General features: G+C 28.4%; 5 protein-coding genes across 6 annotated transcripts in view; 2 read left to right on the top strand and 3 right to left on the bottom strand.

Moving 5' to 3' along the window:
• Positions 1–1,655, bottom strand: part of LOC129972212 (D-aminoacyl-tRNA deacylase 1-like) — a 9,211-nt gene extending 7,556 nt beyond the window's left edge. For both annotated transcript variants that reach the window (XR_008784841.1, XM_056086248.1), the window contains exons 1-2: positions 1,512–1,655; positions 623–713 (exon numbers count right to left, since the gene is read on the bottom strand). Coding sequence is in view for 1 of the 2 variants with exons in the window: in XM_056086248.1 (XP_055942223.1) it covers positions 623–713; positions 1,512–1,554 (134 nt within the window). In the remaining variant the exon portion in view is untranslated. The remainder of the gene's footprint in view (positions 1–622; positions 714–1,511) is intronic.
• A 4,978-nt stretch (positions 1,656–6,633) lies between these two features.
• LOC129971256 (ras-related protein Rab-2) lies at positions 6,634–26,657 on the bottom strand. The gene is made up of 8 exons (XM_056084851.1): positions 26,495–26,657; positions 23,527–23,598; positions 22,802–22,869; positions 18,165–18,247; positions 15,161–15,253; positions 13,415–13,526; positions 9,928–9,996; positions 6,634–9,312 (listed from the first exon to the last, which is right to left on the bottom strand). The coding sequence occupies exons 1-8, from the start codon at positions 26,538–26,540 to the stop codon at positions 9,217–9,219; spliced, it is 639 nt and encodes a 212-aa protein (XP_055940826.1). The 5' UTR covers positions 26,541–26,657; the 3' UTR covers positions 6,634–9,216.
• Positions 26,658–38,210: 11,553 nt separating this feature from the next.
• Positions 38,211–41,323, bottom strand: LOC129972133 (protein O-linked-mannose beta-1,4-N-acetylglucosaminyltransferase 2-like). Its single transcript, XM_056086142.1, has one exon. The coding sequence runs from the start codon at positions 41,056–41,058 to the stop codon at positions 39,343–39,345; it is 1,716 nt and encodes a 571-aa protein (XP_055942117.1). The 5' UTR covers positions 41,059–41,323; the 3' UTR covers positions 38,211–39,342.
• Positions 41,324–41,629: 306 nt separating this feature from the next.
• Positions 41,630–48,892, top strand: LOC129972653 (probable E3 ubiquitin-protein ligase makorin-1). Its single transcript, XM_056086866.1, has 2 exons — positions 41,630–41,766; positions 46,071–48,892. The coding sequence occupies exon 2, from the start codon at positions 46,172–46,174 to the stop codon at positions 47,423–47,425; it is 1,254 nt and encodes a 417-aa protein (XP_055942841.1). The 5' UTR covers positions 41,630–41,766; positions 46,071–46,171; the 3' UTR covers positions 47,426–48,892.
• An 11,689-nt stretch (positions 48,893–60,581) lies between these two features.
• Positions 60,582–66,056, top strand: LOC129972066 (methylated-DNA--protein-cysteine methyltransferase-like). Its single transcript, XM_056086046.1, has 3 exons — positions 60,582–60,607; positions 63,877–63,998; positions 65,797–66,056. The coding sequence occupies exons 1-3, from the start codon at positions 60,582–60,584 to the stop codon at positions 66,054–66,056; spliced, it is 408 nt and encodes a 135-aa protein (XP_055942021.1).
• Positions 66,057–72,089: the final 6,033 nt, after the last annotated feature.

Below are 72,089 nucleotides of genomic sequence, written 5' to 3'. Positions count from 1 at the left end.
AAAAATGTATGAGAAATAAAAAGTAGCAGTTGCAGTACTATACAAGACTATGTGTAACTAACTGTTATATGCTGGAAACATTTACAATTCTGTTGTGATTTTGACTTTTAACTCATTTTTATATACTCAAATATACAAAGTATATAAAATTTATATACTTATATACAAAGAGCAAGACAGTTAAAATAATATTAATGAAAACTCTATAACTATTTGAAGTTTAAAATACTCTGTTGAATCACACATAAATGAAAATTGAATCACACATAAAAAAATTTATTGTAATCAAACAAATAATTTAAGAAATAAAATAATCTGCTTCAAGAATTATATGAAGTAAAAGAAATAATAATTTAAGTGTTCATATCATTTCACTTTTTAATTGTCAGTGAAACAATTTTTTATTTTTTTAAAATTTTTTTAAATAAAAAGAACTTTATAGTAAAGAGATTTTATAAAACATCTTCATAAATATTTATTATTCTGCTGAGTTTTTAATAAAATTATTAATAGATAATATTTATTAATAAAGTTACAGTATCAAATTTCTTAAATTTTCAATTACTGTCAAGATAACATGATCAAACGAAAAGAGCATATGACTGAAAAAGCAATCACTTACATAAAATCTATATCCTTTTTTGTGTCATCTTTAGAAATTCCGACTAAAACACAAATTCCTCGACCAATACTACTAATAACTTCATTATCAACTAAGAAAAATGAAAAAATATATATAAATAATATAAAATATCAAGCATATGGATTAAAATAAACAAAAATCACATGCTAAGCATAAATTCAAATTTTTCATTACAGATTTAAATTAGTCAAGAGCAAAAATTCAAAAATCCTTATCACACTTGACAGCTAAAAGTTAAAGTGCATTAAAGCTCACTTTTCTTATTTTTTAAAAATCCTTTGGACTACAAATTACATAGTTTTTGATACATTAAATACCAATAGTTGAAATCTACAGATATGTTGGCATTTTTGTAATCAGTGGATCTCTAATTTTTACCAATTTGAATATTGGTGTTATTCCATTAATAACAACATCCTTCACTCAAATCAGACAAATAATAATTTGATTGGTTTGTACCTGAGTTTCTTACTAGTTACTGACTGGTTTGTTCTGAGTTCTTTCAGAGTTACTGATATTTTATTTAAAAATATAAGCATTTATGCAAGATGAAGGAAAATCAATCTCTCACTCTTTTTGAATTCCAATTTATAATTTTTACTTTCTTGTTTACAAAAAATATAAAGTACTAAAATTGTCAAAATTTTTATATTAAGATTTTGATGAATTGACATCCGAGTTTCAAAAATAATTATCCTCTTCTTTTATTTCCCACATGAAAAGTTTAGAAAGTAAGTGGTTTGATCGAGTACGAATGGTGGCGATTTGGTGGTAATTTGCTTTGAATTATAAATATGAATATAAGATATGGAAAGAAATATTAAAAAAATTATATGCAATATTTTACACAATATTAAGCGATGTTTACCCAAAACACTGGCTTTAGTGCATCTTTGAATTACAGCTCGCATATTTTTAAAATAAATAAATGCGCTCTCTTGACGATTCTTCAATTTGTAAACAAAAACAAAACCAAGCCGGAAAGATAAATACTGTTCACGGCAGGCTCTTACCAGCTACGACCAATTGATTTCTTTTGCAGAGCAGAAATATATCTTCCTGATATTTGCTCAAAATGTTTTAAAGCTCTATGATTAAACAATCTTATCTTTTTGTCAGGTATAAAGTCATCAAACAACGTGGAATACTAACTTTTTTTTAAAATTTTATTATAAATTTCAATTTACATAAATTTTTCACATGTTATTACTTTTTTTAAAGTAAATATAATTGCTAAATTAGAATAACAAAATTTTCTTTTATTACCCAAATTAAAGAGAATCCTTATGTAGCTCTTATACCAAATGCTCACTGTTCAGAATTTTTTATTGTCAGAACTTAACTATTTGCAGTTTGCAGACTGATGGCTTCAGTCTGCAAAACTGGCGTTTTATTTATAATTCTGTTGGTAGTTTGTTTGTGTGTGTATGTGAATAATTATGTATCGAATTACTTTTCTGAATACAAAGGGTTAATGCTTCGAAGAAATGGTGCAAGTCAATGAGTTTTGCTTCTATATTGTTTTCTTTACATTTTTAGCTCAAGGCTACTGTTGTTTTTCAATGGCACATTAAACCAACAAAAACAGAGTATTTATCCTTCTCTGTAGGTATCTATCAGAATTTCTAATTATAATATGGTTAATTAATTACTTATTCGGCAATATTCCACTACAGAACCCGAAATTTTTCAATAATTTAATCAAGCAGATTTTTTAATGTATATGTATCAAATTTTTTTACATTCGATTTTTGGTTCGATTAAAATAGCGAAAATACAATTATATATACATTTTTAACGTTCATTGTTTTTCCTGTTAATTTATAGTAGTAATTGGTCCTCTTTATAAAACTGTTCATTTGAATAACATTTTAGAAAATTATCTTTGTACTTTGTTTTTTTCATTCGAATTGTGATCTCTAGTAAAAGAAAATCAATTATGTTTCTTTGAGGCAGTAAGAAGCAAAAGTGAAATTCATAAATAGCCAAAGAGAGAAAACAGAAAGAAAAATACCAAGAGAATGAAGGCAATTATGAATGAGGACGGGAAAAAAATCATTTGCCTGCGCTTCAAGGCAGTTCTGATAAAATTGCAACCCTGATATTCTTAATTCAAAGGCAGAAATTTTTTTTCTTCATCATTTAAATCTTCAAATCAATGAATCTGTTGTGTATAGAGAGATTTCATGCATAGAGTTGAAATAGCGAATTTATATCTCAGCTTTATATTTCATGAGGTGACGGAGGATTACCACGACCTTGTAGAGGCTAAAAGGGCATGGACTAGACCCTACCTGCATTTCTTTTGCTTATTGATTCATTGTGCGGCTTTTTTAATTTTCTTTTATTATTTCTGTTGATCAACGAACACACAAAGTTTTTTTTTAAAAAGCACAAAGCCTCAAATTCTTAGAGTATATAAAGTAAATTAGATTAAAATTAAGAAAAACAATAATGCTGTCTTAAAAAAATCATTTTAGAGTATTTCTCAGTAATTTTAGAAGTCATAATGGCCAAGCTGGCACTAAATATTACACGTCGATCAGAATATCGAACATCGTGTATTAACAACATTTCTATGCACCTTCCTAGACATTTAAAAAAGTATTTGAATAACGTTTGTCGTATAATTAACTGGAAGATGGTTTGAATTTGCTTTTAGCTGTTAACTTGAAGATTGTTCGACATTTCGGGAAATCTGGGATGGAAACAAGAATTTTAGAAGGAACATGCATAATTTACAAATATCGGATTTTTGAAGAAAAGAAAATTAAAGACATAATTTAGGTATTTAGATAATAATTGCAAAATAGAGGTATATCAATAATTATCAGTACGAATCGAATAGTGGGCAGGCGGACGTGAAAATAGATTCCTACAGAGACTTTAATTTGATATTGAAAATTGTATTACTACTATCTCTGCATATCATTTTATATTCGAGCTCGTTTAAACAGTATTACTATTATCTACATGCTTCCAGTACTTTTGTCCTTTTAATTGGAATTCTGAATAACAAATTCCATCGCTTTTTTAGAGACGTCGAGATCGAAAGGATAAATGCCTCGGACACTTATCCTCTACACCATGAAAACAAAAGTAGCGAATTTGTAATTTTTTTTTTTTTTTTGGAATGAAATATTTCGAGGAAACTTAAAAAAAAAAAATTTTTTTTTTTAATCCCACATCTTTAGTGTCCCTAATACTTGTTAAACCAATGACAATGACAACGAAAAACTCTATTACAAGACCTGCCACTTCCAACGGAGCTCATTCTGAAGTTATACAATGAATTTCAAAGCAGTGCGATAACTTTTAGAAAATAACGGATTACTATCGTTTCCAATAAGTCAACACTATCATCTGGTAAACTAACTCTCCTGTTGAAAATATTAACGTTGATGGCAATGAAAAATTTAACGCCAAATTAATGATAGTTATTCAACGAATTCGTAAGCCTTTTGCATTTTATACTAGTTGAGAAAAACAAGTTACCAAAGTTATATAATTTTGGATCTTTTTAAGAAATATATAACGTATATTTATAAAAATATAACTTGGGTAATATTTAGATCAAATTATAAATCACGACTTTTTTTTTATTAATAGGTTTGTTAAAAATGTGGAAAAGTTTATCAATCCTGATAAATTTTGGTGACAATTCTATAAAGAATGTATTAAAATCACAAGAATAATCCTTTCATTAATATAATTACAATGTTGTTCATTTTGGAACAATATATTTAGTATATTAGTATTTTACATTTAGTAACAATAATTCCAAAATAATTAACAGTATTGCTTTAAAATATTTCTTAATTTTCAACAAGATTAAATTTCCGAAATACAAATCATAGAGTCAAATGAAAAACGTGAAAGACATTTAATATTTACTTAAATCTTGTATACATTACATCCAAGTATATTAAAAGAAAAATCAAAAGTTTGTTTTAAGATAAGTAAAGATTTCTATGTTATGAATATAAGATTTAAAGAGGATTTTAATTTAAATAAAAAATCAAATTTTTATTAACTAATTATTACAAATTGTATTATTTCATAAGTTACTATTAAAAAAAAGATTCAGATATCTCAGAAGGGATTTGCCATAAAATGGATCTCTCCTTAACAAAGCAAAATTTTGAATTTATAGTTAAATTTAATAACAAGCAGTAGGTTCTTTATTTAGTGACAATGGCCCTATATATGCGAGAATGGCCACAAATTCCCCTTTGAAAATCGTTTCTAACAAAACACACACAAAATTCTTGATCATTATATTACTTTTGAAAAAAAATAGTTTCTATGTATTGCACTATTAGATTATCTGTTTAAATGCATTCAATATTTTTTAAAAGTTGGTGGTGGGGATTAATAATGATGAAATCAAGATTAAAAAAAATGAAACTAATTCTTTCTTCCTTTAATCCTGAGTTATGATTTAAAAAAAAACGATGTAATTATATACATATAAGAATGGTGTGTTACTCAAAATTATAATATATCAAAATATAATACTCAAAAATTTTATTACTATACATAAACAAAATAATTAAAATGGGTGTCTCCTGATACCCCTAATATTTTGAATCATGTTTATGCAATGATTCAATTACTTTTTAGCATATTTGGTGTTAGTAGCTTTCAAGTTGAAAATAGAGTATCTTCATTTGACAATTTTCTGTATATTTTAATATGTTATAATGTTGATTCTTTTTCATGTTACTTTATCTTTGGTTTCCTTTTCCTCAGAAAATAAGTCTAAAAAAATTCTTCCTCGCTAAAAACTGGAAGCAATATCGATTATTTGCTTCTTAGCACTCAGAATATCCTTGCTGGAAAATACGTTTTACAGAGTTTTCATAAGCATCAACTTCAATCACTTGGGATAAATTAAGAAAATATTTTTTGATCAAAAATACGTCTAGATTGAAAGAGTTTGAGAATGTATAGACAAATTTCTTTCCAAAAAGTTTCGTTTCTGTTTCTTTCATTAATTTTTTTAAAATTTAAACATTTTGTTCATGTTCCTAAGAAAACAGAGATGAATTCTGATCAATATGAGGAAGTGTCACTTTTAAGAAGTTAAATTAATTTGCTAGCCATCTTTCTATCCAATCTTTCACTTGCATGTATCTTTAAACTATACTGATATGGTGAAACTCTTTTTCTTCATTAGCAAATTTAATAATAATCAGGGTTGCCACTCAAATCTGGAGGGGGGAAATTTTTTCCCCCCTGAACATATATTTAAGATGCCAGAAAATGCAAGATTAGTTAGCCAGTTAATACGAATAATGAGCCATTTATAATAAAATATGGTTTTAAAGGGTGAAAAAAGAAAGGAAGGGAAGCAATAATTTAACATTATTTGAAATAATACCATATTCAAAGGAGGTTCCTAATTGCACACAAAAGAAGTCAATTTCTCTTTATTTACAATCTAGTTAAAATTTATTTACGAAGAAGGGCCACTCACGTTCTTTAATTTAAGTCACAAAAAAATTTAGGATTCCAGTGAAATAAAATGCAATATATTTTTATCATGATACAAATTATTTAATGATTACTTAACAAAAAACATAACAAAGCAAGATCTTTTTATTTATTCATGTTTGCCAATTCATGTATTTCGACATGAATTTCTGCAGAATTTTTCAGACATCAGCTTCATTGAGCTAATCCTTAACAAATAAGATACAATATTTTTGCACAGCCTAACATACTTTTTCAGCTTCATATATGAAAATATTTCCGATATATCATTGAAAGCATTAAAGGAGGAATGTCATTCAACAAGTTTTAATGTCCATAAAAAAACAGCTTTAAATGAGCATTCTTGAACTAAAAAATTCGAAATCAGTACATTTTTGGACAATTAAATGTTTTCAGATATGACATTGTATCTTTTCCTGTATTCCTTTTAGATACTAATTCCGATATCAATGTTGACTCTTTTGAACTGGCAAGCAGTTTTGTATATTTTCCTCTTTTAGCATGATTGTAAGTGCCTTTTTCCCATATTACTTAGGCTTATTATCTTCTTACAAAGCAAACAATATGGATTTTGCGGAACTTCTCGAACCCATTCAGCAATATCAAGATTGTTTTTGTATCCATCCAATTCGTATTAAATACGGATTTTAAGCAGCTCACTATTTAAAAAAAAATTATCTTATCTACTTTGAATAAGTTCAAACTTTCTAAAATAATAAACAAACCATTCAATAAACTCAAATATGGCGTACTAAATACCACAGGGCTCCACAGATTGAATGTTCCTGGCAGAGAAATATATTCCATTCTTTCACACAGTTACAGAAGTCTCGCACATGCTCCTTAGCTGCAATTCAGGAATCTCACGGAAAAAGAACAATTGTCTTACAAATCGAAACTTGACTGATCAAAACAGAAAAATAGGGGGAGAGCAGAAAAGAGATGAGACAAAATCATAACAATCACAAAATCATGAATTGTATTGTATCACTTTTGGAAGCTATGACTATGATCTTTTATTCTTACAATCTTTCAAGATCAGCATTATTTTAGATGGGGGAAAAAATAACTAAGAAACTTAAAATTCCCTGTTTTTATGATAATTTTCACATCTTTCTAGTTTTATTAGACGATTTTTAAGTTTCCTGTGTTTCCCGGTGATGTGGCAACCCTAAATAATTGGAACTTTTAAGTATTGTGGAAAAAAGTAGCAGCATAAAGCAAAAATTTTTACAAGTAAAGTAAGAGTTTGAATTCTGACACAAGTATTCAAAAAATTCCAATATTTTAGAATTGCATTTAATAATTTTTAATTAAAACAAAAGTGCTTATAAGATGTTTAATCTACATTAATATATGAATACCTCAAAAATTCTTGCTGATTTCGACACAATTGTGTAGAAAGTTTAAATCAATAGTATATAAAATTGTAATGAAAAAGACAACAGATTATGCCTTTTGATTAATATATTTTAAGCATTGCTATCATTTTATCCCAATCACAATCAATTACAGAGTTCTATTTTTACACAAAGACATGCAGTTGTTAAAAATAAAGTTATATTACTTCAACTGAATCAGAACTAAGTGTTTTGCAGTAAAAAAAAAAAAAAAAAAAGTGAAATTCATACACTGATAACACAAATAAATGTAATAAACATTTTGCTTTCTCAATATAAAAAGAATATAAAAAAATTATATATGTATTTATATTAGAAGAGACAGTACATTAATGGGGAAGGGGGAAACCAGCATCTATGACATCTTTTCAATTGTATTAAACAAAAGTCTATACATTAATAGAATTTCATTTACAATGAGAAATTTCTCACTTTTTGTGTCCAAATTCAGTTATATATTTGATAGTAAGAAATCTTTTTTTTTTTTTTTTTTTTAAACTTTTTCTCCAATAACTCTTGGTTGTGCTATTAATAAATATTTTTTTGCAAAACTTATGAAGCATAGAAAAGTAAGAAGAATACAAAAGACATTTGCTGCCTCTGTACTAATATTATGATTTAGATTCACACTTCTAAAGAACTTTTAGTTGTCTATTTTAAATTAAATGTTAATATGAATGATAAAATAACAGCAAGTTATTATATTTCTGAAGAATATGATATGGGGAATAAAAAAAAAATCACTCTTTAACACTTCAGACACAAGTGTCAGTACAAATTTGGACACTAAATGAATGACATTTTTAATGGCAGCCAAAAAACATTCACTTTAATTCAATAAACCCACATTACAGTGTATTCAAAATGCACACATTATAAAACTGGTTATTCAATACACAAAAATTATACAGGTGGGTTGGACCAATATACATAAATAAATGACAGTAAATTCTTGCTATGTTTTATCTGATAAAAAGAAATCTGATCTGACAACTCAAAACATGTGACAAAACAAAATCCTAATATCAAGCAAATAAATATAGTTTGAAAGAAAATATTTTATGACATAGTTTTCACATCGCAGCATGTCTGTTGAAACCAGAACTGACGAGACTTTTCAAATCTGAACACTGATGCACAAAGTAAATGGTTTGAATGAAAATCATGGAATACAGTCAATGGATTTCCATTCATGCTTTGGAATTTCTTTAAAAAAAATTATTTTTTATGAGGCTGAATAATACTTAAAGATTCAGGCAAATACAACTACCATCAAATAAATCTTTACACACAAAATCAATTATTAGAATTTCCGCAGTCTTTAAAATAATATTTTTCTTCTTTCTCTTAAAAACAAATGAGTCACAAAGACAATGTATGACTTAGAATATATACATAATACATACATATATATAGATAGATATAAATGTGACTTTGCGTATAAATTAATTACTTTTAAACAATCCCAATATATAATAAGAAATAAAGTAAATATTGGCCCTATTAAAAGAATTACAAGAGTGATGATTTGGGATCCAGCCAATCGAAGTATTAGTTTTTCCCAGAAAAACATATACTGGTTTTCATGAGATCAACATAAAGGAGGCTTCTAAAGGTCTCGTAGAAAACATGCACTGCGACTGCTTTGGAAAGAATGTACAAAAACAAAGTCTTGAATCAGCAGCAACCACCTCCTTGACTGGCTCCCTGTCCACTCATTGGCATGTTAGGGTTAGTAGGAGAATGCTGGGGTCCAATCTTAATGCCATTTGCCTGCAGATAAGAGAAATTTAATTAAAAAAATTAATGACCAAGTAATTTTTTCAAATATTTACTCCTACTCTTTTAAAAGAAAGGAAATTTCAATTAAGGCAAAAGAGAAACAAAGAAGAAAAAAAAAAAAAAAAAAAAGGAAACATTTATAACATAAAATCAGTACCATTAAAAAAAATACACATAATAAATAATCATATATAAAACTACAAATCAAATTATTTACTAACAAAAAAAATTTTTAAAGGATGTAATAAATTTAAGAACTCTTAAAATTTCAATACATTTAAAAGCAAAAGCAATTCTAATAGCTTTTCAGTCCTTTCCTTAAATATTTGTTTTGACATCTCAATTAAGAAACTAGGGCAATCATTCTTCAGTAATTTAAAATAAAAAAATTATTTCATATTATTAAAGTTATATACTTAATAATTTAAAATTTTAATACATAATTTGATGCCCAATTTCAAAATTAATTTCTAGTCATTTTTTCATGCAATTCAAAAAGAAAATGTTTTGCAATAAACACAAATAAACAAAAAAAAAAAAAAAAAAGGATTGATTGAAATAAATATTAAGCATCTAAAAACACTTAAGTTACAATATGTAATATACCTCATTATTAATATCGAAAACTCCTTCTTGGATTTTTTCATAGATCTCCTTAGCTGTATTGATGAAAGCCTAAAAATAAAATACATACATTAACTAAAATATTTTTCATATGTATTTTTTTTAATGCAGCTTTTGTTGCAAGTTTTTGCTTTACTAATTTTTTATCCTTAAATCATAAATTCTCTTCCAATGCAAAATAAAAATTTGCAGCCTTTAATTAGAAGTGTTAATACATAATATATACATTCAGAACATAATACATTACAAAATGGTTTAAATTACATTTTAATTTTTTATATAGCAATTTCTTTGAAACTGAAAAACTATAAATGCCTTAATGAAGATTTTTTTGTTCCTTTTACACTGAGTACAAAAGGAATTTCTCTTTTTGCCTTAACTTTGCTGTAGTAACATATTAAGTTACACAGCAGAAGTTATTTTGAAAGATAAACTTAGCAAATGAATTATTAAAGTTTCCTTATTTTTCTACTCAAACATATTCAGTTCCACTGTCCAATTATACTAAATGCAATGATGAAAACAGTTTGAATTTCAGGGCAACAATGTTATCTATTGTTAGAAATTCAGCAATTTTTTTTTTTAAATACTGCCAGAATTCTTCATAAATTCCCAGGATATTAAATTGGTATCATTAAAAAGATAATTTTTTATATTTTAATATGGTGCTAAATTCATTTTTATGTAGCAATATTTTTAGAGATTATTACCAAAAAAAAAAAAAAAATGCCATAGTTAAAATTTAAAAAAAAATTGCTCCAAGGTCACATTCCCACACTTGAAAATATACATATGTAAAATTTTGGCAACTGTAGGTCAAATGATCAAGCCTGTATAATCTCAACGCAAAGACACTTTCATTTTTATTACCAGTATAGATAATTTTTATATCTTCAATGGTCCTAAAAGCAGTATTTTATGATACAACAATAATGATAGTTATTTAAAATCTGAATTTGTGAAATGATGTCTGTTATAAAAAAAGATGAAATATAAAGGTTCAAAAGTTCTAACAAACATACAAAAAAATGAGTAGTAAAAAACAACTCAACAAGTTCAGCTCTGGTTGGATATTGTTACAAACCTGTAATTTTGCTTCCCACCACAAATAGTGTTACCATAAGAAAGACCATTTTACATTCATCAGTATTGGATGCTGTCGGATGCCGAGCCAGTGATCCCAGAGCTTGGCGACCATTTGGACACAAAATGGATAATGCTTGAAACTTTGAGAATTTTGTCCATCTGTTTATTAGGAACCGAGATACACCTGATTGGTCTAGAAGATTGTAGGCCCTCCTCCCAGGAACTATAAAATTCCATGCATTCTCAGGCTGTGGTTGTGTCGTCGTGGGTAAATTGTAGTCGGAGTCGAAGACAAGTAACGAGTCTTCTAGAGGATAGCGAAGCAACAACGGAGCGCCAACATTGCTTGGAGCGAGTGCTGAACTATTGTGTGCCGAATTCTGTTGTCTACTGTGGAAGCAGCGTCGTATCTTTTGTGTAGTAGCCAGTCGTGAGAAGTAGTGAGTCGGCAGCTAAAGCAAGAAGAGACAGTGAGAAATTTAGCTCTTGGAGAGACCGTAGAGTGAAGTTCCGAGATTCCCCTCTCTTGCTGGATTCTGTCTGGGTGCTTTGTGTGCTGTGGACGATTACTACTTGTGGGCTACTGTCTGCTATAATGTGCTGCTGTGCGCTGTCCTGTGTTCATCTCGGGTGTAAATATTCGTCTTTCTTTACTCGTATCTTCGTGTAAATAATGTCGTTGTTATTTTCTACCGTTGCCTGCTGATTGTGTTCTCACAAGATACACCCATTATCAAAAGAACCCGGCGGTGAAGAAAATACGTAACAATATCTATTAGTCTGGATCAGACTATAATAACATATACAAAAATTCCAATCTGAAAAAGGCCAAAGAGAAATATTCCTGCAAGTGTATTATTTTTATACTAGAGTGCTCCATTCCTTTCTCACTAACACTCACCAACATCAGAAGAATTGCATAACAATATTTTCAGGTTTGCTAGGAAAACTTTGCTTGTTTTGCCCACAACAATGCAGATGCTGCATCCTAGCACAGTTATTGAAACAAATTAATAACTTGTAGTAGAACTTAAAATTAATTTGCTTATAATGCCTTAACTCAAATCAAAGTTGAATTAAATTCTTGTAAGCATTTAGAAAATGAACGGAATACCAAAGAAAATTATGAAACAGTAATATAAGGAGATAAAAGTTTTAAATTCTGAAAGCAAATTATTTAGATTTGAAGATAAAGAACTGATTGTGGACACCTTAAAGCAATTATAAAAAAAGGCCAATTTTGTGGATTATGTACATTCCATCCTAAAAATAAATTTTAAGTATTTCAAATTACATGAACAAATAACATTAATATTAAACTAATTATTAAAAACTAAATTACTATTTTTGGGTAGTATAAATATAATTTTTAGAAAGAAAAATATATAATTCAGAGATGTTTAAAAATCAAAATTAAATTTTCTTTTCTGTTTTATTGAATTGAAGATTAATTTGAAGATTTTTTCATAAAATTTAGTTGACTTAATGTTAATAATAAAATTTAAATAATCACTGAAGAGGCAAATATTAATAAGTACTTATTCAAATTAATTAACTGTAATGACTACATTTTATCATAAAAAGACACCATATTACAACACTATTTTTATCACAGTATTTTAAATTTATTGGGGCAATATTGATAGAGAATTCCAAATGATTAGCTATATCCCAAGTGATCTAATTAATTAATGATGCTTCTACAATTCGAAAACTTTGCTCTTTAAACTAAAATGTATATAATTTCATTCATTCAAATTGAATCATTCAATTAAATTTTTGCTGAGATACACATTTAAGTAAGACTATAGAAGAGAAAAGTACATAGTGAAAAATCACATGATTACATCTGTATTGTAACTAAATAAGGAGCTCCAGTTGCTGAATATGGAGTTTTTTGGGAACCACATAAAAATATTTATATAGATAATACATGCATAAAATCATTTTAATATAATCTGATTTTAACTTAGTTCTACTAAGTTAAAATCAAATTTTAGCAAAACCTGGTTCTGGGGTATTGCAGTCAGGCTCAAAATATTTTAAAATAGGAATCAAAGTCAGTCAAGTGGAAAATTTTATATATGATCAATAATTAAAATAACCTGAATAATTTTTTCTTCTTCATTAAATATTACAGAAAACAGTGCAATAATATTAAGAGACAATTTGATATAATAATATAAATTGAAAACTGAATTTTAAAAATAATTCAATTGAAATGAGGCAGTAACAGTGCATGAAAACAAACCCGCTGTAAAATATAGTTAGTAAAAACAATAGTTTTCATATATAGATATTGAAATAACACATCTTTTTTAATAATCAAATATATTTTGTATATAAACACTAATTTCTTCCTATGTACAAAAAGAGGCATTACCTCCTCCACATTGGCAGCAGTCTTAGCGGAGGTTTCCATGAAAATGAGCCCATGCTCACGAGCGAAGGCTTCACCTTCTTCTTTCTTCACTTCACGGCGCGATTCCAGATCACTGCAGAAGAAAATAAAAGCCATAAATTAATGTTCTTATTGCAAATGAGTTTATTTATATTAAAATCCCATTTTAAAGCAACACTAGGACTATTTTGGGATGGACCTCGTAATTATGAACCAAGGTCAGATGACGAGGACGACATCTGAACTGGCACTGCAAATGAGAGCATACTACTATGTAAATGTCTTTGCTAACAAGATAATTCTAAGTTCTTGAGATGTTAGTAGTGAACACACAAAAAAATTTTAATGCTAAAAATCTCAAAATAAACACAAAACACCCTTTTACCTATACTGAAAAGAAACTTTATTTTTTCCAAACAGATATACATTGAAGCAATTTAATTTTACTTGACCATATTTAAAAGAATTTATACACTTTTTTTAATGCAATATAAGAGGATTTTAAAATTTTGTTTCATTTATCAGTTAAATTTGTTAATAAGAAGTTTTCTTAGCATCAATTAAGAAGCAATTTCTATTCATCATGTATACAAAAAAAAAAAAAAAAAGGAACATCTAATTTTTTAAAAATATTTATAAGAATAAAAAATAATACCAAATAAAAAATTAATTATTAAAAACAAAAAAATAAACAAACATCTGCATGAATGCAATTTAACAAAATGACAGGAATAAAAACAATCAAATATATCAATTCCATCTGTTGTACAACGAACCTCTCTCCAAATTATTTTGAATTAGTTGCATTTTTTTTTAAAAAAATAACAGAAAACATCCATCATTAGAGTTGGTTATATTCAGCAGTAAGATAATTAAACAGGCTTTACAAACAAAAGAAAAATTACATCTTTACTAATAAATAAATTTTAACCCAATTTAAAAAAAAATTATAAAAAGTAAAAAAAAAAAAAAAAAAAAAAAAAAAGAACTGTTCATTGAGCAATGAATAATCACAAATATGAAGAAATTCATCAACCTTTTTGGGACTATATACAACAAAAGAATCAATATTTAAAAAGAATAATCTTCTTTGACATATCAAAAAGAAATAAAAGTAAAACAATCTGCTAAACAGTAGCAACTATCCATACAGACAAAATCTACACACTTTCATCAACAAATACAATAATGAATAAATAGAAATGTTGAAGTATTTAATGAATGGATACTTAAAAAAATATTCTGTATATTATATATATATATATATATATATATATATATATATATATATATATATATATATATATATATATATATATATATATATATATATATATATATATATATATATATATATATATATATATTAAGGCATTAATAATTTCAAGAAAAGAGACTATTAACTTTTAATACATGTAAAAAGCAAGAAATGAAAATCTTTTCAAGAAAAAGCATAACTTCATTCCTATTATTGTACTTATGGAAAAAGCTCAAAATTTATGTTTAATGAAATACTTCCAAAGCTCACAGCAACATTAATTGAATTTTAACTCATTTTCACTTGCATACACAAATATAAATATGGATGCAGAAAAAAATCAAAGATAATAAATAAAAGAAAATCGAAATAAAATATCTAGCCATTCATAAGATTTATGAAAACATCACTTCAGAATATTACCCTTAAGTTACAACAAATAGGTTGCTACATTAAAAAAAAAACTTTACCTTTTGTTCCCAATAAGCATGATAACCATATTGGAATTAGAATGTTGACGAGCATCTTCAAGCCAGGTAGTCAGATGATTGAAAGTGTCTCTCCTGTAAATTAGAAATCATTTGGAATTTAAATAAAAACCGTCATATTTACAAAGTTTTTTTCTTTCAATCTTTTAAAAGTAGTAGTCCAATTAAAATATTATCATGTATTTTTATAACAAATTTGTATAGTATAACACAAACAATAATAAAATATAGCTTGTTCAAACATATTTATTGTAATATGCTATTAAATTGATTATTGCATCCCATTTCTAACTATATCCCAAAAGTTTGTTGGGATGATTGTCCGAACCTATTTTTATTACATCATTTTCAAAAATCCCATTTCAATAGATATCTTTGTATTCCCGAGTCTTTCCATCAGTATTAAAACTTTACGGAATTAGAAAATATTCCTTATATAATTATATAAAAAGTAGTATACCGAGTCAAGTAGTTAATAAGAATATAATCTAATTCCAACTAAACTAAGACGAGGAAGCAAAAGATTCTTGTAATAAAGCAAAATCAGGAAAGCTTTGTATATGTTATGTAATATGGAATAAATATGTCAGATAAAATAAAGCACAATTTTTTTTCACCATAACTTTAAAAGGGCAATCAGTTTCTCATGTTTTTTAACCCTTTATTTACTGAAGATATTTTAAAGTACAGTTTAAATCTGGCTGATATCTTCACAACACAACTATTTTTTTCTAACGGTATTTGAAAGAACAAGAACATACTTCCAATAGAAAGTAGTAGTAGTAGTAAAGTAACAATAAGGTTAAAAATCCTTTATTATTAATTTATCCAATTAAATTATTTTAATTTAAAAAAAAAATTTTTTTCTTTCTTCCTCCTGGATTTATTCTGTACCTAAACTTAATAATGGTTTAAAAATAAATTCAAAAAACTGATGATAAAATAATTAGGTAAATAAAGGGTTAAGATATTTTTTGCTAAATTAATTAAAAAGAAAGTAAACATATTTTCATCATTTAGTATATACTTTTATGGATACAAGAAATGACAGAATATTAAAAGAGTAATTTAAAAATAAAATAATGCATACATAATTTAAATAACATTAAGTAAATATGAGTACAATTAATTTTATATAAAAATCAGCCAGCAAATATTGCAGAATGAAATGACATATAATTATATTGCAATAATAAAATTATATATCATTACATAACTTACATAATCATGCACCTAAAATCTTTTCTGTAGGCACCATTTACATCAAGCATTAAGGACTGCAATGTTTTCTGTTATTATTATTAAGAATGGGATTTTTTTAGTGATGTCACAGCCAAATGGCAAATATTTTTGTACATCATCGTACATGTAAACATTAAATATCTATGGCATTATTAATATACATCAGGCATGAGCATTAAATCAATCACGATCGACCGGTGGACATTTGGGGATAACTGCCTTTACTAAAATCTAAGATGCATATACTAAAAGAAACATATTTATGGAACACTAGCACTCCCCGCACAGCACTACCCATGCCATAGCATCTAAGAGGAAAATTTAGCTTTAAACTTAATGCCAGGTTTACACTTGGCTGGTTATAAGATGGTCAGTAGGTCCTGATGGGACAACAGCATGCCACTGTATTGTATTTTTTTCCTACTGCACATAGATTTGTAGAATTTGGTGAGGTTTTTTTTGGCTTGAAAAAATTAATCCCTTGTCATAAATTTTTGATGCGAGGTTGTGTGTGTGTGTTTTCATTTTATTTGCCATCTTTATTTCTATCGTTTTCCAAATTGAGCTATGTTGACTGTTTTTTTCATTTTACCATGGTTTTTTATGTATTTATCCATCATTTTAATATGATGTGCAGTGAAACAGAAAAATTAAGGGCACCAAAACTCAAGCATGGAATGCCCGAATCTATCTTATGAAATTGTGGCAAACATAAATCAGTCCCTTAAAATCGCAATTATAAAACTCCTTTTTTAACTTTGATATGATTCCAATATACTAAAACCTCCCCCAACAAATGCCCTACAAAATGGTACAAATATCTCCAATATCAGTTAAATATTTCTCTGTTTATTAAATTCTGTTTATCTCTTGAGGAAAATGAAGCTTTCCCCTTTCAAAATAATTTAAAAGCATGTAGTTCAGAATCTAAGAATAACTTCTGGAATATAATGCAAAATGTAAAGAATCCTAATTTTTTTAAAAAGTTGCATATCATTTAACATCGCTGTTTGACTCTACCTACCTGTGTGAACCTGCATTTTCAACAATGAATATAATTAAGACAACATATCGTTCCCATCTCATAAATGACCAGTTAATATTATAAACCGAGATATCCAAGATTGGCAGATAGTATGTAGCCTAAGTCTTCTACTAACTATAACTAAGAGAACTAACTTTAGATGAAAATGATTTATTTTTTAATGTAATTTTGAATTGTTTAAATTATTATTTGATATAATTTTATTTGTGGCTATTATTATTATGTTTGTATCTTGTTGTTATTATGTATGTAAGTACATATTCCACATTTATTACTAAGTTATAATAAATATTGTAGACCTACCCCACTAGGTGGACTGCAATACCTTGAAAAAATTAGAAATAGCCCATACCCTGGGAGAGTCAGCCCACCCTAGATTTACATCATACAAGTATGAATTGATTCCAAAGAAGTATTGAGATATTGTTATATAAGACTTTAAACCATTACTTTGTTCCAAGGGTAATACAAAATCTCTAATGAATGATAGTCAAAATAAATTATTACTTTCTAAACTTATATTAGAAATATGTTCCAAGAAGAAATATAACAACTGCTAATAAACTTTATCATAATTTGAGATTTTACAGCTAAAAAACACATTGGATTCATAGTATTTAATAGTTAAATTTAAAAATTCAAACCAATTATTACTTGTATTCATAAATTTTTTTATAATAAGGCATTTAAAAAGTTTACCTAGTGATGTCATAAACCAACAAAGCCCCGGCAGCTCCTCTGTAGTAGGATCTCGTTATAGAACGGAATGCCTCCTGTCCTGCCTAAATAAAAAAAATGTAACATATTTACATCATTTCTGTCATTCAAACCTTTAATGTACTGTAAAATAAAATTTAGAGACTTATTAAGTACTGTTAATTATTTGGATACATTTTAAATTATCAGGAAGAAAAATACTCATATATAAATTTGATATAATAAAAGATTAAAGATAATATTGTGATTTCATAGAAAACATATTTCCATTTGTTATTGTAATAAATCGTTTTTTTTTAAGTCAGAATTAAAAAAATATGAATAATTCATTAAAACCCACCCTTAATAAACAATATTTTCTAATGCAGACTAGAAAAATTAATCTTAAAATTAATTTTTTTATTTTTAAACTTTAAATTAAGGTTTTTAAGAATTAAATCTTAAAATAAAATGTTTAAAAATATTAAAGAATTAAGGGGAAAAAAAAAAAAAAAAGGAGAAATACAGATATGAAATGTAAAGTGCAAAAGTCAAACTGAAAAGCTTCAATTTTAATTTACCACAAATCAAAATATTATTTTTTAAAAAGTAAGCAAAAGTATTCAACAACTAGCTTATTAATTAAATGTCAAAAACAACTTATAATTATATTGTAAAGTATAGTTCAATATCATAAATAAATTACACACATATAGTAATAAATTGTATTCATATGAAAAAAAAGAGGGTTTTGTAATAATTATATTTTTTCCATAAAAACGTAATCTAATTATTAAAATAGTAATATTACAGAGAGTTTCAGATCATAGAAATCTTTGCTTTCCCAAGCAAATATTATACATTACCAATGAAAAAATGTAGGTAATGTAGCCTGATATTAAAATAAGTTAAGGTTAACTAAAAAAGAAAGTGGCTGTAATTTAAAAAAAAATAATTAAGGGATAATTAAGTCCTGGGATTAAGCAAATGTTAACTTCTGTAATTTTGATAAATCACTTCAGTCAACAATATTAATATTAAAATGCAAATGCATTTAAACAACAATATGAAACTTAATACTAAATAACCCTGCTTAAAGGAAAGTTTAAAACAGTATTCTGTTAAGAAATCTTAATCACACACTATATATTAGTCTGCTGAAGGGCTTCTATAAGAAACTAAAAAGGCAAAGTTTTATAATAGTACATTGTAATATTTTCACCCTATATAAAAAAGGAGAAATTGAAGACTGAAGTTAAATGAAAAAAAAAAAAAAAATGCTTAACAATCTAATAAAAAAAAATTTCACTTAACAATGGTGATCTAAGAATAGAAAGTGTCAGCAAATAATTTTTTATTAATAATAGAGTAAGATTATTTACAGATTCAAATAAACTTTTTAAAAAAGCAGAGATTTTAATAAACCACTCCATAAAACTTAGAATTTTGGTTTATGCTTTCTGCTGTAAACAGAAAATTTATTGCAACCATTTTCTTTCACACTACATTTTCAGAGAAATTTTCAATGATATACCCATTTTTTTTTAAACAACAGTAAAAAAGAGCATATTCCATTACATATCATGGACAAAATCAATCCATGAACATATTATATATGACACAGTGGCAGTTCAATTTTATTTTTGGATCAGGTGCACAGTGTGCAGGAAGAAAAAAAGAACATAATATCTATACTAATAATAAAGCTCAATGTGTGTGTGTGTGTGTGTGTGTATTGGCACTCTATAGGCCAGATCATTTCTAAATAAACTACCAAATTTGGCATGTGTATATTTTGATGGCCGAAAATGTGCATCTCGGAGAATTTTTTTTTAAATAAAAAGTTTTTTTTTTTAAAAAAACCTAAAAATTTTAAATAAGAATTTCAATTTATTAAAATTCAAGTGAAATTTCAGCATTTTTTTTGGTATAACTTCTGAAAATATTACAGCACGAAACTGATTTTTACATCTTAATTTACAAATGGTCTAAATGAAGTAAATAATTATATTTTATGCAACTTGAGTCAATGAATGCCCAGATGAGTTATGAATGCTTAATTTTTACACAAATCTGCTGCCATTTGAATCATATTTAACAAAATGTTCTTGAGACACTAATATTTTAAACGAAAATAGTTACATTCCAATCAACTAAATCAGTCACTAAAATCAACTGATTTATGAAAATTTGAATATCCATATTCAATAAAAATGAGCAATTTTAGACTACTTCATTGGCCATCAAAAGATGATACCCCACCAGTGTCTAAGGTTTCTCAAGATCGATTGTCCTAGGATTACGAAATATTGATTGTTTTAAATTATTCTATTCCAAATTTCATAAATAAATAAGATTTGACAACAGAAGATAGATAGATTCTTTTATTTATTTGAATGTTGAATTGTCAAGAATATTTCACAGAATATGATTCCTTACGAACAACGGATTGTATAAAATTTAGACTTCATAACTTTTTAGTATACTTTTAGACCAATACAAAATAAAATATTCTTACTCATGCCACTCATAGCTCTTTGAAAGTAAAACTAAAAACTGAATTTTATGATGAATCTGAGAAATTTTAGTTGAATAATTCTTGAGATATTACATAAGTTATGAAAATTATTCCGTAGTACACATTAGACTTAAATGCTGAAAAACTCTATTCTCAGTACTCATATATTTTTTTAATGCTTGATTTCAGTAAAAAATGTTTTTTTTTTTTTTTTTGGTAATATTAATGGCAATTTAATATTTCCACTTCAATTTAAAGTTGAAATTTTCCAGGCATTGACAGAAAATTAGAGAAATACACAGTACATTATGGTTTAAGGCCTTTATAATAGTATGAGTAAATTATATATCAAAATTTGAAGCTTAAAAAATTTTGATGAAGAAGCTATTAAAAGACAGGTTACATTAAATATTTAATTGAAAATTTTAATGAACTTTAAGATTGGCGAACTGGCTGGTCCCCAAAGGGGCTGTAAAACAATCAAGTGCAACATGTTATTATATATTTAGTTGCCATGTGATTGAAAATCACATGAATAGACCAACGTTGAAAATTGTTTTGGCTCACCTAAAAACAAATTTGTACTTAAATCACTCACTGTAAAACAAAGAATTTAAAGCAAAGTTTGAATATATTTTACAAGCTTTTTGACCATTGATTATAATTATTCTTAATTCACCATTTAATGTTGACTTTATAAAATGCATTTAAAGTAAAATAAGCAAATGCATATTGAATCAAAGATGAAATGGTAATGCAGAATTCAAAAAGGTATTTAATAAATTCAAACTTTCAAGAACTTGCAACATCAGAAACTAATTTATGAAGTAAGAAGCATTCCCCACTCATGTTTCTCAAATATTAATACAATATATGCATTTTGTGTTTCATAGTAATATATTAATTGGTTTTGTGTTTCATAAGAATAGAAGAAAATCAAACACAGATTTCAAATGTCTTCCTTTCCAACTATCGAGTCCAAAATTTGATACAGGTCAACAATTTCAGTGATAAAGATAATATATCAAATTTTACTTGTCTAAATTTTTGTATTTCCAAATTATTGTTTTGTAATGTAATAGTTGTAAAAAATGTAGAGAATGTCAACTCTTGACAGACTTATTCCAAAATCTGATACAGTTTTAATGACTAAATTTCATGACATATTTCATTTATCTAGTTATTTGTGTTATCAAATTATTATATACTATATTATAAGCTATTACCTAGTAGGTGAGGTAAGTGATTGTAAATCTATTTACCTCATATTAACAATATTTTGCACAAGACTATAATATATACTATGAATTTCAAATATATCCAAATCCGCCAACTGCTACATTTAAACATCTTCCTTAATTCTTTTCATTCCAGTCAAGGACGGTGAAGCAGTAATGCAATGTGCATTGCTAGGAATTGATCGTTTAATTTATCTTCATTTTACTTGAGTAGCTTGTTTGAGTAGCTTAATATAAACAAACATAATAGATGTATGCATAAAAAATATTACATTAGATGCAGAAAACAGTATATGGCTGATGATTTACAAGCCCATTTGAACCCAGCCTCGGTTTCTGGCTGCCACTAGCACTCAGAAGTCGCGTCGCGTTGTCTTAACATGTCTGAAAAGTAATTCTTTCTTCATAAATCAACTACATCCCCTCCCCTTTTATAGGTATCACTGCAATCATTGCCTAAAAATGGCGTCAGCCGCAGCTCAGCCAGCCACATGGAAACAAACCTGTATACTTTCAGTATGTGTAAACACTATTATTGTTCAGAACACTATTTTAATTCTTAATCATGGTGGGGCCCCCCTCAGTTGCAGGGCTTGGGTGCATAGTACCCACCACACACCCCAGATGACCGTCCCTGATTACACATAAAAGTTAGAAATTATACAATTAAATTCTATGCAGCAATAATCTCATGTCTTAATCACAAAAATCTGTATTCATAGCAAGAGCATTTATGGTTTAAAAATATTTTTATACTCGCACATTAGTAAATGTCTATACATATTTTAAAATATTTTCAATCAAGATTTTTTATATTATGAAAAATTCCCGAGAGTAATATATTAAATTTATAAAATAATTTTTTTATAGGAAGAATTTCTTACAGTATCCCAGATCTGTAGCTTGATCTGCTTTCCATCAATAGTAATCATACGGGCACCAAACTCAACACCTACAATGAAAGATTTGTTTTAGTTCATAATTTCAAACATTCATACCACAACTGAAGATACTAAATAAGTTATTGAAACAAACGGAATACATCATTATTTCATTCCAAAGAATTTTGTTCCATACTAATCAATTCCAATAACTGAAAATTGATTGTAATTAATTGCATTTCTTTTGATTAAAGGATTAAAATCACAATTTAAACATAAAATTTGATTTTTTAAATACTATTTTAATAAAAACAAAAATCTTTTATTTTATATCTGAATCAAAGAAAAAAGTGTAATTCCACATTATATCATTTCTACAACAAACTTTTAAAAAATTTAAAGACATATTTAAGAGTTTTTAAATCTATTTATCTTTATTTATGTAAATTATAAAATTCCACAACTAAACTAATATCATTCATTTCTTTATCACTCAAGTTTGCTTAATGACACATGACATATACGCATACAAAAAAAAAAAAAAAAAAAAAAAAAAAACATTTTAATAACTTGCAGTATAATTGTTAAAACACAAACAAAATTTATTATTTACTATTCTTCTGTTTTTTTAAACCACTCTTTGTTATTGGTAATTTTGGCCTGTATAAAATAGATCAATTTCTACTGGGGAAAGAAAAGAAAGAAAGAAACTGAAATAAAGTTTTTACCAATAGTAAGATCATGTACAGGCTGAAATCTCTTGTCTGTAAACTGAAGCAAAAGGCAAGATTTCCCAACACCTAAAAAATAAATTGGAGAATTTTTTAGTAATTTCAATAAGCATTTTATTTCCAATATTAATAAAAAAGCAAAGAATGTATTAAATGAAACTTTTTAAAAAATCAAAATATACAATACAAATGAATCTAAGATGGAACTACAATCAAACTCTGAAGATAAAAAAAGTTTGCTATCTTTCTAAATATAAATACTCACTGCATTTTAAACTATTTCTCTTTCTTTCTCGTTCCAAATGCATTATCAATCTAGATTCTTAAATGGGAATATATATATATATATAAAATAACCATCTCCATGCTAGTTGCTTATAATCTTTCTTTACACACCATAAATTAGAAAAACAAAAATGATCTAATATTAGTATTCAAATATGAGAGATCCTAAATTGGTTCCAAATGCATGTTAAAAGTTTAGATCTCTAACATATGTCTTTGATCAAAAAATAAAAATGCACACTTACCTAACATTTATTATAGCATCTTTTTAAAATTATATAAAAAAAATTATTTTTTTAAGAACAGTATGCATAAGGCTTCCCTATCAGAAATTAAATCTGCCATGCTTTAATTTGATAATTTATTTTTTATAGGGAATGAGCCCAAATTCTTTCTGAAAATATCACCATATATTAAATGAAATGGTATGAAGTGTAATAAAATAATAATTTATAACTTTAAATTCCTTTATAAAAACAAATTGGAGCTTTTCCAATTTATAGTGCCTCTGACAGATACATGAAAATAGAGAATAACTTTATTATTTATGAATGTGATGGTGTGGCAATGATTGGGTCCTAGATAATAAAAATAGAACAAGCAAATATATAATGCTGATTAGATTATTGCAATATAAAGCGAATAAAAACATTTCGGAAAAACATGTCTGATAAGCAAGAAAAACAAGTATTTTATGAAATAAATTCCTAATATCAACCATGCAATTTCATAACTTACAATAATATAATACATTTTTTAATAATTATATAATATTATTGTTTTATTTTAATGATGTTGCTTAATTATTACAATAATATTACATAATTTTTAATCAAACATAAATAAGCTAACTGTTAATTAATAATACTAAGGCTCAAATTACAAATTAATGTTTCATATGTGAAATAAAATATTTTCAATAATAAGATATCTATTATGATCTAATAATATCTTAGACTTCTGCTTTATAATTACAATGAAATTTCTGTTTTAATACAGCTATTTTTATCTTAAACATTTTATAATAATAATTATTTATGTATGAATTTTAGAACGATATCCCTGTTTCATATTTCTAACAATGCAGAAAAATTAGTGAAATAAATCAGTCAATTTAGAGTTGAAATGTTTATTACTTTGTTAATATATTTATTGAGTATTTTTGTTAATCTTATATTTATGTTTTTTATTAAGCTTGAATACATATTACTAAAGAATAAAATAAAACTTTATTTTTAATATTAGCAATGCAAATAATAATAATTTGCTTCACATAAAAAGACAAGAAAACAAGAATAAAAATATGCAACTCAACTCATATTTTTATAAATAAAAAGAAATTTAATCATGAAAAAAAAATCAATTTTAGGTTTTTGTGCTTTTTCCTGTGTCAGAAAAAAACTTTTAAAATTATGTTGCATATGTCAGAAAAATAATTTAAGCATGGAATAAGCTAAATACATAAAATTCCATATCAGGTTTCATTAAAAATTTTACAATGGTAAAATTTTTTTATGAAATTAATAAGCGAGTAGTTTATTTGATTATGAATATAACTCAAAAGCTAGACAAGCAAAATACGATCACACTCTTATAATCAAAATTAAAGACATACATAGTAAATTTCATATTTGGCAAAAAATAAATTGTCTATCTATATGAATGAAATACAGAATATTAGTTAAACATAACTGTAGATCTAAATTAAATTTTTGGCAAAAATTTGTCAACGAGAAGATTAATTTTCCAAAATATGTATTTAACTCTTCCTCTAAACATTAAAATTAAATTCAAAAATACATTACACTGTAGAAGAGTGCGTGTGCGTGTGTGTATATATATATATATAAATATGGTGCTGTCCAGAATTTACAGAAAGGCAGACAGTTTAAAAAATGTAACATGTATTTAGTTTAACAGAAAATATTAGTTGATTTTAATCCAGGTTTAAAAGGAAGTTTTCTACAGCACAAAATTTTTTGATAGATGCTCAAAAGTTATACTCCGAATCTTATATTTTCTTTATGCAGAATTATTTTAACTATATTTCATACTGATGTTCCATTAGGAGTACATATTTTGGCCAATGTATTGAAAAGAAAAAGAAAAAAATCATGATTTTGACATTGTACTCCCTGGTAGTATATACCATTAAAAATATAAAGGTTGGTAAATGGTATTTCCGCACTTTTAAATAATTGAAACATCACTTAAATTGACATAGTTCTTTCAATCTCATTTTAAAATCCTATTCTGATTAACAAATAATAAGAAACACCGTAACGCACAGGACTATGTATTTGTAAATGAATAAATAGAGGTTCCAGAGAAAACATAATTGCAATCTCATTGCTTTTACATTGCATCAAACATCAGTTTCATAACATTGAAGTTATCAATTTCTTCAGATAACATTTCCAAATAGTTTAGTGCGAACTTAATCAAATTAAAAACTGCTTTTTAAATATTATACGGCTAGTATAAGCAAGAGTCGCTAATGATCTAGTAAATTCCTTAACACTGTTTAAAGAAAATAAATTGTTTATATTCTTTTCATTAGGTATAGAGACAAATTTTGAAAAGAATGGACACGCATGACGTACATTATTAGTCACATATGTCAGATCGATGAATCATATATTGAATTATTTTCAACTTTTGGAATAAAATAAATGATTACCCGTATCTCCAATAATAATGTATTTGAAGAGGTAAGCGTAAGACATAGTGATGGTCCTCTTTTTCAAACAAGGAAAACAAGTTGACTGTGATTACAAATATCCACCACAAAAACCATCAACAAGAACGACAGCTCCCTGTTTCGGTTGCCACATTACTTTCATTATTGATTTTCTGCGCAACAGGAGTCGTCTAGCACGTGACCTATATTTTAAGAAATTTTTTTTTATCTTGACAGATTTAATAAAATTTTTCAAAATTTATATTAAATAAAATTTTGCAATTAATTGGTATAGCATATTTAACACTGATTAGCAGGATATATCTGAAGACAGTACATAAGTTTTGACGCGATATGGAACCTGTCTCCATACCTCAGTCTATTCTCGCACATTTTTTTTAGAATGTTAGAATAACTATAATAAACCAATTTTACAGAAAAGCATTGTTTCAAAATCATTTTTGGTTGCTTTTAGTTATGTTGTAATTTAATGTCACACTTGAGCTAAGAAGTCAGTTTCAGGGGCCTTTTTCAAACTAGATCATGAAGAAGGGGAAAAAAAGGTTTATATTCGCTTTCTTTTCGAAATAAGATCATGTATATTCTGAAATATTACTCCTTTTATTTTAATTAATCTAATGACAGCATTTTTTTTTTGTAATTTAAATTGCGAGTTCTTTTTTATGAAGATTTACGTAGCTGGCAGTGAGATACTTGCCCCCTCCTCAAAATTAAAAAAACTGAAATCAGAAGTATGTGCATCATTGTATCACTTTTTCTCAACTCTCTAACACGTCAAGAAATTGACGCCGTAACGTCGTTCAAATGTAATAACCTGATCTGCCTTAATGAATGTGTGACCTGAATAACCGCTCCGCCACGACAATTAAAACAAGAACTATCGTGAATACGATAATAACTCCTATTATGCCATGACTCATGTATCCCAAACTCACATAAGAATTGCCTCTCTTCATAGGAGTAGGGGTAATTTAACACCATATCATAATTAAGTCCACTATGGAAGCAATGACCTATTGACTTAAACAGCAATTTTTCATTCCCATATCTGAGGAATGAAAAATTTCTCAGATATGGGAATCTCAGATAATTTCTATTATCTTATTTCTCAGATAATTTCTATTTATTACATGGGATGATCATCAAATGTAATAAATAGAAATGGCAAGAAAAAAATTGATTATCATGGTAGTTAAAAGGATACTTTTTAGGTTAATTTCAACAGGTTTTACTATTCACAACTCTTCGAGAGCGACATGTTTACAAATCATGCTATTATGATGCAAATAAAACTAACGTTATCCGCATAAGTTCAGACGGAAAATAATGATGGTCTTTTTCTCTTTTAAACGTTGAAAATATTTCAGAATGTATGTATTTTACATAGTATGTAATAAGGAATAAATAATTTAGTTCACACTTGAAGAAGCTTTTTATCATTGCAAACAAAATGTTCGAAGTGTTCTATTGCAAACCAGATACTCTTATTGGGATTATTTTCAAAGGGAGTAGGAAAACTTTTTTTCCTCTTTGCAAATCGACATTTTTAAAATCATATTTAGCAAAATAATGTTTACCGTGACGTTAGTCAGTGAAGAAATATGAAATACTCATTTGTAAGTATGAACTTAAAATATGTTTTTTTATTATTGTTATTAAAAATGAATTTATTGTTTGCTTTGCTTAAAAATATTGCAAAAAATACATAGCCACTCAATCATGTATTTGGAATGCTATGAAAATCGAAGATGTCATCATAAAATCTAATTATTTAACTAAAATATGATTTGAAACTTTCTTACATATAACTTATCCTTTTTTTGTTTTCGTCAAGCAGTGTACTGAGACAAGTATTTTATAATAAATATTCTAGTTGATACGTCAGCTTTGCTAGGGATTCAAATCCTTTCATGTATAATATTTTTAACATAAAAATTACTTTTGCATAAATATTGTATACATTACAATATACTAACTTTTATACATCATAATATACTAACTTTTATACATCATAATATACTATACTTTTATTTTCTAAAATCTTTATCATCTGCTTTAAATTAACATCAGAATATAAATTGAAGCAGACATTTTTAAAAGTCATTGATAGCTAATTTTGTCCATAAGCTAATATTTGTTATATTTAATACTATATCTTGTTCACAAATGCGGAAGTACAAGATAAGACTGTCTTTGTTGGAGAGATTGAGGTTAGTTTTAAACATGGGTAGAACTAATAAAAAACATAGAACTAATAAAAACATTATAAAAAATCGTATTACAAAAAAAAAAGAATTAAAAAAAAAGAGTAGTTCAAAGTGTAAGATCAAAAAAATGTTTGTCGATTTCTAATTAATTGAATAATTAATTAATTTTAGCAACTGAAATTTTGGAGGCTACAATACTACACAATTTGCGAGAAGGTTAAAAAAAAAAGAATCTGTGCAATATACAATGCAGAATAATCAGTGACGATTTTAAGGTGGGGAAAAAAAATCTTTCAAATGCTGATAAATACCATTTTCAGTGAAGCCTCAATCAAATCAGTGGGAATGGTCTTCCTAAAACTTTCTAGCGCACTTTGTAATAAAAGTAGCGACCTCATAAATCTTCGGATTTCGCATTTTGAACTTCGGAGAAAACCATGAGTTCTCAGATTTTTATTTTCACTCACGAGAATCAAGCGCTTCGTGGTATATCAAAGAAAATCGACATTGGATGACATTTTCGAACAATATTTAAAAAGCCCAATCCTCAGCGTGAATATAGTCCTTTTACTGAGCTTAGAATGCGATCTCTATTGATTAATTGTTGATATGCGGACAGATGTTGACATGCCCAAATACCGGAAAATGGAGTATACGTTTTGAATGCCTTTTTGTTCTTGGCCGTTTGAAACCAAAATTTGCCACAGAATTATAAACTGTGTCACAAAATCACATGCAAAACCTGATATATTTCAGTTGTAGCGTTTTTGAATAATAGCGTTTCCCTGCATGCAAAAGCACAGACCAAAGAGAAAGCGAATTCTATTACGGATTTCTTTCTAAATTTAATACGATTTATTTTTAAACATTTGGCATATACCAAATTTAATCGTTTTACCTGGCTCTTATCGTTTTCTGATATAGTATTCACTTGGACTTGAAAAGAAAATTTTTTTCTTATTAATTTTCGTTTAAAATTTATTGAAGATGTATAAATTTGGTGTTAAGTTCACGTACCAATTTTCTCTAACTTCAAGCGTTTTTGAATTATCGAATTTACAGACAGATCGAGCGACAGACAATCTTAATTCCAAAAGTGGGTTTTTCTGAATTACGTTAGGGAAATCTTAAACATGGAGAATCAGCAAAATTGTGAATTCGAATTTTCGGATAATTACAGTAATTTCCCTTTGTATGCGAGGGATTGGATATAAATAGACAATCTTAAAATTTCCCTTTATAAGCTTAATGCATTTTTTATTAATTTCATGATGATTAAAATAACAGTTATTGAGAAAATAGGGTGGCATATTCAATGCTGTTCTCATTGTTTGATCAGTATTATATCCAAAGTCATTTCAAAATAGTTCTCGTCTAGTATCAAAACGAGATATTAATTTAACGCGGAACAACTTCAAAAACCTTTTCTGATTGTTATGCCATCTTAAAATTTAAAATATTCTCGATTCAATTAATTAATTGGATTCACTTTCAGAGCTTCATTTATTCAAATTTCAAATTATTTTTAATTTGTAGTTTCAAAATGCAATAAAATTTTGAAAAATCAAAGGTATTGCACTGAAATTGGATAAATTCTGAAAAGAACGATAGCAGAGGCATATATGAGGGATTTAAAATAAGCCCGTAAAGATGTCAAAAAATATCATACCTTTTTGTTTTTCTTATACACAAACATATGTATATAACATTCCACGATTATAAAAATAGATAATCCTGTTCTTGTTGTTACTTATGGTACTTGCCATAGACAAGTCCGGTGACGAAGTCAGCGATTTAAGCCTAGTTTGTTCAGTAGCTTCTGAAGGTAAAGGCTCCTGAGCAGCCGAATCTGACTTCCAGCTCATATGAAGATGATACTCACACACTCGCTTGCACAACCCTCTTTTTATGGGGGGGAGGGGGGGCTTTTTCACACACCTCACAGATAAAACACAGGATAAAGAACAACCATGCCCGAACCCAGGACGCCCAGATCACCGGAAGACGCGCTACCCCTAGGTCAGGACGCCGGCATAAATATTACTTGATTACAAATACATCCCTGAGTCCCAAATTCGTGAGCATTATAACTCAAAAACAGCCTGAACTTGACAAATGAAATTTGGTTCGTTGCCCTTATAATAAATTTGTACAATTCTAGTAAATCTTGAACGGAATCGAAACAGAGTAAATTAGCCTGACTTTATGTGAAAGTGCGAGAAATGCAATAATTGCAAAACACAAAGAGCTACATGGATAAAATTTGGTACGAAATTTTAATATCTAAAGTGCAGATACGTATGCAGCATACTAAGTAAGAAATATCGAAGTAAATTGATTGACTATATAATAAATAAATTGATTGACCGTTTACCGATCAGTATGTTCATTTACAAATAAACTCAATAAATCAAAAACATATTGCTTTAGATGAATGAAATTTGGTATGTGATTTAGTTAAAACAATTAACAAGTTTTAGATCAATTTGAATCGAACGAAAAAGAAAAAGACTTCATGTGTTTAGTTTGCTTCACTATACAACTGAAGCACAAAACGCTTATTTGCTGAATTCTGAAAACAAAAATATAACCATTTGTGTTGTTCAATATATACAGTTGTCAATGCAATGTCTAAGGTTTTTATGCAGGGGGAGAAATGAATTAACATTTTTTTAGGAATTTGTGAGAAATTTTAGGGGGTACAATTCTTGCATATTTATTTATCTTTCATCTAAGAAGTGTATAAAGAGAAAGTATATTGTAACAAAAAAAAATGACCTCTAATTTAGAAGAATCTCTACTTTTCCTCCCAGGATCCCAAAAATCGTATTTTTACTTTCTTGTTTATGTTGTATAGAAAAAGTATATTAATCGCCAAAAAATTCGAACTCGAATTTTGTCAAATTTCCTCATTTTATACCTCTCTAAGTTCGAAAAACACATTTTTTTTTTTTTTGAAAATGTCCATATGCCTATAACGAATAATGACTCAAAAAATTTCTTTGAGTTAGATAGCTAAAATTCGGTATACGGTCTTTACACCAAATTTATAAATTTCTATTAAATTTTGTGTAAATTCTGTTCAGAGGAAGTCCAACTGTTCGGCTGTTTGAATATAAGTAAATATGATAATTACAAAACGAAGGGAGCTAGATAGATAAAATTCGATATACAGATTTAACATCTATAGTGTGAGCACTTGTCAAATTTTGAGCCAAATCCAACAAAGAGTTGACTGTCTTTCGGTCCATAATTTCGGAAACATGTAAAAATAATAACTCAAAAAAATGCAGTGACTTAAATATGTCAAATTTGGTATGGGATTTTATTTCAATAGGTTGATAAAAACGTATCTAAAATGCAAACTCGAAATTTGGATAATATTTCCCGCGTGTCAGGGATTAACGCCAAATATCTCGCCAAGGATTGCACGATAGATTCAGTAAAAATGCTAAATTTGCGCTAAAAGTTAATATGCCTTAACTATTGTATGCCAATGCTATACAAGGCGTTTTCTGCCATGACAAGTTTATTAGAGAAGGCGAGGAAGTTTTGGGAAAACCACTCCCACTGGTTTGAGTTATGTCCATTTGTCTGATGACACAATAATTCAAAAATGTATGGAATTAACGAGATGAAATTTAAATTCCAAATGTGTGGATTGCTATCAAAATTTAGACAGAATCCGTAGAAATCTGTTTGCTCTAGGAAAAACACAAAGAGCAATGTGGATAAAATGTAATATTCAAATTTATCATCAGAACTATCGAACTGTATTAATTTTTTTATCAGATTACATAATATTGCTTTCAATTAAAATCCGTATAAGATTGGATATTCATTATTTTAGCAAATCATATTGAACACTTGTAACTGTGTTGAATTCAAATATTCAAGTCATTCTGGTTGTGTTATTCTGATGAACAAAAAGTTTGTACTTCGTCCTCTTTTGATAGCCTTGCAAAGTTAGGATATTCGTTTAAGTATTCTTCTCTTAATGTATAAAAAGTATACATTAAGTATTCTTCTCTTTCTGTATAATGAAAACTGTCTCATTTAAAAAGCATTTATATAGAACACTAAGCTGCTGGTATAACATCTAATATAATGAACTAATAAATTTACATTACATCAGTGAATGAACTGTATCACTTTTTATATATGCTCGTAAAAAGAAAAGGAATTTAGCATTTCATATCTATGAGTTATATAAGGAATAGCATAAACTAATCAAGAAATGCAGAAATAAAATGAATAAATCAGAATAATGCAGAAATAATAAAAATTAGTTTTTTTTTCCTCCTTTAGTAAGGTATTAATGCTATAATTAAAATTTCTTCTAAACAATAAAAGATCTATTATCAAATAAGGACGCGATGTTATTTTGGAGATAGAATTTTGATAGAAAAAAAATGGGCTAGAATGAAAAATATAAGCCATTGTAGAATATCAACAGTAGAAAATGAGACTGCAGAAAATGTTAAATATCAGAAAAAAAAATTTCCGAACTTGAATGAATTTTAGTTTAGTTTAGTTTATTTATATTAACGTCCAGTTTCAAAGCAATACTAGGGATTGAATTAATTTTAGAACGGTTATATTAAAAGTTTGACCAAGAGCTTCAAAATTTGGCCTAGACATGCTTTGAAGTGGAGAATATGCACCTCGGAGAACTTTTTAATTTGAAAATTTAATTAATTAAAAAAATCTACATTACAAAAATCTAAAAATCATTTAGATGTTTTTCCGTTATAACCTTCGAAAATATTCCCACACAAAAATAATTTTTCAAGTCCAAAAAATTATCTTTTCGATGAGGACGATTTAGTTACTGTAAAATTGTTTATTCCAGAATTAATTAACTTTTAAACATTTTTTAAGTACTAGGAGGCTCCACCCCCTACTCTCTTATGCTCGCCAACCTCCCATTAACTGCTGATGCAGCTCCTCTCAAATCGCTTCGCTCGCAGCCATCTTCTAAACCACTTCAGTCTAGCAACAGATATATTCAGATTCCATTTATTCCAAAATATGATAAAACAATGAAAGAAATAAAAAAATGTAAAGCAAAAAAGTACACTTCAAAAATTACCCGCATCAAAGTTCTTTGTAAACAGAAATAACCTTTCATTTAAATAACTATACAGGGTGTCTCAAAAACCTTGACAGCAGCTTTTATTCGTTAAATATTGATCATAGATATGTACAGTAAATTACAAAGTTGCGTAAAAAAAGGTGCAAAATGTTTTGAAATCGATTAAAATTTTCAAGGGATTAAAATCTAAAAAATACAAAATTTAAATTTTTTTTTACTGACCCCGTACAAAAAATTCACAATGAGTAAAATGTGCCCCATCCTCTAATAAGGTCAAGTACAAAATTTCAGCATTTTATCACAAAAAGTCTCAAAGACATGAAACTACATAAATGCTGACTTAAACCACTTTTCAATGCCTGGATATAAGTTTGAAAACAGGAAAAATCATGTCGGATGTTCGTGTTTTAGGGGTCGTACACAAATTAACAAAGAAAGTAATGATTGAATAAATAAATAATAATTTTGCTACTTATTGGTTCTAAAGAATTAAAAATTTGTAGAAATAATAACTTAAAGGAACGATTATATAACTTGTTCAAAATGTTTTCCATCCGTGCCAATACAGAGCAGCATTCTTCTGATGACGCTTCTGTACACTCTATCAAGTTCTTGTCAGGTGATGTCACGACAACTCTCTAAAACGCGTTGTTGCAATTCTGCTTTATTTAAGGGAGGTAACAAATAAACCGCTGTACTTAAACGATCCCACAAAAAAAAAAAAAAAAAAAAAAATCCATAGGCATATATTTGCATATGCAAACATTTCTAAGTTTTTTTTTTACGAGTTCATTGATTGTGCTATTTTTAAGTTATATTCTGTAATTCATGATATAAAATTTTAAAATATTTTTCAGGAAGCATATATTTTAAAATTTGTATTTAAAACTAAAGATATGAAGCATATTTTATTTCCTAATGATGCATTCCTGCGTCGCGTCTTCTGCACTGAAAGTGTAAACATTTGCATTTTAATTTGTGATTGACCCTTCACCAACATTGTTTTAACATATCTTTGAGAGTTTTCATGGTGAAATTCTGAAATTTTGTACATGACCTTATTAGAGAATGGGGCACATTTTACTCATTGGGAATTTTTTTTGTACGGGGTGCGTATAAAAAATTTAAATTTTGTATTTTTTTAAGTTTAATCCTCTGAAAATTTTTATCGATTTCATAACACTTTGTACCTTTTTTTTCGCAACTTTGTAATTTACAGTATATGTCTATGATCAATATTTAAGGAATAAAAGCCACGGTCAAGGTTTTTGAAACATCCTGTATATATCCACCAAAGAAACAATTTTTTTAAAAAATGTGCTTTTCTTACAATTTTTTAAAATTTGGGAACTATACCATAGAAACAGAAACAAAAATAATATATACAAAAAAAAGTGTTTTTCTCACAATTGTTCAAATTTGGAAGCTACACTACAGAAACAAAATAAAAATTTGATATTTACAAAAAAAAAAAAAAAAAAAAAAAATGTCTGAAAGCAGCTATATTCAAATTCTGTCCATTCCAAAATCCTGCAAAAAGCAGTATTTTCTTCAATTATACGATGCAGCTGCAGGTAACAATCGATGAACGGATTGATTGTTCTCAACATAGAATCCAATCTTTACATCACACAGAGCAAATATCCTTCATTTCTCTCCATGCGTTTTTCAGTGGCTTCACTGGTATCAAACACATATAACTGACCATAACCTGGTTTGTTATGACCACTGTATAAAGGAGAAACCATGTGGTATATCTTACTATGAATCCTATAACAATATGACCCTATTCCAGGAGGAGGTTCCATTTGAGCTCCCATGGAAGCAAAAGCTAAAGCAGAATTATATTCTCTTATATGCGTCCAAAAGTTTCTTCCTTCAATTACATCACTGATTAGCAAGTCTTTCAATATTTCCGGTAGATTCAACAGATGTTCCAAAATAATTTTTTTTTCTTCTGTTTTTTTATCATGGCAACATTTCGTGTATTTGCCACTTGAATTTATTTCTTTTCCCCAGTAACGTGGCTGGCAAAAAGAACAGAGTCCTGACATAGTCCCACAACTATGCTCCTGTAGTTCAAAAACTTCGCTCCGTACACATAAACGTTTAACACATAACTATCTCGTTCATTACGACTGGATCTTCTTATGAACGATTCTTCAGCATCGACCTGTCTACTCTTTTACGACGATTTCGATTTAAAATCGATACGACACAACTTAAACTCATCGTAAAAATTTTTTTTCCGTTTTTAGACCGTTAATTTTTTGTTTAAAAATTAAAACAACAACAACAACAAAAAAAACGGAATTTATTATAAAATGAACAGAACATGGAGAACATTATTTTAAATTTTAATTAATTAAAAATTAAGCAAAATTTCGACGTTTTTCCATTATAATTTTTGAAATTATTAAACTACAAAAATCATTTTTATGTCATTTTAAAATTTAAAAAAATTTATATTTTTGCAATAATAATAATTTAATATTCGTTGATTAAAAAAAAAATTTTTTTTATAGTTCAGCAACGGATTGTAAAACCCTCCGCGTTTTTGCGCATGCGTTAGGATGGGTTTAATTCTTCAAAATAGGGGTGAAAGGAAAGATGAAATTAGGAGATGTTTACATTTACTAGTATCTAATAGACGAAACCCAAGGTCAAAGGGAATACCGGAAATGCACTCATTGTTCCACGTTTCACCCCTTAATGAGATGGAGTCGTCTCAAAATCCGTTGTCGAACTATACCCACTTTCCATTAACAGATTATATTGTTGTCCCAAAATTCACACCGTTTTCATTGTTTTCACCAAATATTGAAAAGCGTGATTTTTTATTGCTAAAAGCTAAAGAAGAAGGATTTTTTTTAAAAAAAAATATCTGTGTGATTCACAAGATTAATTAAAAAGTAAAGTTTAACTCAGAGAAATTTAGAAGACCTATGAATTGTACATTTATATTTTGAAAAGCGCTTTGATGTGATGAAACTAGTCTCCATTAGAAAAGTTCATATACACAATGAAGAGAACATATATAAGACAATTAACATAATATCGCTTTAATGTCTAGAATATGAAGGAATTATGAACATTAAATTAAATCCAAATGATTTTATTCCAATTAAATGTAATCAATATCTCTGACGACCCAACTGGCCACCAAAGGCGGCTGGTATTAAACAAAACAATCAATATAATTTCTATTACTTAGCATTTAAAGAATACAAAAACATAGCATTTCTTTACAAGAATATTTGAAGAATAAGAGAGGAAACAGGTATGGAATTGTGCAAAATAGCAGATACAGAATCTTACAGATTGTAGCACTGAGTTTCACCAACAATGCTTGCCCCTACATTTCAAAAAAAAAAATAAATAATAATAATAATAATTCAAATACATTGCAAAATATATGAAAAACAACTTTCATTGAAAGGCAATGACAAAAATAATTATATTAAAAAAGAACCGAAATATTATTAATCAGTATTTGAATAATGAAGAGAAAAATAAGTATTTTGTTAGACACTTCAACTTAGAAAAAAAAAGACGAGGTAGAAAATATGACCTTGAACTGCCTACAGAAAATACACAGACTATAATAGTAATATATGATCTGAATATTATTATTTTAGGCCATTTCAATAGATGCTTCAAAAAAGACTATTCAACAGGCAGCCATGGCTTGAGACAATATTTGAATGGATTAAAACACAGAAATTAAAACCTTCATAATTTACTCAGTTTTAATAGAGAGAAAAAATTGCTTGTTTACTTAAAATATTAGTGCATTGAGAATATTTGACTAATATGTGTAATAGAACTTGGGAAATGCATAAAAAATGAAATTTCTTAATGTTTACAAAAGTATATTTATTGAATCAAACAATGTAAAGTATGGTTTTTATGCCAATTAAAACTTTTCCAATTGGGCATATGCATTTATTTTAATGATTTAGAAATTGGTTATTAGACCACTAGAGTAGACATTAAAATATACAAGTACTAAATCTCTCCTCAACATAGCTTGACATTTTATTTTAATTCCTAAAACATGGCTACAAAAAACTCAAAATAAATTTTTAAAATGAAGATTGTGATATAGAAAAGTACATTTCATCATATTTATTTAAAAAGAACAGAAAATAGTTATTGATTTACAGTAGTCAATTCTTTCTATAACAGAAAGAAATCTAGTCATCCCTCCCCTATCTTATGTTACTACAATAGGATATGGAAATAGAAATGAAACTATCTACAGGATGATTACAATTTTCAACAGATTATATCTTTTAAGGTGTTAAACTCAAAAGTTTTCAGGATCACAAAAAAGAAAAATATTTGTTACAATATCTGCACTATCTATAGGAAGAATAGAATGCTGTTTTGATTTCTTTTTTTTTTTTTTCTCCATATCATTAATTCGATATACTTGTGTAAAAATATAAACGAGTGGCCTTTTTCTAATTAATTGCTCATCCAGTCTTACCACTCCAGTGTTGTAAATTCCCCTTTGTTTTGGGAAGAGGAGGGTAAACACTTAAGTTTAGCAAGAAACAAATAATGCATATGATTTGAGAAATATTTCAATCCTTTTATATCTTATTATATCTCTTTCATATATGACAAATGCTTGGAACAAAAAAAAAAAAAAAAAAGTTGAACATTATAAAATGTTGAATTTTGCCAAGCATAAACACTAAGATGAAAATAAGTATGATTAACTGAACAATAAAATGCATAAATGTATACAAAAAAATTCTTCAGATATTAAAAATATTGAAAATTACATCATAAAAGAAAATTAATCGATTGCAAGAATGATAAGATTCACTTCTGAAAATGCCGAAGTCAGCATCTCCATGGAAATATGCAATGTCTGTTCTTTGAAGAAATTAGAAGTTTAATTTCTTCAAGATTTTTTTCATAACAGTGATATAAGAAAATGAAATAAATTTGTATAGAAATTTTTATTTCAATGTTCAATTTGCAAGAATATGTACATTTGATAAAGCAGTATGAAAATGCAAATTCAGCTGAACATTTTATTTTTGATTTTGGCAATTCATTTTTATATATGAAAGTTGCATAATATATATATATACATATCATATAAAAATAATTATTGTAATTAATATGTAAAACTGAGATATTTAATGACAGAATTTTGCTTAGTAATACTTAAATTTAAATATCTTTCTAAATTAAATACACACAATTTATACAGTCAGGGACCAATTACCATCTGATGGATTCTAAATTATTATTATGAAATGAAAATATGTGAACAAAAATGGAGCGATTTAAATCCATTACACATCAGACTATACATAATAAAAAAGATTAAGCCTGAAGAAAATGTAACATTAGATTCTTTTTCTTGAACTATTTTTGAAAACAATTATATCAAAAATCTCTTTTGGAATTGGTTCTCGAATGTATAACTGTATCATCAAATTTAAATCACATTCTTTATTGATTTTTAAGGACAGAAACTAAAATTTGCAGCTAGCAACCTAAGGTCAAGAAATAATACTACAATTAGATTCATAAGAACAAATAATTGGGTTTGAACTGAAGGGCCCTATTAATCCATCTGCATGACATCTTATCCAAGCATAGTACATTTTCTTTGCAGACTTAATAGGAAAAACAAACTTAGTAGTCTTCATTAAAAAGGCTTGGACGTCATCTCTTTCAATGTCCTGAAGCCATACTTCATATTCTAACTGTAAAACATCTAAAAATCTAAGGTTCCAAGGTTGTTCCCACATTAAAGTTAAAGTTTCATCAGAAATATTACAGCATCCACTAGAAATTTCACCTGGGTAAAGATGGTAAGTCCTTTGATGTTTATCTGAAATCACATAATTATCTTTGTCCTTAATAATAGTTTGAAGCAATATACTAAAAGAATCTATATCAACCACAGTATCTTGGTAGATGCGATACAACCACACTGGGTTATCACAGCATAAAAATGGCATTACAAGTGAGCTCTGTATTTTTCTTTGCTCTTCAGAAGGCAAATGTAAGATTCCTCCCCATTCAGGAGGATATTCTGGATGAGGGAAAGAATTTGACTTAAAATCATTTTTCCAAGCTTTATAAAAGAGTTTCAATTCAGGAAATTCACATAAAGTCTTGTATGGGGTGCTGATATCAGGATGAATGCCATAGGGAAACAGCTCAATGACAATTGAATATGGTTCCAAGAAGAGAGAAAGTATCAGTAGTGAACCATGCATGGCTATCACCAAGCAACTTTTTAAAATTTCCTGAATCACTTCCAAAACAGAAGATCCATCAAGTGAAAGAACATGGGTGTTATATCCAGAAATGCTTGAAATGGCATTAATAACTTTATCTTCATTTAGAATCTTTCGGTTATATTTACGAACTAAAAGAGAAGCCTGTTTTTCTTCTGAGGGGAATATTAATGAAAATTGTTTAATAAAATAATTTCGAAAATGAATAATTATTGGACCAACATGTGGCTTTTGTAAAGGCCCCTGAGGCTCTCTAAAGCCATATTGGTACCATACTGATGCCTTATTAAGTCCAACATAGGCATTTTCAAAACAATGGAGGTGATTTTTAGATAAAAAATGGACATACAGGGGTTTAGAATTCAGAAAGTTTTCATATAAATTAGCATATATACCTGGTGGCTTGGAATCTGATATGATGATGAAAGTGTTAGAATTATTTAAAAGAGAAAGCTCATCTAGAGTCACAAAAATTGGTAAGAGATCATCATGAAACACATGCATTAGATTATCAGGATTGAAGCGTTTAAACATTAAACCATGCCCCTGATGAAAAGTAATATTAAACTCTTTAGATGAAAAATCAGGAAGTTCAATATAATTGAAATACTGTGTGTTGTGATCTGAGACTGAGGAGAAGTCAGTAAGAGCTGGTGAAAATCTATCGATTGGTACACCAGTTTTCATTGATATTGAATTTTGAAAAAAGACAAATAACTGGGATTTAGGATCAAAACACAAATTCTTGAATCGGCATAATCTATCTGTATGATTGTTACCACGACAGAACACTGAAGAATAAAATGATGTTGAATTATTAATATCTGTAAAATACTTATATTTGAAATCTAAATTCAATGAAAAGGATCTCCACTGAAAATTCCATTTACCATTAGTAGGCAACTTAAATATAAAAACTAAAATAACAGCAAAGAATGTTGGACATAATAACTGATAGAAAAGGTTCATGCTTTCGATTGTCTTTCTTACAAACAACACCAAGTTGAAGCAAAAATTTACTAGTTTATGCTGCTTGAAAACCAAGGGCTTGCCAGTGATTCACAATTAAAAAAATTAGTTGAAGTAAAATTTTATTGACTTATCCTGTAGCAAATTAGTTTTATTAATAAGTTTTTGTGAGAAATGTGCTCTTTAATGGCTTGAAAAACAATCCTTTCAGTTTAATAATAACTGAAGTCAAATATTTCGAATCAAATGTATAAACATTCATGCAGTAACGAGTCCGCTATAACGTATCAGATGGTAATGAATGCATAGAATCCAATATTCATAATTTTCAATATCTTATTCATCAGGATGAGGAAGTTTTATTTTCCACAACCATAATTGTAATGTTATATTATAGTTGCCATAAAAATTTTCTAAATCTCACTATTTCCATCGGACCGATAAATCAACGATGTATTTTGTTTCAAGGAATGGCAATGACTGATGGAAACTAAAGGAATCAAAACCTAGCAAATTTCGCAAGCGCCCAGGTTGAATCAATGTTAATTCGAAATTTCGTGACATGAATTTTTGTCCAGTTTTAAACTGTTACTTGAAAGCTCCCATTGGAATCTTAAACATATCGTATTGTGGAAAAGGTGTTCATTCTATTGAAATTTCTCAAAATCTGGGTATCGCAGCGCTAACTTTTGAAGGTGCTTCGCAGAAGTGAGTATTTTTGTCTTTATATATAATGCCATAATGGAATATAGTTTTTATGATTTTTATATATAAAAAATTTTGGTGAAAAAGCAGATAGTTTTATTAAATGTTTTAATAATATCTTCTATATGAAATTGGAAATGCTGCACATCAACATAGATTTTTAAGAAGTGGAGCCTTCCTAGGAATTTGTTCTACTTTGGAACTGCTGGATATAAATAGAAAGTAATATCGCGTTTAAAGGTTTTATTGTATGATATGTTTAATTTTAGGGAAAAGTAAATGATCATCAAACATATGAAACAGTAAATTGATCTCTGGCACAAAAATGCAGCAAGGTTAAACATCATTCTGTACTAAAATGTTTAAAAATGAAGAATTGTTTCTTCATAAATAGAGACGAATTAGAAGACTATAATCTATATTTGTACTTGTGTGTATTTGGATTATTACTTCTATAAAGGATCATCAAATGTACTTTTTCATAAATTTACTTGTATGCTAATTATGTTTCAACATATTGCTTTTGATATAATTTCATAATTTAGTTATACTATTAAAACTAGTATATGGTATTTATGACAGTGAATTTATTGAATATTTTATTCATGTCAAATAATTTTAAATTGACTTTTTATGTAATAATTTTTATTATATAAATTTATATAATATTTTATATAATTTTTTTAATGTTTTCTTATTTTGAAATTCTTTATAATGTGTTATTAAAGGAAATATTTTGATAATTTCAAGAAAGATAATTATAATTTTCACCTTCTTGCTATTTATTAGTTTAAATATTAGCTTTAAGCCATTTTGTCTCTTGAAAAAAATGTAAAATTTAAAAAAGGATTTTGTGTAGCAAGAATAAACATCGGCTTATAAATTAATCAAACTTTGTAGTATCGTGAATTGGATTTTTTTTTTTAATCATTTAGCTCATTTTGTAAAAGTTTGATATTATTGTGTATTATATTTTCATACATTAAACTTTCTTATGACATATATGGCATAATACTCTACAAATTTATAAAAATTTATTGTAAAGGTGCAGTAAATAATTATAACCATACTATTAATAATTATATGCAAACAATTTTTAAATAATATTAACATCAATTTTTTTTTATCAAAGGGAATAAAATTTTATCAAAACATTTGAATTAAAGATAAAAAGCACCACAAAAGTGTTGTAATCATAATTTTGTATTAAATAACTTTTTGTAAAGTATTATTAATTGTAGATAAATAGAGAAGACCAGGTGAAGCAATTATTAGTATTTTAAGAACATATTGCTACATTGAATGCTTTTTGAAACCATTATTGTATAAGAAGAATATTATTAAATTGGATGCTTCTGTACTACAGTAAGCATATTTATAAAAATTGTAATCATTTTAATTTTGAAAGCTTTATAGAAATACTTGACAGAAATTATAAGGACAATTTTTAAATGTTTTGGCAAACAGCCTTGCTCTTTTCATCAGTGCTTGGGAGCATTATCAGCATAATAGCTTTGATACATAATTACCTCACATTTATCATTTATGTGAAGAAAGTAAATGCAGGTGGTTGAATTCAAAGTAAATTAAAAAATGCTTGAATTAGAATTTAATTTCAGCTGTGGGGCGTAAATACTTTTATTCAGATTATTGAAACATAATACATAAGTATCAAAGGTGATACAGTTGGGTGATTCAAAATTAAATAACTATGAATTATATTTTTAGAAAATGAACTTATTATATTTGGAATTGGGTGCCAAGGCAACTGCAAATAATCTAAAAAAGAAATCAATACTAAAAATATTTTACAACATTAAATAATAGTAAGGTTGAACAATAATTTTCTATAATTTCAAGTTTTTGTCGAAATTATCACCCCCTCCCTGTTAAACTACTTTTTTTTAAATGATTGAAGTTCTTGCTTTCATAATTTTCTGTATTCTGAGAATATAGGTCATGATACACTTAAGCATGGATTTTTGTAACTTTTGCATATAGATTAGAAATATCTTAGAAGCTTGATAGCCAATCTTTTAAAAAAAAATCAAAACATAATCTCCTAATGAAATAATATTCAATAAATTTCTACTCACTTTTACCTGCAATATCCCTTTTATTTTATGAAATTTGTGTTGTGATTGATGCAAGTTAAGGTATTTTATTTGTCAAATGTTCATATCCTTTGCAAAAAAAAAAAAAAAAAAAAAAAAGAAAGAAAAGAAAAGAAAAAAGAAAATGTTAAGGTTTAAGCACATAGTACAAGATTTTTGCTAATCTCTTCAAAATTGCATCAAACTTTAAACTCGTGGAACATCCTCTTGGTACAGTTGATTGTATTATCACATGTGGCAAAGTATTGCTAAAAGAAATTTCAAGTTTGATGTCTATAACAAAGATAGTTGTAGACACAGTACAAATGACATCTAGGAAGACAAATATTTCGGAATGAATGAAAGATTGAAAAAAAAAAAGAAAAAAAAATTAGTTTAATAAAAACTAACATCGTAATCTTTTTTTTTTGTGGGGGTGGGGTAAAATATTTCATACAAGATCTTTCATTCGATTAGAGGAAAAAATTTAAGAGGTGATATATCATTTAGACAAAAAAGGATATTTCAATTTTATTTTATTGATTAGAAGCAATAAATATAAATAATTCATGAATATTTTAAACATGAGTTAAAAAGAATAAAGATATTAATACTGATACTAAACTTTATTGCAAGGGAGAACAGTGATGTTTAAAAATAGGTGAAATGCAAATATTTTTCATAATACTTCTGAAGTTAAGCCTTAACCATAAATATTTTAAAAATAATCAAATTTCATTTAAAGTATACAATGAAATCTTTCTAACATGAAAAATGCAATATCTTCATTCTTTAATTTTAAACAATGAAAAAAATTAGATAAAAACAAAACACAGTATGAGCTTTATTAAAACAATGAATAGTAGAAACAATAAGGAATCTCATTTTTGCCTAAAACAGTGAAAAATATTATATTTAAAGTTCTTTTCTTAAAATTAAAGGGAAGAAGATACTAGAGTAGAAGACAAGCAGTCAAAATTAGGAAGATAATTGTAATTATAAATCAGCATAATTTGATTGGTAATTTTCTGAATTTTAAGATGGTGTAAAAATTATTTTCATGACTTAATGTTTTATAATTACTTTTTAACAAAATAAATTTGGCTTTAAAAATTTGCTGAATATTAAATTCTAATCAAATATTTTTTTTTCTCAAATTTCTCTGTTTTATATTACTGTCCTAAATTTTCTGCCATTCCATTTTTGTATTTTTGCTAATTTTGGTGGTTAATATTTATAATCTCCTTGTAGAGTGCCAACAAATAGTGCTATATATATTGCACAACTTATTAGAAATATTGAAAATGAAAGAGAAAAGAAATGTACAAATAATATATCTTTAGTGTATATGATCTTGTTAATTAAACAACATTAATTTCATAATTTAATAAAAATCCTGTTAATAGATTGCACTATATAGTAATTTGCAGAGTAGGAAATTATAATACCATACAAAAGATTTTTGTTTTAAAAAAGAAATATCCTTGATTGTTTAAACTAGTAGTGGTGTCTATAAAATGAGAATTTATCATTTTCTGATCCTTCTGCTGGTTTATTTTTAAATTCTTACTCGTATATGAATATATTTAATATTTGATTGATATAAATTGTGACTTATCTGTGGTCAAATATTTGATTTAGATTGACATTTTGTTCTTAATGTTTGTGATGAATATTAAATTTCCACATGAAATATATAATAAACATTTGAAACAAACAGTTTCTTTTCTTTTTTTTTCTTTTTTTTTCTTTTTTTTTTTCTTTTTTAGTTTCATTTTTTTTATATTTATATATTTTACAATGAAGTTTGAGACTAAGTTATAGTCTACTTCTTGGAAATGTGATATTATTAAAGCTCATAGGCTTTCATTTATTTACTTGGTAGAAAAAAATATTTTATTTTAGAACAAGTAGAGTAGTAGGATTTGTGTTAAAAATTTGATTTGCATGTTTTTCTGATTATTTTATCGAAAATTAAAATTTCATCAGTATTAAACTTCTTACAGAACAGGCATCAAATGAATTACTTCATTGAATTAATTTTGTAATTAATCTATGAAAGGAAAATAACAAATAGATAACAATTGAACAAAAAAATATATTAAATAAACAATATAGACGAATAAAAATAATAAAATGGCATAAATATAATTTTTACTAGGATTAAATCACTTATAAAAATGACTAAAATGTCCTACTTTTCTCTTTGTTTAGATATTTTATTTCTACCCAATAAACTCAATAAGAAGTGTTGCGAAGATTTTATTTGGAAGCTGTATTCTATATAAGAGAAGATAGCAACAGCTTGGAAAATTATGGCTGAAGGTACATCAAGTAATTTAAATGATATTGTTCATCAATCCCCTTCAAATGAAAATGAAAATGAAAATGAAGATATATTCCAAGATTCAGCTACAAACAATTATTATATTCCTGAAGGCACTGTGTGCTGGTTTTTCCTTCAAGATAATTGTAAATATGGTGATAAATGCTGGTTCAAGCATGATGAACAAGTTAGGATTAACTTTCAATCTACTCAGTGTGATGAAGATGCGCAACCAAGAAAGTCTAATGAGAATCTAGAATCTTGCTCATCTGAAATCGATAATATGCAAAAGAAGTGCAAATCTAAAAACTGCAACTTCCACTGTAAGAATCCCTTTCCAAATGCGGAGCTAGAAGCAAGTTCATGTGGGAACATTCCACCAGATTGGGTAAATGCACCTGAATTTATTCCCAAAACTACAGTTTCATATGCAGATTCTTTGAAATGCAATATGAATTATGCGAGTGAATCTCAAAGGAGGCGATTTGGAGAACTTTGTACTCATTTTATGATGGGCAAGTGTCCTTTTGTGCAGTGCCCTTTTATTCACGGAGATATTTGTGAATTGTGCAATATAGCTTGTTTAAATCCGTATGATAAAGCACAGCGAGAAACACATATTGAATATTGTTCAAAAGAAATAGAAAAGGATATGGAGTTATCATTTGCTATTCAACGTAGTATAAATAAAACTTGTGGTATTTGTATGGATGTTATAATGGAAAAGGAGCCTGTGTCAGAACGCCGCTTTGGAATACTTGAAAATTGCTATCATATCTTTTGTGTTAGCTGTATTCGAAAATGGAGACAAGTAAAAAATTTTGATGGTACACAGTTAGATAGTGATATAAATCCAAAAGTGACCCGTAGTTGCCCTGAATGCCGAGTTCCATCCGATTTTGTCACTCCAAGTCTTTTTTGGGTTGACACTGAAGATGAAAAGAGGAAATTAATCACAGATTATAAAGGAGCATTGAGTAAAAAACCTTGTAAGTATTTTAAAAAAGGTGAAGGCACCTGCCCTTTTGGTGGAGCCTGTTTTTACCTTCATGCCAAACCTGATGGTACTGTTGTAAAGTTACCACCACCCAGAAGGCGACGAAGACAAAATCAAGATGGTGAAATAGATATAATGGATGAAATTTTCTTGTGGAGTTTCATGGAAGCAAGAGATGAAGTTTATGATGACTTGAATGATGAGGTATATGTCGTTTCTGATGATGTCGTTGAATCCTCAGAATAATGGTTGTGCAATCCCTGTGAAATGCAACAATTTTTACAAATTCATATTTCTGCTTATTAGTAGATTCATTTTTTAGAAAAGAAATTAAACAATTCATTTGTCATGTTTAGAGTGCTTATTTTAGTAAGGTACTTATCTACTTAAAGGCCATGAAATTTAATTATATTTAGCAAGAAATAACTGCATTTAACATTTGTTTCAGTGGCCGAAATTTTGCTTTATTTTCAAAATAAGTTTGACAATTTTTCAGGTAGTCAACAAAATATGACAATTTAGAAAAAAATGTTGAAAATCGTTGGAGTTGAGTCTTGCTACACATGTACATAAACTTAAATGTCTAACTTTTAAGATGCATATTCAAATAACTGTTTACAATGTGCATCTATATCTAAACCTTTGTTGTGGCAAATATGGCTGGATTGAAACTTTTGAAATAATTTAATTCTTACATATGCATCTTATCTCCTTCATCATGACTTAGTGTATATGTGTACATAAACCCATCTTTCTCCTAGGCATGTTCTGGGTGTTTTAGCCATTGTTGTTTCATTTATATAATTTTTATTCATATATGCATTAATGGTTAAGTTTCATATGGCCATTTGTTAAGACTGTCGTGCATTTTACGTAATGTGAATTGCTTTATGTGAAATGATGAAAAACATGCAATATATGTATTTAATATTTAAATAATTATACAAATGCTAGTCTTACTTCACTACGCATGTAGATGTTATTGTTCATTTCCAAGAAGCAGGAATTATTTGACTGAAGATTTCTTATTTAGATATTGTTTCAAATTTTGGCATAATTATATGGAAGTTAAGCATTTTAATTTTTTAAAGCAAAAATAGACCTGTAGTTATGTCTTGCCAGTTTATGTCTTTCATTAGCACCTCATTATATACATTGCATCCAAATTGAATCTGCTAGATTGATTTTGGGTTATTAAACGTTAAAATATAGAAAAAACAATTTATTCTGCTTGCCATCTTGAAATTGATGTATTAACTTTAATGAATGTGTTTTTATTAGATTTTCATTCATTTGACTGAAAATTATTATTAATATTTTAATGTAATGTATCAACTTATTTTGAGCTTTAATTTTTTTAAAAAATCTACTTATTATGAAATAGATTGCTCAAATCTGACTTATATGTTCTGCATCTACTAAATGTCTACTTAAGCACTGTTTCATCATTATTCAAATGTTATTATTTACTATGACAAAATAATTTTAAGTTTTCAATGCTTTTAGGTGGCAAATTTGTGATATTTTAAAAACTATTTTTATCCTTTTTTTGGGAAAGCAGATCAAGAGTTGAACATGAAATTAAAGTTCTGAGTAAATTATGTAAAACCTGAATGATTATGTTTGCATGAAAAGATTGGGATTACATGTTATTTTTTTTAATCATGTATACCCTATTGCTGTCATCTGGTAACCAATGCTATGATTTGAACAATAAACAAACTTTATTATAATAATCTTATTTGATGTGATTAATATTAGACACTTTCATTGCTTTTCTCTCAAGAATATATAAACAGACTTAAAAGTGATGTTTTAAGGAAGAAATTATATTGGTTCTGCTGTCAGTGGTAATTCATGTTAACTGTATGTGGAAAGTGTATCATTTCTCATAGACAATCTTGAATATAACATAACATATTTCTCAACATGAAGTCAGCTTTTACAAAATGATTCTTTATTTTATTATTGCCTTTTCTAGTGTTAAGGAAATTATCTAAACATTACAATAATCATTTACTATTCAAGTGAACAGTAAGTACACAGAAAGCCAAAATGGAGACCCATCACTTAATATAAACATGTTTTTAGGCTACAGACTGATCACTATGAAATTAATAACCTTTTTGAATATAGTTTTATTAAGTGTAATTAGATTATATATTTTTTGTTATTCTGTATTAAAACACTTTAATGTCTAGTATTTTTAATATAAAAACTATTTATGTTTAAAATCCTCTTAACATATAAAACTTTTTAAATTAAAATTAAAATAAAGCCAAGGGATTTTTAAAAAATGCCAATATCTAATTTTCTCTATAAATATTTCAAGCACCAAAATAAAAGAAACGTTTTAATGAATGTCTTGAGATAATTAAAAAATAAATTTTCATTAATAAAGAACATGAAAATAAAGCAAATCGATAATTTTCCGGATATGGATTGTTAATCTTCTGCTTTTAAACTCCTCTTTTAAAATACAGAAAGAATACTGTTAGGGTATTCATTCTTTAGTGTTCCTCATATATGTTCTTATTCTTTAACAATAAAAAATATTCCTACAAATAATGTATGAAATTAATGTAAACGATTTATTGAAATAAGAAAATTAAATTGTAAAGAAAAGAAAATGTTACCAGTTTGTGTATGTATAATATCAAAGAATTAAGAATAATTTAAAAGTATCATCATTACCTAGCCGCGGAATTTCTTTAAATTTCTGTATTTCAAAATCGTCTATTCAGTTATTTATTAAATTTTGAAAAGTTCAAGGGGAAAGAGAAAAAAAATGTTTGGAAAATGAAATTCTTATTTTGAAAAAGTAAAATTTTGAAATAAAAAGTGGTATAAGAATATTTCATTTGAAAATTTCTGAAGGAAAAAAAAAATTGTAAAATTTTGATTAATTTCTAGTTTATTGAATATTTGATTACCTTTTGGACTGTGAATGCAGGCAATATTCTTTTTCTAGTCTTAAGTAAGTGTGCGAAATTTGGTTGAATTCGTTCCTGTTGTTTCGAAAGAGATGTGGAACATACATACACAGAACATTTTTTAAATATTTAGATGCAAGTTCAAATTCTTTTCAAATACAGTACACTCCCGAATATCCGGCTTCCGTACTATCCAACCTATTTTTTTTTTTTTTTTTTCTTTCTTCCCTTAATTAAATGGGGAAGACAAGGCGTCTATTAAGTAATCTAATAAGGACTTTTTCAAAACCTAAAAACTAAGTTTTGACTCTTATCTTAGGGTTACCTTTATATATCTGTGTAATCATTTATCAGTGAAAAGTAAAATCAATTTGGAAGTTAAGAATTATTTCCTAATTGATTTTGTTTTTCACCGATAAATTATTTTGAATTTATTTGGAAAATAAATTTAAAATTAAGAATTAGTTATATGATTTACGTTAATGTTTTGTTTATGTTTCCTTCATTTAAGTTGGGTATTACAGAATGTATGTTAAAATGTGAACAGTTTATATCCTTTAACTTACTTTTGCTCAAAGAAATTCTTGAAACTGGGCAGTGTAGTGTATAAATATGTATAAACTACCAGTGCAGAGCCTTCTATTTTAACTCGACACGTTACGTACTATTGCTTCAATGATTCACGAGCCACGGTTGTGTTCATATTGAGATAAATGGAGGTTTTGGTACTCAATAAGAAGTGGGAAAATGCGCATTATAATAATGAGTTTTGTTATAAAAATGTTGTCTTCTGGTATTGGTGGGCAAAGCAATGAATTCAAAGAACTCCGGCCTATCCGGCCAGTCCTTCCTCCACATTAAGCCGGATGGTAGGGAGTGTATTATATATCAATTAATTTGAAATACACTTAGATCATACTCAAGCTTATTGAACTGAGTGTCGGGATACTGTATGATGCACATGAACTTTCCTCTTCCTGCCAAACTTGAGTTGTAAGTAATTATCATTTTTTTCCCGCGTCCATCGGAATCGGATGCTATCCTTTTCTTTTATTAATTACTTAATACAGTCACACCTGGCTTAACGATCACGCTCCTCTGAAAAGGAGTGATTTGCATTGCTAGCAAAACAAAATGGTAAAAGGAGGGCGAAAAACCCTCCTATGGTCCCCCTCTCCTTCCCAAGGAAGGCTATGTTTCGCAAAATGAGCGTTAAGAAAATATCTTAATGTCCAAAAACCTTGCCTATATTTCGACATCAGTGTGTGTGTTACGCTTTTCTAATTAATCTAAATATAGCTCCTCGTTCAGATTTGTTAAATATATACTTAATTAAAGTGTTAAAAGAGAGGTACTTAAGTAAGTGTCATGGTTTCACATTGCGATACGAGGGACAAATATTTCAATAACACGCAAACACAAATGTTAGCATAGCCAGGAGCTGCATTCTGTATCAAAGTAAGAAGTTGTGCCGGAGATTTCGTCCGAGAAGAACTGCCTCAGTCAGTATAGTTTTAACTTTCTTAGTGAAATAAGGAAGGCGCTGAATGCATGGGAAATGGTTGCATCATATATGGAGAAGAGCCACCCTCATAAGGAAGTAGATATGCTCGCAACAAACTTATTGAATGCTGATGCTTTTTTATTTTCTCCCAATTTCGAGGCATAGGCGAAAACAAATGTCTTTAGACAATTTCCTCAAAAAAATTCATTTATGATACAAAAATTTTTTTATAATATAATTTATTCGTTCAATAAAAAAAAGGAGTGGATTTTCGGCGGCTATTAGGAACCATTATTTCATAAACCATTTTTACACCATCTTAAAGTTCACGAAGTTATCTTTTCAACATATTAATTGAAAATATTTTTGAGTAATATTTGAAATAATGCTTTTCGATCTTCTGTGACATGCAATCCAATTCCATTATCTTATCGATTCGTTTCATCACCAAGATTCGTTTCATCATCAGCAATTCATCACCAAGGTTTTCTATTGTTAAACCTTGGTGATGAATTGCTTTTTCTTTTTATGTATTAACTGTAAAAGGGAATATCACTTCTAAAGTTTTCAGAGAATAGTATGTTGATTATCCGATAAATAATGACTCAATTGTTTACTAAAATATAAATGATATATGTTTATAATAAACCACTTTTTCCCCCCCTTACTAAATATATTGTAAGCATCACTAAAAGTGATAAGTATATGCAAAGAAGATAATTTTTGAATTTTATCTTTTGAAAGCATTTGCATTTCTTAGATAGTTGGCTTAAATGGTTCATTTGCTTCACATTTTTGTAGTTTTAATTATTCATTACTTCTTTGGTTTTATGCAAAAGGAATGATACAAAAAGGAATTATACCAATGGATGTGGCCTCCCCAAACTTTGAACCTTGTTTAAGGTCATGAATGCCTTGCATGGCATTGGCGAACAATAGTTATGAAATATTGACATGCATTTACCTCTTTTAATGAATCTATCATATGATTATTGGCGATTTATCTCCAACACTCAGTTGATAGTACCCAAAAATATATGTTCAATTGTGTCTATGTAATATACACAATTGTGTAAAAATATATGTAAATATGTGTTTAAGACGCGTTTTTTTCCTACCATTTATTGAAATCAAAATTTGACACAGAACTAGATTTGTAATAGCAAAATGATCTACAGAATTTGATATATTTAAGGTTTTGAATGATCGTGTTGACATGCTTGTGAAAATACAGATCTACACATGATCCACCCCTTCTCGGATTTAGTTCCACATTTGATGGGTGTCTATCTACATTTTAAATGTTGAATCGATGTACCGAAGTATTTTTCATCTAGCTCTCTTCACTTTTATTCGGACGACCGAACAGAGACTTCTTCTGGAGGAATTCTCCTTACTACAGACTATGCATCAGATTTAATTCGTCTAGTTCGAAGCGTTTTTAAATTATCTTTATTACAGGCAAGCATACAGATAGAATGCCAAAAATGCGTTTTTCAAACTAAGAGAGGTTTAAATCGTGAAAATTTGCCCACATCTCAAGTTTGCATTTTTTTTTTTTTTTTTTTTTTTACGAATTATACTTTCTCTATATTTTGCATTAAAACTATAAAATTTGCACGAAAGTAAATTTGGTATCATTGAAAATACAATTTTAAAATGATTTAAAAACCAATCTTGTCCAGTAATATTTTCGGTAGCTTTCGTGGAAAAATCGCCAAAATCTTGATTATTTTTAATTCATTAGAATTCTAATCAAAAACTATAAAAATCGCTCCTTGGTATGCATCTCTGCTCCACAAAATATATCTATATCAAATTTGGTAGCCGAGTCAAACAGTCAGTCCTATAGAGTGCCAACACTCATGTTCTTCTCTTTCGTTGCAAAGTTCTGTAAACCGAAAATATATTGAATTTTTTTGGGGTCCATTTCCATATCAATGTAGCATCTGGGAAATAGTATTATTCCATAAGGACGCCAAATGGAGTCCAATAATGAAAGCAAAACGATGAAAAAGTCTGTAGGTAATGATTCATTTTATTATTTTTCAAAGCTCTCCACTATCAGCATAAAAGCACAATACCCGAAAACAGGAACTATTCAACCAGTTACAATACTTCTATTTATATGGCTTAGATAGGTGGTAACAGGATGACTAAAAAACGGGGTGTAATTTAAAAAAAAAAAGGGACTATTTTTATTTATTTATTTTTTGTGAATAAATTCCTTTCTATTTCACATGGTACAATTTTTTGAGTCATGCCACCCACTGCATTTGAACGATCTGTCTGTCCGAAAACTGAAGAGAGAAAACATCATTTATCACAGGTGAATGATGTTCACCTGTTTCTTCCGCTTTTAGATGCGGATCGATAAATGCCGCATCGATTGGCGTCATGCTCAGACCGCAGAAGTCAAAAACGGGGGAGGAAATCTCATCTTCCGGGAATCGGGAGAGGAATCTTTTATATCGAGCTGCGGGAATCTTCTGCGCTTTTTCTAAACGCTAAGATGATCTTTTTAGCTTGGCACTCTTTCTGTCATGCTACTTTTGACTCGACATATTTCTGCATTGAAAGCTATTAAAACGGGTTACTTTTTGAATAGTAACTCAAATGAAAGAATATTTCAAAATGTCAATGAGTTAAAAATGAATCAGATTTTAAGTTATTTCCTTTTTTGCCGGATCACATTATTTTTTTTAAAAAAAAAGACTTTTTTGTTATATCAATTTTATTTACTTGCTCATTTTTCTTTATAGAGATTAAAGTTTTTAAAATGAAATGAAAACATTATTTTTAATATTGCTTTTGATTATTGTGACTGAGGCATATGTATCCCAGCGTCTTAAAAGAATGTCTATTAACACAAAAGCATTGTGTCGATCACCAAGGACATAAAATGAACAAATATAATAATAAAAATGAAACCTTGATGAATTTTAAATGTAGAGAAACTGAACTTAGCATCAATGTCGCTATGTTTCATCTTAAAATAGTGTCAAATGAAATGTTTTTCTGACTTATTTTCATTGAATAAATAATTTATTATTATTCTATTTTTATCCATTTATTTATCTACTTTATTTTATTGAAGTTAATTTTCATGTTAAATATTTCTTTTCTCTTGTCTGTATGTTTAAAGTTATCTAAAAAACGCTTTGAGCTTAATAGATAAAATTTGGTATACGATTTTTATATCAAATATGTAGAGTTTTAACATATTTTGAATAAAATGTGTTCAGGGGAATTTTCTGTCTGTCCGGCTATTCGAATATAAGTTAATATGATAACTACAAAATGAGGAGAGCTAGATAAATAAAATTTGGCATACAGATTTAACATCTATAGTGTAGATATCTATTAAATTTGCAGCAAAATCCAACAAGTGGTTGACCGTCTGTAGGTCTGTACTTTCAGAAATATGTAAATGCGATAACTCAGAAACGCCATGACTTAAATATTTCACATTTGATACGAGATTTTGTGACCACAAGGGTAGTTTTGTTCCAAATTTCTATCGTTGGGAAAAACGAGCTTGAAATACTAATTTTATTTTCTAATGCTATGAATCGTGTGCCAGGTATTCAGCGCCAAAACAGTCGCCAAGGATCACGCGATAAATTCAGTAAAACTGCTAAATTCTAAACGCTAAATGTTAATACTTTGTAACTATTATGCATCATCATTATTTTTTACTATATGAATTAACTTTTTTTGTTTTGCGATAGCAGTTTATATTAAAATGAATGTTTAAGAGAAGGATCTCATTAGCATAACTGCTTATATAATATTGCAAAAGCTGAATGAATGTATTTGTTTGAAAGATTTACAGTGAAAAATACTACTGATGGCTAAAGAATTAAAAAAGAAAAAGTTTTATTAATCATATGGCTCGGATTTATTTTATGATTTGCTATTTTCTTGTTCTTGTTGCAAAAATGATAGCTATAAAAGAAACTGAATTCAAATATATATTACTTTTTGAAGAAAATTTATATTTAACGTATTCATTCAAAAATACTGACAAACGTATGAAATCCAGATTTATAAATGAGCAATGAGATGTTTATTATTCGTGAGAAAGAAGTGTGGGTTCATTTTCGAATTTCTCCCGAACTTTTCAAAGTTAAAATTTGAAACCGAAAGAATATCGGAAAATTTAGAGGTTTTCAAAAAATGAAATATAGCTATGAAAAGATCTAAAATGCTGATTTGATTTTATGTGAAATCCACATTCATTATAACAGAAAAATAATTTTTGTATGTCAAAAGCGAAAGGTTCGTTCCAGAATCGAATGCTGCATCATGTCAAAGATACAGAATAGATGTGGATTTCTCTGCAATTAACATTTATCGGTAAAAAATTGCCTCGTTTTCAAATCCAAAAACAATTCGATGACGATGCTGGTTTGTATGATCTTTCTTTTTTTTTTTTGGACTTACGGAAGGCTCCGAAACTGGATGTGATCAAATGGTGTATGAATGAGAAATTGATTGCTAATGAGTATGTGTGTTGTAAATGTGGGAAAAAGATGAATTTGGTTGAAAGGATTGATTTGAATGATGGATGGATTTTGGTTTTTCGTGATAGTGTGCACTACATTAAAAGATCTGTGAGAAAGGGTACCATTTTTATGTATTCTTTTTGTGCTTTAAATATGTTTAATATTTGCTAATCGGGGGGTTGGGGGGCTGCCCCCCCCCATTAGAATCGTTAAAAGGGTTAATTTTTTGTCTGTTTTATCATTTTTTAAGTAAAAATTGCTTTATTTAGTTTTTTTAAGGATATTTTAATTATTCTGTGTCGGGGGGTTGGGGGGGCTGGCCCTCCCATCACAATCATTTTTTAAGTAAAAATAGCGCCATTTTGGAGCAATCTAAGATGGAGGACATTTGGCAAATTTTGTAGCATTTGGCGATATTTTGGCGAGGGTCCGTACCTTAAACTTTACTTTTACCACATTTTTAAGAACACATGAATGAACATTCATAGACGTTGCAAATGCTTATTGAGCTTCTTTTTTTTATTGCAACATTAGATAAAACTAAGTCATTATTAGATTTGCCGACAAGGAACAGTCCGTTTAATGGTCAACTTTCATGAATATTCTTCTCATTTTCTTATATATGTAAACAGGATAGCACAGTTTCTGTGAAGCTTCATGTGCAATGAAGAAAATTGAATATGCATTTGAATTCTTTTCCTTTGATCAGATGGGTGTGAAATTTGGCACAAATTTACAGTCATGATGTCAGGATAACAAGATGTTTACTTTTCCTGGTGCATTTTTGAGTTATGGCGTTCACAAATGCGTGAATATTAACCGACTGTCACTAGACATTTCGATGGATTTGAGCGATTTGAAAAATCTGATGCACAACTATATATCAGATTTGATCCATTCAATGCATTGCATTTGTGAGTTACCGCTTCTCCCATTTACGCGACGAATATCACACTGACGGATTTCATGAAAAAAAATTGACAAATCTCCAATTATAATAATAATAATAATAATAAAAAAGACCGTGTTCCAAATTTCACTCTTCTGCCTCATTGCATTATTATGGTGTTCAAAAAAATTTCTTCTTTTTCTTCCGATTCAGGGACATTTGACACTTGGAATCCATCAAAATCCCGAGATCGAATTTTCGGCCAGCTGTAACACTTTCTTTTTCTGTTGCTTTGTTTTTCCGGAGAAGTAAAAAACAGAAACGATGTTATAAAATTTTTTTTCAGAATGAAACGCATCTTAGAGATAGTTTCATAATTTTTGTGTTTTCTTGTGTAACAAAAGATAAAAAATAATGAAAATCATCTAGAATAAGAAAAAAAACAACTTATTAATAATAAAATTACAGCTGATTGATAAAACATATGGGGGGGACATGAGTCTATTCATGTAATTGTATTGAATAGTATCAAGACAAAATAGGCCTTCGGTCAATAATTAGATTTTTAGTTACTACAAATAGCGTGGTTTAGATCACTTAACATGAATAGTAAATTTACGTTTTTGACATCTTCTAATGTAAGAAAATTTATTTTTTATGTTCCAAAAAATCTTGCTCCGTTTCTCAGAATAAAATAAATTGGTTATCAGAATGAAAGCTTTAATGTGTTCTGCTTATCGAAAAATCGCCTTTCATCACTCCCCCACCCGAATGGAACTTTTTTAAAATTAGCAGTCTGGTTACATAACTCATTGACTTGAAAAAGAATTCGTGAAATTTAAAGAAGTAGGGCAACGGAGCGGAAGTTAGGAATTTCATTTGATTTTAGAATCTTGCAATTCCTCGTCATAGTTGAAATGGATTTAATTAGAAAATAAAATTAATTGCAAGAATGATATTTGAATAATTGTATAAGGAAAAACTGAGTTAATTTCGAATTTAGAAAATGGATCGTTGCCATAATTATAATTTTTTTTTTAAATTGGAGTGAAATAAAAAAAGTTAAATAGACAAAAAAAGGTTATAGCAGAAATTATCTCTACTAATAATAAAGATTAAAGTGTGTGTGTTAGCATTCTATTGGCCAGACCGTTTAATTTAGAGTTACTAAACATGGTACATACATAATATTTTGGAGGGTGGAAATGTTATTTTAGAAGGAATTTTGTAATTTTAGTTGGAATTACAAAATTTAATCCATAAAAAATTAATTAATTTTTATGGATTAAATTTTAATCTATAGATGGAATTTTTACTCCATAAAAAATTAAGGTGAATTTTGACTTTGACATTTTTCGCGATAACTTCCAAAAATAATGTCGCACAAAAATAAATTTTGAATCATTTCAAAATTATAAAAAATTTCTTTTTCCATGATACCAGTTTAATAGTTGTGTGGATTTTTGCAAGTTATTGGGCCGCGATAACCTAGTGGTAAGGTCTCGGCTTCGGAACTTGATGGTTAACAGGTTTGAGACTCGATTCCATAGAAGAACCGTTATGTAAGCGGGTTTGGTTCATGTTAAATCTGTCCGTTCCAAGTGTCCTTCCGCCGGTGTGGCGTGGAAGTTTGGAGAGGAGGTGCCAGCTCAAGTGTCGTCATCGTCATCTGACCGCGGTTCAAACTTACGAGATCAGTCCCAAAATAGCCCTAGTGTTGCTTTAAAAAGGGACGTTAATATAATTAAACTAATTTTGCAAATTATTAAGATATGTATATTTCCAATAATAGATAACGTTGTTGTCCTGAAATTCAAATTATTTTCATTGTTTCGTTTGGTATTTAATCATGTGTTTTTCTTCCGATTTTGAAATCTAAAGAAATATTCTACTTAATATTTGTGTAGTTTACAAGACGAATAAAAAAGTAAAGTCGCAACATCCCAAAATTTAAAAGATGGATGCATCAGGTATTTAATTTTTCAATACACTATGTTTTCATGGGACTGATCACCTTTAGAAAGTTCCATGCACACCATAAACGGAACTTAACTAAAACTTTCCTCCATAATGTGTGTTATGCGTAGATATCCCTATGATCCTTTCCAGAGACAATTATGACTATCGAGAGGTTTGATAAACATACGTTCATGATCCTGGATTATAAGGAAGTCAATAACTCTTACAGAATAAGGGTTTGAAATAATATAGGAAGTGCTTCGTCCAAGTGACACTGGGCAATAGCTTGAGTTGGATCCTAATGATCTCTTACGATGAACGAACCGAGTAAGATGAATACTAATCGCTTAGATTTTGTTGATGCGTGCTTTGATTTGCAGAAGTTCATTTCGGGTTTAATAACAACTCTTAATGCTTTTACTTAATAATCCAGAGGAGGAACAGTAAAAATATTTGGATATAATCTAAATATGATTTACGCCATTATAAAATTAGAATGAAACATAACTTTGATTGTCTAAGGATTGTCTGTTTAGGATAATTTTGATTGTCTAAAACCATAACAGAGAGATTGTATTTTGATGACTGATATCATGGTCTGGATTATCAAGGCAAAATAGACAACGAATTAGGAGTTTCCGAAATTTCGAATGGATCTTTTACGATATTTCCTGAATATATTAATTTTAAACTTTCATTTAATTTACAAGGACCATACGCACGAACTTATGCAAATTCAAATCAGCTATCGAATAAATGATAAAATAATTTTTTAATATTCCTAATTAATTATTTTACATTCTTTTGTTTAAAAAAGTTTTAAAGATTTTTGATTCTGTAATTAAATTGTCTAGATTGTGTTCAAAAAGCTTTTTCTGTTATTTTATTTAAAATTTTAATCTTGATTTTTTTTTCCTTATAAAAAGCACTGAAGTCAAATATATTGAAAGAGACCTATAATTAAATGATTTTTAAGTTTATCAGAATTTTCTTCATAAAACTGCTTATACAAATAGTTAAGATTAATAAAATATCTGATGTAAGAAGTTAGAGATCGGAAAAGGGGCCTATCAAGATTTCATCGCCTAAGGGGTCCCTAAATGACTTAATCTGGCCCTGATTCAAAAAAAAAAAAAAATTGTTACCATCAATAAAATTTGCTAAGTAGCAATGTAGTCATAGAGCCAACCCATTACGAGCACTTCATGCTAAATGCGATTATCTGTGTGGAAACGGGCCAGAATTGGCGTGGCATAGAATGCAAGATTCGATATGAAATATGTCTCCATTTCCATTTCCTCACGCAATTTGGAATGAGCTTTGCACCTCCTCTGCTGACATTATAGCAGCAGTAGTTAATGGGTGAAGATGGCAACCATGACTCTCTCGTGAATAAATGCTAAACGAAGAGTAAAATTTCTGTACTTTATCGAGATTCTCATTGAGGAATTCAAAGAAAGTGGAAGGAGGGGATCGGGTTTTGAAGAAGGATAGGAGAGAGTAAACGCTTTATATTTCTAGAAATGAATGGATTTGAATATCGTGGAGCAACCATGTAGCACCAGCCTAAATAGATGCACTACAAAATAAAATAACGTGGAGAACCATCATGCTATTTGCAGCTGAAGAATGTGGGTAAGAGTATCATCTTTCCCACATAAGGCATGGCTGCTGATAAATCAGGGAATAAAGAGAAAATTAATTTTGCTGAGGGTTTTTTTTTTTTTTTTTGCGGGATAAAAAATAATTTTGTTAAGTTAAGCCGAAAGTCAAAATCACAACAAAAAGAAGTAACTTCATGAAAGATGCCATCGAACGGCGTATAGTCTTTTATATTCGGATACTGAGGGAAAAAAATCCGAATGTTACATAGTCATTTTTATTTTCTCCTAAACGAAATATCGATAAAATATTGTAATAGTCAAAAAATTCGAATTTGAGATTTTGAATGTCAGGTAAATGAAAAAAAAAAAAAAAAAAAAAAAAAAAAACGCCATTAATTCCAATGTAGATTCAGTAAAAATGCTAAATTTACTCTTAAGATCAATATTTCGAAACTATTGTTCACTAAACCATGCAAAGGTATTTGCGGTTTCACTCAAGTTTAATATTTTATTCAAGGAGAAGGAGGAAGATAATATCTTTATTAATGAGTACGCGAGAAAGTTTTGTGTAATACTATATAAATAGTGGAAAGTTTTTCCTTTGCTGCTGACTTCGCTAGATATTTCTTCATTTTCGTTCAATCAAGCGAGAAATCAAGATCAAATTGTGAAATCAACGAAAGAAACCCGAATATTGCATGCACGTTTATAGCTTGCATTATCGATAATTTTCAAGGGTATAACCGTCCCAAATTTTATCACCTGATGACAGAAATATTTTAAATAAAATGTGGAACCACAGTCAGAAAGGAAGCTTCAGCGTGGCCATTTTATGTTTACATGATGCACATCAAATTAACGCTCTAATTTTATTGTGAAATCCGATGTACATCCTTTATGTGCGGAGCTGCAATATTACATTGCAACACAACGTAAAACAACTTACATGGTATATGCATTTAGTTTTATCATGTAACAGTGACATAACGTGAACTATTTTGTTAATTTCTAGATTCCGTTCAATCATGATACTTTCATCAATAATATTTGAACATAAATTAAATATTTTGTGTATTATTTCATGAAATGGATGAAAATTTACACTAAGTCTAGTTCAAGTTATCGTTATAAGGTTTTATACAGATGGACATTTTTTAAAAGCTTACTAGTCGTTTATAGTGATCAGCTGGTCCACCGGGATTAATGGGTGCTAAAAATTCCTGTTGTTTCCTCAACAAATTAGTTTTAAACTTCAAATTTTGATATATGTATATATAATGTATGACATCAATTATTTCAAAACTCTTATATTATTCTGTTTTTCAAAATATTGCTGTAAAATAAGCTCAAAATATTTTCTGACTGCACCTTTATTCATTCATTTATATCGCAGGAAAAAGTAGCAAGATTTTAAAATGCAAAAACTTAAAAAAAAAAAAAAAAAAATCCACCATTTCTTGAATCTGAATAAACTTAAAATTTAATTTTAAATACAAAAAAAAAAAAATCAAAATATTTATTAAGATATCCGACTAGGTTGGAAACATGAATTTGGATGAAAATTCGAATTTTTATTTTTTTGAAGGTTCAAAAAATATTAACGTTTCTATTTCTAATTATATCTTTATTTTGTCTCTATGTCAGAAATCAAATTATGATAAATTATTGATATGCAAGTCATGCTTATTTGTAAGCATTTAAAAACTTTAAATGCATTTTTTGAAGAACGAAGGTTTTCATAATTCTACTGTACGAGTATCGTCATATCTCAAAAAATAATCAAGACATCTTTAATAAAATTTATAATTAGTGCGCGTTATGTTATGCAGAATGTAATGAACTGTATATTTGATATTGAATGCTCTAGAAGTGGATTTATTGATGATTGTTTAATGTAAATAGTTTTGAAAAATTCCAAAATTTCATAGATAATTTCATATATTGCACAAAAATTTTATTTTTGAATATAATACTTTAATAATAATTAGTTACACTCTAAAATATGTTACACATGTAGTGGTAATAATTAGTTACACTCTAAAATATGTTACACATGTAGTGGTACAAAGAAAATGAAAAACATTAAAAAAAAAAATTTTTTTTTTTGAACAATCGATGTTTTTGTAAGCAAATGCTAAAATTTACATCAAAATATGCTTTTACTATAAAAGCTACATGTATATTTAAATGATAAATGATTTCCCTTTTCACCATTTTATCGTTATATTAATAAAAATCATATAAACATTAAAATATTATTTTTTGGAAAATTCCACACCGAACTGAGTCGGATACCTTAAAGGCATGTCTTATATTTAAAAATATTCAACATGAAAAAATTCGCCGAATCCTCATATCTGTATCACAACAACGGAAAAAAGCTAAAATGAAATACTAGTAGCAACAATGCGAACGGTTTGATTGGGTTTCACTTCAACAATGAAATATTTTGTTGTAAAATAAACTTAAAATATTTTTTTCTTTTGAACAATCATAGTTTTTCTAAATAAATGCTAAAATTTGCATCAAAATATGCTTTTTCTATAAAAGCTACAAATATATTTAAATGATTTCCACAATATTTTACATATTATTCCTTATACATTCCTATTACATATAATTCCATGATTAAAATAATTAAAAATAGAAAAAAAAATTATGTAGCAAAAAAACTTTGCATCATTGAAAAGACAATTTTTTTTTTTTTTTTTTTTTTTTGTATTTTAAGACAAAAAAAAAATTCTGCTATAATATTTTCGAAAGTTACCGCATAAAAATTCCCAAATTTTGCTTAATTTTTAATTAATTAAAACTCTAGTTAAGAATTCAAGAACTCACTCTGAGGTGAACGTTCTCTCGTACTAAAACATATATATGCCAAATTTGATAGCCTTAGGTGAAATGGATCTGGCCTTTACAGAGCCACGCATTTGCACACATTCATCTTTATTAGTAGTAGAGATAGAGGTATATGTAGATAAAATAATTTTTTGGGTCATAATTTTTGGAATCCATGGAATAATTTTTCTTAGTGCTTTATACAATGTTCGTTTTTATCGAAAAGGTCTTTTATTATCTAATGCCACTTAAATTATTTCTGGAGTTGAAGGGATGGGGATTTAATAGAGAGAATTATAATAAGAGTAATTCCTTTAATTTTTCTTTCTTTCTGTAAAAGTTTTAAAACGCTAGTCTTTTGTATAAGGAAGAGATAACTTTTTAAAATAAATTTTTTTTATTAGGTAATTTAATTTATATATAATTCTGGAAAATATAGAAACCAGAACTGTTTTTATTTAGGTTTTCTTCAGATAAAGTGCTGGCGGAATGTATCCAATGGCTGAAATCTTATTTTGATTCTGAATTTGAATCTGTAAAGAAGTCTCTTCCTCCTATCTGTCCTACGGTTTATGCCTCAAAAGGTAAATGTATGTCTTCTATTAAAATTCTTTTCTTCGTTGTTTCTGCCCCCAATAGGTGCGTTTTATATTGTCTACACTGCACTATGGACGTATTATTCCCAAGTCAGTATCAAAATTTAATCATATTTAAATGAGAGAATAAAATATTAGGATTTTAAAAATGGCTATCTATGAGTACGTGCGTCTGCACAAAACAATTTGATATTGATGAATATCATAATAATTCTAAAAGTAATGCGGGCTTGGGAGAGCATTTAAGCAGAATATTGTTACGAAATTTCCGGGGTTCGTTTGAATAGTGGGAGTTATATGGTGTGGAGAACACTCAATCAGCAGGCGACAGTAGAAAATGAAACAACGACGTTTATTTACACGAAGACACACAGGACAGCAGAAAGACGACAACTATATACAGCACAGAAGACGATTATCGTCAGCCGAGACGTGCAGCAACAACAGCATACACAGCAGCATATAACGAGACTCTACTGCAGACAGTAGCGCACAAATTAGTTCAGCACTAGCTTCACTCCGTCGCTGCTCCGCTTATTGGAAGGCCAGTTCTTTACCGTCGATTCCGACTACTCTGTCCTAGCAGCTGCGGCTGCCTCCTTTTATAGGTCCCAGGAGGCGGGGCTAGAAGCCTCTCAACCAATCAGGAACGTTCGAGGCGTATCTCGGTTCCTACTGGACGAATCGGGGAAATTCTCGATATTTCGGGTAAAATCTATTTTGGCCCCAAAGTCGCAAAGTTTGTCGCCAAGCTCTGGAACCTCCCATGGAACCAACTATGCTGGGAAGCAGCATCACAGGTTCGTAACAATATAAAAACTGCACTGCCATTCAGCGCATGATGTATTTGCAGTGCGGATATATGAGCATTTGATCTTCGAATTATCAATATCGATGAGAAAGTTAGAATATTTCGCAGCATATGATTCCTCAGGACAAAGGTTGGTATAAAATTTAGAATTCATTATTTTTTTAAATATATTTATTGATCGAAAGAAAATATTATTTTATTATGTCTTCGAAATCCTTGTGAAAGTAGAACTAAAAATTCAATTTTATGATGAATCAAAGAATTTTTTATTAAATAATTCTTTATTGCATAAATTATGAAAATTATTCTATAAGGCTTCGATGCCGAACAATTCTGTTTTCTTTACTCATATATATATACACATGCTTGGTTTCAGTGAGTGTTCAGTGAAAGTTTTTGTATTAATTAAAGTTTAATCACTTTGACTTTAATTTAAAATTCAAATTTAACAGGAGCTCACAATTTATTAGAGACACACACGTTACAATGTAGAAAATAGTTTAAGACTTCTATAATGGTATAAGTTATATAAGTACCAAAATTTGAATCTTAAAAATAATTTGCTTAAGAGAACGTTTCACTAAATATTTAAGCAGAATAACTTAATTTTAGCGATCGCTGGTATTAATTAGTATTAATCTCAGTGAATCAACTGGTCGCCAAAGACGACTAATACTATATTTTTAATATCTCAAGCACTTTTTGAATAAATTTATTCATTTTTTTTTTTTTTTTTGTTCTTCAATCAATTACATTTGCTTTACTTTTTGCTATTTATGTTTGGCACAATACGTTATATTATGAAATTCATTTTTTTTTTCGTTGTTTTGAGCTATGTCATGTCTGTGTATTACTCTTTCATACACCTGCTTAATGGAGGCTGGTTTTGTACTATAAGGCTAGTTTAATTTAACGAAAAGGAAAGTAACATTATGTTCATTTGAGAAGTTAACCTTTTTTTCTTTTATCTCATAGGAAAATTCACTGCATGCGTATGGAAAACATTGGCTAGCAATGTCCCCCCGGGTGAGACGGTGTCATATGGTGCTCTGGCTGCTCTTTGTGGAAGCGAGGGCGCCGGACGGGCAGTGGGCACTGCCATGGCCACCAATCCTATTCCACTGATAGTGCCCTGCCATCGAGTGGTTCGATCCGATGGGACATTGGGACAGTATTCTTGTGGAAACCACATTAAGAAATGGTTACTAATACACGAAGGCGCCATTCAACCATAAGCCTCACGTTCGTTTTCTACATTATGTTCCTGAAAGTGAACCATCACTGATTGCCTTTTCCATTTTAAGAGCCAGTAAATGAAAGTATCTTAACAACTTTGTTTCAGAAAGGTCTATATAAATAAAGCCTTTTTTTAAAAAAAGTTTCCTGAAAAATTTTGATTGCATTTATTAAATTTTCCAATTACATGTCATGATAAAATAAAGTTTATATTAAATTTCAGTCTTTCGTTTTTTTTCTTTTGTTTTTTTATATATATTTTCTGAATTTTTATTTGATTTTTATTACTATAGGAGAGCTTGAATAATTCGAAAATAACTTGGCCACAAAATAATTAAAAATTCGAATTAAAGGAAAAAGCTGATTCTAAAAATGAGTAAAGCAAAATGTAACGAAGATTTTTTAAAATTAGAAATTGCTGTTAAGATTTATTTTTAATACTGTTCAGTTTTAATTAATATTACATAGTTAATAAACACAAAATCACACTTGCTGTCACAAAATCATATACCGAATTGTATGTGTTTGTCATTGAGTTTTTGAATTATGTTTGCATGGTTTTGAAATTAGAGATCGATAGACTTACAATTCTATGTTGTATTTAGCTCAAAATTTGATAGATATGTATGCTATAGATGTTAAATCTGTGTACCGAATTTTATCCATGTATTACCGGTTTGTAGTCATCGTGTTAACTTATATTCGAACAGCCGGACAGCGAAATCTATTCGGACTTTCTCTAAATAGATTTCGCTGAAATTTTAATGAAAATCTTCACATTTAGTGTGAAAATCATATATCAAATTTCATTTGTCTAACATAAAACGTTGCCTTTATGACAAACAGACCAGCGAACAAGCATTTTCCGAAAATGTTTTTATTTATTTATTTATTTTTAACTCTATGAGGTCAAAAACGTGGAAATTTGTCAAAATTTCGAGTTCAAATTTTTTGACGATTAAATATTATTCGTATATTATGTATACAAAAATACAGAAGTATACAGAAAATAAAAAAGTTTGTAAAGCTTTAATTTGGAATATAAGAGTTTAGATGACAAAAATAATAATAATCATTTATTGATGATTAAATACCTCCTGTGGATATTCTTTGAATCTAAAATAGTATTTTTTAGTGATGAAGTAAATAAAGGTGTAAATCTACTATAAAATTTGATGTCGAATCTAAGAATAACGGCTTCTGAATTCTGTAGAATTTCTCAATGGGTACACATGAAGTTGGATCCGCAGAAGTTGGATCTTTCATTATGGTATTAACTTGGAAGTCAAGTCTTCAGCCAATGAAGAGTAGAAAAATTGTGCTCCTGAGTCACTGCACTGATAAAAATAGTAGCAAAAATATTCAGAATTTTGTGGATGTTGGCGTACATAACAATGTATATATTTCCTATGTTTAGAAAACTGAATCTGGAAGTTTTTTTCATTGTTAATAATGATTCGCTTCCATTTTTGAGATAATAACATAAGCTTTTCCATTGCAAATGTGGCAGAATATCCACTGAGGTCTTGGAGAGTATTTATTGCAGAGTTAATCTTTTATGGTTTTTTTTTTTTTTTTGGTTTTTTTTTTAGTTTAGGCAGGACGATTCGACGCTGAAATAGATTAACAACCTGCGAAGAAATTTTCTCTTTTAGATTTGGCGTGATCCAAGAGTAGTAAATAAACGGATCTCCTAAAATATTCTTTTCATGACCCTGAAGGACGGTTTCGTCGGCTTGTTTGTGCGGATACTAGAAGTGATATCATAAAATCAAAATCCAACTTTTTAGCTATTTTATATGGTTCATAACAGAGCCCACTAAAGATGGATTCAGTATTTTCTTGCTATTCTTGAAGTGCACATAGGATGCTTGGTACTGTCTCAGTACCCTTTTTTAAATCGTTGATTTAAAAAAAAATGTAGATCATAAAGGATAAAATTTTAAAAATAATCCAATTTATTTCTTTGCGTAACCGATTTTGATTCTCCGGAAGTTTTTGAATCAAACAATCGCATACATTTTATTGGGCATCAAACTATCATATATGAATATTTTTTATCAAGCGATGAACCTTATGGCAGCATTTCTTCTAGACTACAAAATATAGCATAAGATTTGGGAGACTCATTAACCCCCCCCCCCATATAGCCAAGAATCATAGATCTCATTCCTCAATAAAGTCTTGCGTCCTGGCTTCTTCGGATGGTTCGGATTCTACTTTTATTTTCAATGATTCATCGAGAGATCTTATAACTTTCAACTGCCTTTTCACTGGACATTTCCTTAATAATTCATATTAAAAACTATACTGCGATATATATACTAATATATAGTTATGAATTCTAAATCCCTTACAATTTTGGGGTTTTATTTATATTGAAGTTATTCATATTAAATAACTTCAATATAAACCAGTGGGAGTTTTCTCCACTAAACTTTCTCGCATATTCTCTAATACACTTGTCATGGCCAGAGAACACATTATATGGCAATAGAGTACAATAGTTGCTTAATAACTTTTTGGCGTGAAAATCTAATTTAAAAAATCTGTCGTGTCATCTTTGGCAACTTTTTTTGCGCTTTAACTCTGACATGCGCTAATAGTATGGAAAAAAATCGAATTATGTTTTAAACACGTTTTTCTAAGCCGATTTATACAAAAATTTGACACAAAACTGCATTTGTAATCATAAAATGTCATACCAAATTAGATATGTTTGTCATTGCGTTTTTGAATATTCGCGTTTACATGTTTCTGAAAATACAGGCCAACAGACGTTCAACTCATTGTTGGATATGGCTCATAATTTGTCAGTTGTTTACACTATATATATTTCATCTGTGTGCCAAATTTTATCTATCTAGCTCTTCTTGTAGTAATTATCGGATTAACTTTTGCTCAATCAGCTAGACAGACGGACTTCCACTAAACAGATTTTAGTCAACATTTGATAGAAATCTGCAAATTTAGTATAAAAACAGTATACCAACTTTTACCCTCTAGCTCAGAGCGTTTTTGAGTTATCCTTATCACAGACAGTTTTCCAAAAATGTGTTTTTCCAACTGAGGGAGATCAAAAACAAGGTGATTCGTCAAAATCTCGAGTTCAAATTTTTTTGACGATTACTATATTTTATATTACGTAAGTAAAAAGGCCAGCATATAAAGTTAAAAGATCATGACTTTTTGCTGATCACATATCTCTCCCCCCCCTTGTTATTTAAGATTGCAATGGGGATCCAAAAAGTTGACTATTATTTAGCTATTTTCATCTGCATTGAAAAAAACTTGTTGTCGAAACAGCAATTTTATAAAAGAAATAAAATTTAAATAACGGATATCAATTTTATAATTATGTCCATTATTTAAATTCTATTCATCTCGAATGTTGAAGCATAATAAAAAAAAAGAATAAAACAAAAAAAGGAAGGAAGAAAATTACACGGGGAGGGAATTGAATGGCAGTATATCAATTTATTACTCTCCTAATTTTCATTTATAATTTATGTAAAACAAAAGCGTCATATACCATATTTGTTACGAGCGCCTTTGGCTAAAAACTAATTTTAACTTTAATCATACTAGAGCTATAACTTGCTTTTACAACTCTAAAATCAGAATTAACTGCGCGCGAAACCAATGTATGTTTTTGTATATGGCAACTAAATATAAATATAGCATGTAAATAGAATTGTAATTTAGATAGATAATAAAATGGAGTCGGATTAATAACGAGTGGATTATTTCACATTACGATCCCACATCTTTGAATCTTATTAGCGGAGAAACGACTGAATGAAATGAAATTCAGGTAGAGTCTCAACATTGTGGTGAACCCGGACGTGATTGCTAAAAATACGGTACGTCTGTTTTTATTTGCAATAAGAATTAAGTAGTGAAATAAAAATGGAGATGTCCGTTAAGAAGCGAAGACCTATTAGATCTAACTTTACGAAAACGTATAATGTTTTAATTGAAAGATTAAAGGTCGATGAACCTCAGGAAAAAGAGATTAAATCACTTTTCGGCAATTTGGAACGAATTTATTCGGATTTGGCCAAATTAGATAATGAAATATGTAGTTTTCTTCTGGAAAATTCTGATACCGAAAAGTATGAAGATGAGTATATGAAAATCGAAGAATACAGCACAAAAATGATTGAAGCGAAAGTAAATGTGGACATATATTTGACTAAACTTTCTTACGCTGAAAAGGAAAGCGTTGGTTCTGTTTCTCCTAGAATTAAACGAAAACTTAAGTTACCTAAAATAGAACTCGTTAAATTTAACGGTGAAATTAAGAATTGGCTGGCTTTCTGGAGTCAATTTAAGCGTATTCATGATGATGATAAATTAGAAAATGAAGACAAATTTCAATATTTGATCCAATGTGTAAGTGAAGGAACTAGAGCTCGGGAAATTATAGACAGTTATCCTCCAACAAATGCGAATTATTGCAAGGCAATAGAAAGTTTAAAATCGCGTTTCGGAAAGGATGAGTTGCTTATTGAATACTACGTTCGTGAGCTACTAAAATTAGTTATAATAAATGCTTCAGAAGCTAAAAGGAAATTAAGCACGTCGCAAATTTATGATAAATTAGAAACTTACTTAAGAGCTCTAGAATCAATTGGTTTAACATCAGACAAGTATTCAGCAATGCTTTTCCCCCTGGTGGAATCCTGCATACCTGAAGATATATTCAGGGTATGGCTGCGTAATCCAATTATAATAGCAAATCATGACCCGGAAAGCAATGCTTATTCAGAAAAACTGAAAAACTTATTACTCTTTCTGAAAACAGAAATAGAAGGTGAGGAAAGAATTCGCTTAGCGAAATCAGGATTTGCACCTAAGGTGTGTAAGGAGAGGAATTCTGATTCTGTGGCTACTGCTACAGATTTGTTTTCAGGAGGTACAGAAAAAAGAAAACATAATACCATCTGCGTTTTTTGTGAAAACCCTCACGAAAGCAAAGAATGTTACAATGCCAAAAAATTTGATTTTGAAAAGAAACAAAAGATTTTGAAAAATAAAAAATGCTGCTTCACTTGTTTAAAGCCTGGCCATAGGTCAAGAATTTGCAAGTCAAATGTACAGTGCCTGCTTTGTAATAAGAGGCATTGGACTTTGATGTGTCCAGATCTGCCAACAAACAAACCAAAAGTCAAAACACCTGAGGTGGAAGAGAATCTAAATGTCAATTTATCCAATCAGTGTGCTGCTGAAGAAGTTCTCCTTCAAACATTGCAAGTTAATATTAAAGCAGAAGGAAAAACACGCAGAGTACGAGCTCTTATTGACAGTGGTTCGCAGCGATCATACTTATTAGAGAAAACAATTAAAGAAATGAATCTGAGGCCCATTGAAGTTAAAAATATCATACATTCGGTATTTGGTGGATCTACGTTAGAAAAACAAGATCATGGACTATATGAAATAACCCTTCAGAATTTGAATACGGGATTCACTTACGATATGCAAGTCCTCGATCAACCAATTATATGCGGAAAAATACCTCGGATCCACAAAGGAAATTGGCAAAAGGAGTTGAAGAAAAAGAATATAATACTCTCTGATCAAGGCAAAGATTGTCCGGACATTGAATTGCTGATAGGAGCTGACTTTTGCGGACAGTTATTCTCAGGAAATATATATGCTCTGAAATGTGGATTAGTAGCATATGAAACAAAATTAGGCTGGCTGATCATGGGTAAAGTTTTTGGAGGAAAAGAGGAAAATACTTCCGCTCAACTGGTGACTTCAATGCTAATACAAAATAGCTCTATCTCTGATCTTTGGAAATTAGAAACTTTAGGTATTATGGATCCAGTTGAAACTAAATCTAAAGAAGAAATGAAAAGAAACGCAATGGATCATTTTATGAAAGCAGTGGATAGAGATGAAAATGGCAGATACATAGTTAAGCTACCTTGGATAGAAGCAAAAGAAATTCTACAAGACAATAGATCCACAGCTGAACAACGTTGTATCCGTACTTCACAAAAGTTAAAAGATGAAAAGAAATA

The sequence above is a fragment of the Argiope bruennichi genome, chromosome 6 (assembly GCF_947563725.1).
Source record: "Argiope bruennichi chromosome 6, qqArgBrue1.1, whole genome shotgun sequence".
NCBI lineage: Eukaryota > Metazoa > Arthropoda > Arachnida > Araneae > Araneidae > Argiope > Argiope bruennichi.
The sequence above is the reverse complement of the archived record's forward strand: the minus strand, read 5'-3'. Positions and strand labels throughout refer to the sequence as shown.

Bases quoted from the DNA above. Each gene is read 5' to 3' on its own strand.
- LOC129971256 (XM_056084851.1), bottom strand. From the start codon at position 26,540: ATGTCTTACGCTTACCTCTTCAAATACATTATTATTGGAGATACGG. The intron at 15,254-18,164 runs GTAAACTTTTTA...TCTAATTTACAG, and splicing joins TTGGTTTATGACATCACTAG to GAGAGACACTTTCAATCATC. The intron at 9,997-13,414 runs GTAATGCCTCTT...TTTTATTTTTAG, and splicing joins CTGCTGCCAATGTGGAGGAG to GCTTTCATCAATACAGCTAA.
- LOC129972133 (XM_056086142.1), bottom strand. From the start codon at position 41,058: ATGAACCTTTTCTATCAGTTATTATGTCCAACATTCTTTGCTGTTATT.
- LOC129972653 (XM_056086866.1), top strand. From the start codon at position 46,172: ATGGCTGAAGGTACATCAAGTAATTTAAATGATATTGTTCATCAATCC.
- LOC129972066 (XM_056086046.1), top strand. From the start codon at position 60,582: ATGCTATTTGCAGCTGAAGAATGTGG. The intron at 60,608-63,876 runs GTAAGAGTATCA...GTTTTTATTTAG, and splicing joins TTTGCAGCTGAAGAATGTGG to GTTTTCTTCAGATAAAGTGC. The intron at 63,999-65,796 runs GTAAATGTATGT...TTTATCTCATAG, and splicing joins TACGGTTTATGCCTCAAAAG to GAAAATTCACTGCATGCGTA.